At 38.1% G+C, this 68278-nt stretch overlaps 13 protein-coding genes and 1 non-coding gene across 23 annotated transcripts; 7 read left to right on the top strand and 7 right to left on the bottom strand.

Moving 5' to 3' along the window:
• Positions 1-2960: 2960 nt before the first annotated feature.
• LOC126783118 (inorganic phosphate transporter 1-4) lies at positions 2961-4749 on the top strand. Its single transcript, XM_050508520.1, has one exon. The coding sequence runs from the start codon at positions 3040-3042 to the stop codon at positions 4657-4659; it is 1620 nt and encodes a 539-aa protein (XP_050364477.1). The 5' UTR covers positions 2961-3039; the 3' UTR covers positions 4660-4749.
• Positions 4750-6623: 1874 nt separating this feature from the next.
• LOC126784114 (inorganic phosphate transporter 1-4-like) lies at positions 6624-8213 on the top strand. The gene has a single exon (XM_050509603.1). The coding sequence runs from the start codon at positions 6627-6629 to the stop codon at positions 8211-8213; it is 1587 nt and encodes a 528-aa protein (XP_050365560.1). The 5' UTR covers positions 6624-6626.
• A 224-nt stretch (positions 8214-8437) lies between these two features.
• On the bottom strand, positions 8438-10163 carry LOC126783132 (actin-depolymerizing factor). The gene is made up of 3 exons (XM_050508537.1): positions 9898-10163; positions 9361-9626; positions 8438-8948 (listed from the first exon to the last, which is right to left on the bottom strand). The coding sequence occupies exons 1-3, from the start codon at positions 9925-9927 to the stop codon at positions 8798-8800; spliced, it is 447 nt and encodes a 148-aa protein (XP_050364494.1). The 5' UTR covers positions 9928-10163; the 3' UTR covers positions 8438-8797.
• A 170-nt stretch (positions 10164-10333) lies between these two features.
• On the top strand, positions 10334-13433 carry LOC126783130 (chromatin modification-related protein eaf6). The gene is made up of 7 exons (XM_050508535.1): positions 10334-10467; positions 10573-10667; positions 10947-11047; positions 12460-12529; positions 12784-12811; positions 12882-12939; positions 13071-13433. Exons 1-7 carry the CDS (start codon positions 10455-10457, stop codon positions 13168-13170), a joined length of 465 nt encoding a protein of 154 aa, XP_050364492.1. The 5' UTR covers positions 10334-10454; the 3' UTR covers positions 13171-13433.
• A 177-nt stretch (positions 13434-13610) lies between these two features.
• Positions 13611-16752, top strand: LOC126783121 (protein root UVB sensitive 2, chloroplastic). The gene is made up of 10 exons (XM_050508524.1): positions 13611-13699; positions 13802-13927; positions 14378-14466; positions 14548-14632; positions 14851-14910; positions 14988-15081; positions 15238-15335; positions 15626-15805; positions 15968-16090; positions 16176-16752. The coding sequence occupies exons 1-10, from the start codon at positions 13688-13690 to the stop codon at positions 16599-16601; spliced, it is 1293 nt and encodes a 430-aa protein (XP_050364481.1). The 5' UTR covers positions 13611-13687; the 3' UTR covers positions 16602-16752.
• Positions 16753-22064: 5312 nt separating this feature from the next.
• LOC126783126 (transcription factor MYB4-like) lies at positions 22065-24019 on the top strand. Its single transcript, XM_050508530.1, has 3 exons — positions 22065-22241; positions 22347-22476; positions 23280-24019. The coding sequence occupies exons 1-3, from the start codon at positions 22109-22111 to the stop codon at positions 23818-23820; spliced, it is 804 nt and encodes a 267-aa protein (XP_050364487.1). The 5' UTR covers positions 22065-22108; the 3' UTR covers positions 23821-24019.
• Positions 24020-37149: 13130 nt separating this feature from the next.
• LOC126783117 (pre-mRNA-splicing factor SLU7-A-like) lies at positions 37150-40348 on the top strand. Its single transcript, XM_050508519.1, has 7 exons — positions 37150-37282; positions 37679-37842; positions 37970-38082; positions 38302-38724; positions 38872-39007; positions 39097-39396; positions 39556-40348. Exons 1-7 carry the CDS (start codon positions 37267-37269, stop codon positions 40021-40023), a joined length of 1620 nt encoding a protein of 539 aa, XP_050364476.1. The 5' UTR covers positions 37150-37266; the 3' UTR covers positions 40024-40348.
• LOC126783128 (uncharacterized) lies at positions 40331-41110 on the bottom strand. The gene has a single exon (XM_050508532.1). It carries the CDS (start codon positions 41008-41010, stop codon positions 40438-40440), a length of 573 nt encoding a protein of 190 aa, XP_050364489.1. The 5' UTR covers positions 41011-41110; the 3' UTR covers positions 40331-40437.
• A 512-nt stretch (positions 41111-41622) lies between these two features.
• LOC126783119 (mitochondrial import inner membrane translocase subunit TIM44-2-like) lies at positions 41623-46327 on the bottom strand. The gene is made up of 14 exons (XM_050508522.1): positions 45975-46327; positions 45788-45894; positions 45339-45422; positions 45126-45201; positions 44710-44754; positions 44188-44604; positions 44028-44096; positions 43672-43736; positions 43488-43556; positions 43322-43394; positions 43111-43215; positions 42431-42502; positions 42277-42339; positions 41623-41998 (listed from the first exon to the last, which is right to left on the bottom strand). The coding sequence occupies exons 1-14, from the start codon at positions 46044-46046 to the stop codon at positions 41867-41869; spliced, it is 1449 nt and encodes a 482-aa protein (XP_050364479.1). The 5' UTR covers positions 46047-46327; the 3' UTR covers positions 41623-41866.
• A 1621-nt stretch (positions 46328-47948) lies between these two features.
• On the bottom strand, positions 47949-50417 carry LOC126783122 (IQ domain-containing protein IQM2-like). 2 transcript variants are annotated; one of them, XM_050508527.1, is made up of 8 exons: positions 50054-50417; positions 49291-49827; positions 49085-49199; positions 48927-48992; positions 48655-48831; positions 48498-48566; positions 48282-48452; positions 47949-48128 (listed from the first exon to the last, which is right to left on the bottom strand). In XM_050508527.1, the coding sequence occupies exons 2-8, from the start codon at positions 49782-49784 to the stop codon at positions 48042-48044; spliced, it is 1179 nt and encodes a 392-aa protein (XP_050364484.1). In that variant the 5' UTR covers positions 49785-49827; positions 50054-50417; the 3' UTR covers positions 47949-48041. The 2 variants fall into 2 exon arrangements, with proteins under 2 accessions (XP_050364484.1, XP_050364483.1); XM_050508526.1 differs by having other exon boundaries at positions 47950-48128; positions 48282-48566; positions 50054-50416.
• Positions 50418-51231: 814 nt separating this feature from the next.
• On the bottom strand, positions 51232-51874 carry LOC126783131 (uncharacterized). The gene has a single exon (XM_050508536.1). It carries the CDS (start codon positions 51810-51812, stop codon positions 51363-51365), a length of 450 nt encoding a protein of 149 aa, XP_050364493.1. The 5' UTR covers positions 51813-51874; the 3' UTR covers positions 51232-51362.
• A 702-nt stretch (positions 51875-52576) lies between these two features.
• Positions 52577-52649, top strand: TRNAR-CCU (transfer RNA arginine (anticodon CCU)). The gene has a single exon. It is a non-coding gene; the product is annotated as a tRNA-Arg (tRNA).
• A 248-nt stretch (positions 52650-52897) lies between these two features.
• Positions 52898-54973, bottom strand: LOC126783120 (prunin 1 Pru du 6.0101-like). The gene is made up of 4 exons (XM_050508523.1): positions 54664-54973; positions 54310-54572; positions 53365-53859; positions 52898-53275 (listed from the first exon to the last, which is right to left on the bottom strand). Exons 1-4 carry the CDS (start codon positions 54971-54973, stop codon positions 52898-52900), a joined length of 1446 nt encoding a protein of 481 aa, XP_050364480.1.
• A 906-nt stretch (positions 54974-55879) lies between these two features.
• LOC126782037 (prunin 1 Pru du 6.0101-like) lies at positions 55880-60754 on the bottom strand. Of its 9 annotated transcripts, none has more exons than XM_050507189.1 (6): positions 60606-60729; positions 58359-59268; positions 57694-58282; positions 57221-57588; positions 56541-57092; positions 55880-56450 (listed from the first exon to the last, which is right to left on the bottom strand). In XM_050507189.1, exons 3-6 carry the CDS (start codon positions 58133-58135, stop codon positions 56046-56048), a joined length of 1767 nt encoding a protein of 588 aa, XP_050363146.1. In that variant the 5' UTR covers positions 58136-58282; positions 58359-59268; positions 60606-60729; the 3' UTR covers positions 55880-56045. The 9 variants fall into 9 exon arrangements, with proteins under 9 accessions (XP_050363146.1, XP_050363141.1, XP_050363147.1 ...); XM_050507184.1 differs by having other exon boundaries at positions 57694-58930; positions 59017-59268; XM_050507190.1 differs by having other exon boundaries at positions 59017-59268.
• Positions 60755-68278: the final 7524 nt, after the last annotated feature.

Genomic DNA, 68278 nt, shown 5'->3' with positions numbered 1-68278 from the left:
TTTGTTAGGCAAAATAAATTTGTTACGTAATAGAGGCGATTAATTTTGATTATATTCCTTATCTTCCAAATATTCTTAGTTTCCTGCTCAAATTTTGGTATAAAATAATAAATTTAGGAGACAAAATTAATCTTATCTCCATATAAATTTTGGGAAAAAATATTGTTTGTCCCTGTTATAACTTTTCCTATCTCTAACATCTATCCGCGGATAATTTCTCAACAACAAAATTTTTAGAGGCAAAATCGAAAAATTTGTCTCTAACACAATGTTTGGGTGACGAAAATTTGCTTTGTCCCCCAAAAAAAAAACCATCTCTAAATGGGTTATCTCTAGTAGTGTGTGCTCCCAACTTGACTTACTCGCATGAATAATGCATCTCAAAACTCCTTACTCAGATAGTGTGCAAGTCGTCATGGCTATAGGCCATTTAGCGCTTATCCTAAAATAGCCAGGAGAACTATAAATCAGAGTCCATGCCACCAGGGAACACTTCTCTTGTGGGTATGATTAGAGTGATATTATCTGTACGTTGTTGATAAAAATTTTGTCCAGATATTTGTGGTTGATTAACGATATAACATTGTTCTTTTCTCTAGTACGTAGCTTTCTTATATAGTTATATAATTTTGTTGGATTCGTCTCTTCTTATAATTTGTTGATATTCAATCCTTGGCTAATCTTGGCCATATGGCTAGCAAACAACATTTCTCAACCATTTTCTCTTATTTTTATGTTATGTCATGACAGATTGGCAGTATTGTTCTCTTCTATTTAACGTTAAACCACAAGTTTTCTTTCGATTGAAATCGACTCCCCGGCCTCTCTTCATTTCCTGATAAAGTGATAATTGTGACCTGATAACCCTCCTTACCCAACCGATTCGTTTCCCACTCTTTTCGCACTCCAAAACGGCGCCGTGTTACATGATTAGACACAAACAACAATTAGTCTTGGTTAATGACGAATTTAGTCCAATTGTTAAATAAAAACAATGAATCTACGAAGGACACTTGTACAAAACCCACACGCAAAGCCGTATAGTAAAGGGAGTTCGGGTTTGACTAAAAGAGGGAGACATCGGAAGGAATATACCGGCAGCATATTTAATTCCCTTTGTGAGCTTGCATTTCACTATAAATGTCCATCTTCCCCCTCATTTCACTCCTCACACACATCCAACTCTTTTGCTCTCTCTCACTCTCCCTCTTGCTTTTACAGCAAGGCCAACAAGGTTAGTATTTTGATTACGGTTTGTCTAATTATGCTTAATTATCTCTCTCATTGTTGCTAATTGCTTTTTGTATTATGTTGTAAATTTGTATATGCTCTTGGTTTATGTATACTCTCATGCATGCAGTGGAAAGTTCAAAGTGTAAAAGTGCACAGGGGTTTTCTGCTTGTGACTTTTCAGCGGGATTGTGGGAACAAAACAATTTAGAGCTTTTTCTTCTACATGGGGCCTGATCATATATTTGAATTTAGTTTTGTGATTACACCTTAAAGTACCCTTCTTTTCATTTCTTTCGTTGTTACCTTTTCTGGGTTTCAGAAAGTTTTGAGTTTTTTGAACTTGAGAAATACCTTCTGGGATTGGAGTAGATGAACAGAATATTATTTGGGATCTGAGTAATTTAGGTAATATTGGTTTTTATCCCTGATTTTTAGGTCCTTCTCGCATGGCAGATGGGTGTTAAAATATCTTGTATCAAATGAAATTATATCTCTAATGAATTGAAACGGTTTTAATAATAGCATTTTCATCTACATCTGTATACAGCAAAAGAGTTGTTATTGATTCAAGCCAATTAAGTAAACGTTTTATTTCACCCTGAATTTAAGCTCAAGAAATCTGGTGCTTGTTTTTTGGTGGGAAGGATATTCGGTTCAACAAACCAGGAAGCTTTTTTCAAGCCCAGAACATTACTTGCAAATCATAATATTTTTTGGAGCTACTACTTGCACCTACAGTCCTACATGATAATAATTAGCAATTATTCTTACCTTGATTTTCAACTCTGTTTTGAGTTGGGTTTGTGGCTTTCAAATCTTGTCGATCTGATGTAATCTCTGCTAAAAATTCATCTTTCTCTGTAAATTTAAGACAGTAGTGGCTGTAAACTTTGTGTATTTGTCTCTTTGAGCAGTTTTTCCAGTAAAGCTAATAGCTTTCTTGTTCATATTTTGATTTTGAATAAATTAAACCTGTCTTTGTAAGAAACTCGGAAGGATCCTCCATCGATGGTATCTGTTTTGTCTAGTTGTCTCACTTGTTAGTTGTTAGTAGTTGGCATGTGATTTTCCTTGTTCATTACTTCATCGTATTTGTCTTTTCTTCTTTTCTTGTAGTCACGGAGGTTTTCTGCCTTTAAATCTTTTGGAAAAATATTTCACCTTTGTTCTTCCTCTCTGTTTTTTTTTTTTTTTGGAAATGTTGGCCGGCAAATAGATACTTGTTCATTCTGTATGAGATTTAGTTGTTGTTTGTTCTTGAAGCTGCTATTCTATAATAAAAAAAAACAGGGAAAGAAAGGTCGATTCTTTGGTCGACCTACTGTTATCTTAATTTGCCAAAAGACCCTCCATGGTGAAATTTTAGTCTCCTGTTTATTATTTATAGATTGTTTATAGTTTGGTTACTCTGGTGGACCTGGAATTATAGAGAGGCTTAAAAAAATTTCTAACACGAACAATTATAGAGGAAGATTTTATTTAAAAATAATAAAAATGAGGTCAACTGCACTGTAGTCCAGGAGTTCACACCTTCTGTCACATATGAAATCAATTCTGTAAAGTCCATAATTTGGTCTCTATGCACAGTTCGTTGACTTCTTGCTTTGTTTAATTTGTTTTCTTGAAGATTGACTCATCATTACGGTAGTGATGGACTCATTTGGTCATTTAGATGTACTAGTATATTTGTTCAGTCTTGTCATGTAGTTCATGTTCATGTCGATCTTATTCTTTTCTTGTTTATAATTTGCAGACAGGAAGAGCTTTGTGTGCAGAGGAAGGGAGAAGTTGCCAGCTAGCTAAGCCATGGCTAGAGAGCAATTACAGGTTCTTAACGCACTTGATGTTGCGAAAACACAATGGTACCATTTTACTGCAATCATCATTGCTGGAATGGGATTCTTCACAGATGCATATGATCTCTTCTGTGTATCGCTTGTGACCAAGTTGCTGGGCCGCATATACTATCATGTTGAAGGTGCTGAGAAACCAGGAACCTTGCCTCCCAATGTTTCTGCTGCAGTGAATGGTGTAGCCTTCTGTGGTACATTAGCCGGCCAACTCTTTTTTGGCTGGCTCGGTGACAAAATGGGAAGGAAGAAAGTGTATGGCATGACTCTTATGCTCATGGTCATATGTTCTATTGCTTCAGGTCTCTCTTTTGGGCACGACCCCAAGACTGTGATGTCTACTCTTTGTTTCTTTCGGTTCTGGCTTGGTTTCGGTATCGGTGGTGACTACCCTCTTTCGGCCACCATCATGTCTGAGTATGCTAACAAGAAGACTCGTGGTGCCTTCATTGCGGCGGTGTTTGCCATGCAAGGTTTTGGAATTTTGGCTGGTGGGATATTTGCAATCATTTCTTCAGCTGCATTTAATGCCAAGTTTGATGCTCCAGCATATGAGGACGCTGGAGCTGCCTCAACTGTTCCACAAGCAGACTATCTCTGGAGACTTATTGTGATGGTAGGCGCAATCCCAGCAGCAATGACTTACTACTGGCGAATGAAGATGCCCGAGACTGCTCGTTACACCGCCCTTGTTGCCAAGAATGCAAAGCAAGCTGCATCAGACATGTCGAAGGTTCTTCAGGTTGAAATTGAAGCTGAAACCAAGGTTGAGGATGAGAAGACAACTAATGCCTTTGCTTTGTTCTCTAAGGAGTTTATGCGCCGCCATGGACTTCACTTGCTTGGAACAACAAGCACATGGTTTCTTCTGGACATCGCATTTTACAGCCAAAATCTGTTCCAAAAGGATATCTTCAGCGCGATTGGATGGATTCCTGCTGCTAAGACTATGAATGCTATTGAGGAGGTTTACAAAATTGCAAGGGCACAGACGCTTATTGCTATGTTCAGTACTGTCCCAGGCTACTGGTTTACAGTTGCACTGATCGACAGAATCGGAAGGTTTGCGATTCAATTGATGGGATTCTTCTTCATGACAGTGTTTATGTTTGCACTGGCCATTCCCTATGACCACTGGACTCACAAAGACAACCGCATTGGATTTGTGGTGATCTACTCATTGACCTTCTTCTTTGCAAACTTTGGCCCCAATGCTACCACATTTGTTGTGCCGGCTGAGATATTCCCTGCCAGGTTCAGGTCTACATGTCACGGAATCTCGGCAGCATCAGGGAAGCTTGGTGCTATAATAGGTGCGTTCGGGTTCTTGTATCTGGCTCAGAACCAAGACAAGAGCAAGGTTGATGCAGGGTACCCTGCTGGCATTGGAGTGAAAAACTCGCTCCTTGTGTTGGGTGTTGTTAACTTTTTAGGGATATTGTTCACATTCTTGGTGCCTGAATCGAATGGCAAGTCACTGGAGGAGATGTCCGGCGAGAATGAAGATGAACCTGAGTCTGCAGTGGAGTTGGAGCAGCAATCAGGTTATGGCCAAAACAGGACAGTGCCAGTTTAGGTTATGTGCAACTCTGTAAGCAAATGTTATAAAAATAATGCTCAAGCCTTAGTTAAATTTTCGGTGAGGGAAAGCTGTAATTTTCATGTGTAACTCGAACCAAATATCACAGAGAGGTTTCTGGTTGTTCATTGTTCTTTTTCTGTGAGTACCTCCATGTCTATATCGACTAAGATTGTAAAAAATTCGGTTCACTTTCTCTTCTAGTAAATTGGAGTATCACAATAAGCGGAGATTACTTCTAGAATTGTGTAATCCATGTCTGTCTCCATGAAGAAAGAGATATTGCTTAGCTCACTCCATAAGGGCAATTCAGATTATCTTACAGAACTCCTAGTTTTATTTCCATAGAATCTTCTAGTTCACTAAGAGTGGTTCTATTTGCATCTCTAATATGACCAAGTGCACCTCCGTTACTTATTACACCTAAAAAATGACTAATAGTACTTTCAATGTTTATTCGTATTTACATACGAGTTGAAAAGTCAAATTGAAAAAGAGAAAAAATAGAAGTACTATTAGTCATTTTAGAGGTACAGATAGAAGTCTCACATGTGTTTTTTTTATTGGCAAAAAGACTGAAAGGAAACTTACAAAGTCAATAAACATATATTTACCATTCACCTCCTTCCCAAATGGCCACATGCTTTACATACAAAGGTAATTCCAATGGTGACGCATTTTCTTATCACAATAACAAAGATGCACGTAACAAACGTTAGGTATCTGAAAATATCCTATTAGAGTTGTTTAGATCGTATCCACATATCACCATATAGTTGGTGCATAGAATTTATATACAAGTGCGGCAAATAAATACTCACTAGACTAGATCAAGTAGACTAGATCAAATGGATGTATACGCGCAATTTAATAAATTAAGGGCATTATAGGAATATGGTGTTTGATAGTTCCGAGGAATTGCCTTAATTAATATAAATATAGATAACTATCTGAAAACTCATATCCTACAATTGGGGAGGTATGAGATTTTGACAGTATGTCTTCGGATATTTGATGTATGTGTAAAATATACACATTATACCAGCTAAAGATTAGAACACTTCACGTCCCATTTTGTATTCGACGATTTCATTAAGAAAAGTTTGAAAACAACTGCACTAGCCCTTACATAAAAAAGAAAAATTAGAACACATTGGTGTTTTTTTTTTAAGGAAACATTGGTGTTTTATTGATGTGTAACACTTAGATGATACGTTACATAAGATTTAGGAAGAAGTTAATGAGAAACATTACCTAAGGTTGCATATGCAAAATGTATATCAAACTAACAGAATATCAACATTAATAGAAGCTAGTACATATCAGCATTTGCAAGCATATATTCTATATCATCCGATAAAATTGCCGTTTAGATAGCTTAAATACTTTGAATGAAAGTTAACACTCCTAATCCATAAATTAGCAGATGCAAAATTAGACACATAATTAATCAATATTCATACATGGAATTTCTTGTGGTGGTAAAATATGGAACTAAAGCTGTAGTAGTTTTTGATTTAATAAAAAATTGGTTACTATTAGCTGGCTACGTACTGGATTTGGGTGTGAGAATATGCTAATGAAGATCTCAATAGAATTGCTGAAACAGAAAGTTTAGTAGTCTACTGAGAAACGATGCTTGAGCGCAAATGGAGGTAGGAATATACTGCTAATCTGTTATGATATTCCGGTTCAAGGGCTCCCATATATATTGCGTATCTCACTCGTAACCTTAAACCCTCGTACACTGATATCTTCCCACATATCTCTCGATTAAGGTTGAGAGTTCATATCCAGGTTAGAATCGTATGCTTATGTTGTTGTTTCTTTTTTATTAAAACTAATGCCTTTTGTTCAGTTTCCTATTCTTTATTGATCGAATGTGATTTATTGATTAGTATTGGTATATTTGAATATGTAATCTTACCGGCTCTTGTGTTCTTTAGGAGCAGAGAAAGGTAGAGATGGCCAAGCAACAATTGGAGGTGCTTAATGCACTTGACAGTGCAAAAACACAATGGTATCATTTCACTGCAATCATCATTGCTGGAATGGGGTTCTTCACTGACGCTTATGATCTCTTCTGCATATCTCTCGTGACAAAATTGCTCGGCCGCATATACTACCGTGTTGAAGGTTCAGCCAAACCTGGATCGCTGCCTCCGAATGTGTCTGCTGCTGTCAATGGTGTTGCGTTTTGTGGAACCTTGTCAGGGCAAATCTTTTTTGGCTGGCTCGGTGATAAAATGGGGCGAAAGAAGGTGTATGGCATGACTCTGATGATCATGATCATATGTTCTATTGCTTCAGGTCTCTCTTTCGGGCACGATCCCAAGACTGTGATGTCTACTCTTTGCTTCTTCCGGTTCTGGCTTGGTTTCGGTATCGGTGGTGACTACCCTCTTTCAGCCACCATCATGTCTGAATATGCGAACAAGAAGACTCGTGGTGCATTCATTTCCGCGGTCTTTGCCATGCAGGGTATCGGCATTTTAGCAGGAGGCATATTTGCAATGATTATGGCAGCGTTATTTGAGTCCATGTTCAAGGCTCCAGCTTATGAGGTTGATCCAATTGCTTCAACTGTCCCCCAAGCAGACTACCTCTGGAGAATTGTTATGATAGTTGGTGCATTTCCAGCAGCGCTAACCTACTACTGGCGAATGAAGATGCCTGAAACTGCTCGCTACACAGCTCTTGTTGCCAACAATGTTTCCCAGGCAGCAGCTGATATGTCAAAAGTTATGCAGGTTGACATTGAATCAGAACCGGCCAGGGCTCAGCAGGCACCCACCAAAGCATATGGTTTGTTCTCTAGGGAATTCATGAGCCGCCATGGACTGCATTTGCTTGGAACCACAAGCACATGGTTCTTACTTGACATTGCATTTTACAGTCAAAATCTATTCCAGAAGGACATTTTCAGTGCCATTGGATGGATTCCGCATGCGTCAACTATGAATGCCATTGAAGAGGTTTATAAGATTGCAAAGGCTCAAACTCTTATTGCTCTATGCAGTACTGTGCCTGGTTACTGGTTCACTGTGTTCTTCATCGACAGAATGGGAAGATTTAAAATTCAACTGATGGGATTCTTCTTCATGACGGTGTTCATGTTTGCATTGGCATTTCCATATGATTACTGGACCGAAAAGGATCATGTGGTCGGGTTTGTGATATTGTATGCACTGACTTTCTTCTTTGCCAATTTCGGACCTAATGCTACAACATTTGTGGTACCGGCTGAGATTTTCCCAGCTCGACTGAGGTCTACTTGCCATGGCATATCCGCAGCAACAGGAAAGTTGGGGGCAATGGTAGGTGCCTTTGGGTTTTTGTTTTTGGCTCAACCTCAGGACAAGAGCAAAGCAGAAGCAGGGTTCCCTGCCGGTATAGGAGTCAAGAATTCACTCATTGTTTTGGGTGTGGTCAACTTCTTGGGTATGCTATTCACATTCTTTGTTCCTGAATCGAATGGGAAGTCTTTGGAGGAAATGTCAGGTGAGGCTGAAGAAAGCAATGAGGGAAGTGGAATGCGTATGAGCAGCTAAGAGAGTTTCTGGTTTTCTAAAATGTAGTAGGAGTTTGGGGATTGTAGTTATTCTTTTTCTTTTGATCTTTTGTTTTGTGATTTGGTTTTCAGAGTAGTCCTAGGATTCTTTGCTTAATGAGATAATGATTTGTGATCAATCTATTACAGCAAAGTACCAGTTTATTTTTTGTAATCTTCTTCTCCTCTAAGAGAACATCTCAAGAACTCAAAATCATTTGCATCTCCAATTTACTGCTTCTGAATCAAATGTGTTACAGATATCAAAAGAATTATACAAGAACGGGATAAAATATATGGTTTGCATTTCAGCTCCCCAAATATTAGCAATCAAACTTATATTGGAACACATTTCAGGGTTTACAACATTACCGAGTGTAGTGACAGATCCAATTGCATCTAGGAAGTAAGCTTACTGTTAGGAAACTGTATTGCGCAACAAACAGAAAACATCAGACATACTTCATGGCAAATGTACTTGTTTATTCAGTGAAATAGTAGTTTTGTGCCAGTAATGGATTCTGCACATGATGATTCAAGGAGAACAAGCAAGGGAGATACATATGTTTGGTTTACTGACACTGTTCAGTGAGCACGCTCTTTGATCACCTCAAGATCCATCTCTGTCGGGTCAGTAGCCTGAATCTCGTAGTGGATACCATCCAGCTCCCGCCTAAACTGATCTTTTGATGTGGCATAGAGCATCTTGGCACGGATCCGAGATGTTGAAGGGGACCTGATAATTGCCATAAAATAGTCACCACCAATACAGAACATAACAAGTACTTGAATTTTTAGATGTAAGGGTAATGCAGTTTAGCATGATAGACAAAAATTAAGAAAGTTGCTTGTTACTTTGTAGGTCCAATAACAACTTGTTTTGTAAGACAAGTTTCACTGAACAACAATCTAAGATATCAAGACCAAACCTTGCACCAAACCATTCTGCATCATTCCTTTTGTACAAGAACTTCTAAACATGAATACTGAATATGTTATCCATGTACAAATCCAAATTATGCATGACTAACTTGCCTTACTAAACGAAACGGGCTTCTAGCAAAAAATAAGCTATCTTGAATCATGACAAGAATCACAGGGCATTTATAACAAGGCAATATCAGTGGTGAGAGGCAAAATACACTAACCAAGCAATGAAGAAGATCTTGCTCTTTTGACAGTTATCAGAAGTAACAAAATCAAAATCATATACAGCAAATCGGCAATCATTCTCCGGCAAAGCGGCCACAAAATCATCATAACTCTCAGCCGGACCACCAATCTTCTCAACCACAACCTCCCTTTTCTTCTCATCCACTTTAAATATCACATAGCGGTGAACCTTCTTCCTCTGCAGCTCCATAAACGTGTTCTTGCTGTGCTCCGCAGCCGCCATGGCACACGAAGCATTCGGCTGCAAACAAAAACCCAATTCCATCATATAAACACAGTACCAATCAAACCTCCACAGCTACTTGGATCAAGCAAAATAAAAAAATAATAAAAATAAACCCAAAAACCAGCAGATCATAAAGCTTCAACCTTTAACCTCAGCTCAAAGAAACAAAAACCATAAAGCCAACCCAAAAAAGTGTCTAGAGAAACATGGGTTGTTGAGTTGCAACACAAACTCATAAAACCAAAGAGAGAGAGAGAGAGAGAGAGAGAGAGAGAGAGAGACATACCCGACTGAGACCTCTGAAAGACATTGCCATTGTGCCTCGAGAACTCAATTCAACTCTACTCAACTCAACAGAACTGGTGCAATTTGAGAACCCAAGTTCAAACTGGTCGAGATGAGTTTTGAGACGGAATCTAAGATGGGCACTAAGATATGGGCAAGAATGATATATATTCTTCTTGGCTTCTTTCTTTTTTCTGACCTCACATAAAGAGATTCGGATTTCGTAAAAAGGAGAGGAGAAGAATAGAGGAGAACACAGATTTTGGTTTTTGGTTTACAGCTCCGACGGTGCGTACTACTCACGCTTATTTTATATTCAAACCCCTGACATTGACTCTGGACCGACCTTCCGAGTGACGTCAGCGTCCGCGTTCTCCCTTCGCCACATTCCTCCCGCAACGACACGTCGTTTTTATCTTTAACACAAACACTAGATAGGAAATTTGAAAATTGAGTGCCCTAGATAGGGTTTTGGTATTGGCCGAATTTGGGGTTTTTTTCTGGGTTCTGAGTAATTGGGGGGTTTCGGGGAAGCTGACGAGAGATTCGTGTGTGAAAATGGATTCGGAAGGTACCTAATTTACTGGAGTATAAAAAGAAGAAGAAAAAATGGGATCTTGAATTTTTTTGTGGATTAAAGGTTTGAACTTTGTGGTTTTGTTATGAATTCTGGCAGCGCAAAACGCGTCGTTGAATCCATCGCAAGTGCTGGCTTCACTCCTCAGTAAGAGAACCAAGCTTCAAGACGAACTCAGAGGAATTGAGAAGCAGGTTGATTTGTTTTTTTGTCTTCAATTAGGCATTGCATTTTGGCTTCTGGGTTTCATTAGTTCTTTTACAGTTTACTTATCATTTATAGCTCAATGGAACAACTTTTTTTAATCTGTCATAACATGCTTTTATCTGGGTTTCCGATATATTAGAATTGAAATACAGTAGGAGCTGAGAACATGCTTGTATCTCCTCTTACTAGAACAATAAGAACATACTTTCATTTGAGCTGCATTACTAGTCTAATCTCTTCTCCTGGAATTGATTCATTCACTGCAGGTTTATGATCTTGAGACTACGTATCTGCAGGATCCGAGTCAATGTGGCAATGTGTTAAAAGGGTTTGAAGGGTTTTTGTCTTCATCAAAGAGCACTGCCTTGTAAGCATTAACTTTTTCTTTCAGTTCTTATATTAGGTTGCTTCATTAGCCTCTCTGTGCAATTGTGCTTGAGTTTGTGTCCTAGTAACTGTTTACTACTAAGGGTGGCCTAGTGTACTAGGCCAGTTAAATTATGTTTATCTGTTCTGATTTAACATTATAGACTTCTCGAATTTCCTGTCATCTCTTGCTTAAAGTGAATTCGTATAGTTTTTTCATGACAGAAGAAGGTCATTTCATTCACTGTACGCTTTTGCGCCTATAACCGTCATTATTAGGTATTAGCTCACTTACTGATTCCTATTAGACTAAACAACCCCAAGCCACGGCAAAGGATCTATGGTTACTGCCAGCGGATCCATGTAGTGGGATTCTGCGCTGTAGCACAAACCACAACACTCCTAATCTGATATATAGTATGTTTATGATATGTTTGTAACAAAAACGACTTTGGTTCATTTGGTATAGCAACTGAATTTGATCCACCAATCTAAGGTTTGAAAAATCTTTGCAAGAAACTTACTTCCTTTAATACTCTCATCCTATTTTCTTCTTCCACTCTTTTAATTCTTTGGTACATGAACGGGGTTTACCAAGAGTCAGACGCTGGACCCAAGGTGTAATAACTTGGCTGCATAGCCAACTGGCATACCATACAGTACTTCTTTCATTCCTCTGTGTTTACTTTACTTCCCCCCCCCCCCCAATTTTCTTCTCCTTCCTACACTCAATGGGGCCTCTTCAAATGTGAGTTACTGTAATCCATATGTGAAATTAGACTGAGAGACATAATCGACTGAGCCGTCTTAAAATGATTACCAATCCACCACAGATAAACAAATCTTAATCTCGCAAAATGAAACGATATTGATGCTAATTAAAAATCCAGAGCAAGAAGCTTGGTTTGAGTAGGTGGTTTTTTGACGGAATAGCAAAGTATGGTGGGTTGAGATATTGGTATGGGAATGAGAATGGTGATGGAGTAGCAAGATTGAATCCGTTTTGGGGAACTTACTATTATTGTTGTTATTTCTTAAGTAATGGATGAAATTCCTTTCAGTTTGTGAATTTTTTTTCTAGATGCGGTAATAGTAGCTTGGAATAAGTTAGCTTTGGATTGTACCTACGCAGGAGTACTTTATGTCAGAGATATATTTCGACTTGAAAATAGGTTGTTACCTATCTCCCTAAAGTTGTCTGAACTGAAGGCTCGAACACAATAAATATCCTACATATTCTGTTTTGTTCTGCTAATTTTTTAGCATACAAGAACTGGCATCTGAGTTACTGTGATCCATTTATAATTCAATGGATTTTACATATATTACATTTGTGCTGCTGAATATCTCAGTTCAAATAAATGGTATGGATATGTATTGATACTAAAGCATATTTCAATACGTTGGTTGCAGCTTGAAGCGATCTAGGAAATTTCAACCTGAAGACAGGCTCTTCTCACTATCTTCTGTGACATCCCCCGCAGTAAGTCTACTCAACATTAATGTCTTGATATGGTGGCTTTTCATGTATTCTTCATATTTGAATGTGTTTCCTAAATTATGTGTTCATTTATGAAAGCAAAACGTTTAGAACACTTTGCTAAAGATAGCTACAAGAAACTTGCACTTGTATTTTACAGACTAGCAGCCAGATCGATACTGTAAACAGTTTTTTCTCTCATTCGTAACATGTTCATGTTTATAATTAATACTATATTATCTTTTTCCTCGTGTCAGGCGGAAGAGCTTGCAGCTGGACGAGATGGTAAGCCCATACTAACAAATATAAGACAAAGTGTCAATATTTATTTCTTCTCTCTTCATGTTTACTGTAGATGGGAGATCAGACTTTGGCCCTGGCCGTTCTAAAGGGGGTATATACGCTAACGGACAGTAAGCACTTTAGTTTCTGTGTTCTAAATGTTATGCTGAAAGGTTACGCCCCTTGTACAAAAATAGCATATTTTGAAGTTTTACTAGAGGTGGCAGTGTTTGGAGTTCTAAATACACAAATGGCTTTGCAGAGGAAAACCCAAGAAAGGAAGACCTGCGCCAAGAGATGCAAAGAGAGTCAGGCAGAGTGAACAAGACTATGACTATGAAGATGATCCAGATATGATGTGACTGAGGAACTGCCTGGTTACCTGCCAGTTAGCCAGTCTTAAAACAGAGATATATAGCTTTTGTTTTGAAGTTTTGTTGTGGCAGAACTTCTCAGTGAAGCATACCCTTCACTTATGTAATTCAACCCTCTATCAGGCTGTAAATTAGTTCTCCTTGATTAGAATTAGTTGTTTCAGTTATGTTCAAGAATAGTTCTTTAAGCTCTGTAAGCATATTGGACCATTGTCCTTGCAAAGCTATGAAATGATTAAAATCAGTTTTTGGAATTGTCATTTGCCAACTCTAAGTCTATTCTACTACTTTCTATACTAAACTAAGAACAGAGAAAACTAAAAACCGAAACGACGTCGTGCTGAATAAGACCTATATAAAAACTCAAAATCTCAAAATAGTCAAATCGGTACGACATCGTTTTGTACAAACATTCCATATTTCTCAACTGCGCAGTTCACGGTCACCGATTCTGCCGCCGAATTACTTATCCTCTTCTTTGATTTGTTTTCCTTTCCAGTTCTCAATGAACTTGCTCGTATGTTTCTTTGTCTTTACATCAATGTTTCACATAAACACAAGCAGATTTGCTCTCCCTCATTTCCTACGTTGTTTGCTCACTTGTGATTTATCTTCATAGGAGAAGATAAAGATGCCCAAGAAGGAACCAGATAAAGCTCCGCCGCCAGAGGTGCCGGTGTACTGGATTGAAACCTCTGAAGCAGTCTCTTACCGCTGTGAATTTGAACCTCATGGTCACCTCTCTGTAAGTCTTACCCCACTAGTTACTGATTCTGTTGTCGATTCATTTCTGGGTCCTGAATCTAATTGGTGTAGCTTAAATTCTGGGTTTGATTTAAGTTTGACGTCTTATGAGTATTTGGGGATGTTGTAGTTTGAGGCTAGAGTGACTCACTGTTAGAGTGCTGCTTTTATTAAGTAATGGAGATGAAAGACGTGTTCTTTTTGGTGTTTATTCTGTTTGAAACTCAAAGAATGGCCTTAAGGTATAATGTGAAATGAATAATTGAAAATGAGGAAGCTTCTGGTTCATCCAGGTATTAGATTCCTGGTAAAATGCTACAGTATGTTGTAGAAAGGTTCGTTACCTGTGGGGGATTATAGGGAGCTGATTACTTGGACTAGCTTTATATGTTAAGTTGAGTTTTGTTGTTACTTTGTTTGAATTACTCAAAGTGCGTTTGGTTTTCTGTAGGTGAAAATTCTTGATGACTCGAGGCCAGTAGTCCGTAGGGTTGCAGATTCCTTTGTCAATAAGTTTTTCCCCTCAGGATATCCATATAGGTAATTCATGATTTATTCTTACTGAAAAGCATATAAAATGGTTGTATCGGTTATATATCCTTTTGAGTTTCCCCTGTGCAGTGTCAATGAGGGATATCTCAGGTACACACAATTTCGGGCACTGCAACATTTCACCAGTGCAGCGCTATCAGTGCTTTCAACGCAGGTTTATTTCTGACACCTGCAAAGCATAAATATAAGTATAAATATTTAATATTCTGAAACCTCTGTTAGTACACATATATACACTATTCAAAATCATAAAACTACTATTATGCTTATACTCTTCGTCTCTCTCCATCTCTATTCTCCTCTCTTGCTCAGTATATGCAATCTTTATGACTACTGTAAGCCGAATTTGTCTGCATTCTTACTCCTTTGCAGTCACTCCTGTTTGCTGCAGGCTTACGACCTACTCCTGCACAAGCAACTGTTGTTAGTTGGGTAAGTTGTGTTTGGAGAATATCATATCATTTGCAACCAAAGCATGACTCTTAGTACTATTTATTCTAAATTTGCAGGTCCTGAAGGATGGGATGCAGCACATGGGTAAGCTCATATGTAGTAATTTGGGTGCAAGAATGGATTCCGAGCCTAAACGCTGGAGAATTTTGGGTTTGTATTTTCCTCCATCTTTTGTTTACAGTTTAACTGTATGTGTGTAAATACTGGTATATTTTCTTGATAAGAGCTTCAGTGAATATTGTGTTGGGAAGCGATATTTAATGCTCTGGAAGATGCTTTTAAACGAATCAATTCTCTATTTCGCAGCTGATGTACTCTACGATTTGGGCACTGGCTTAGAAGTTCTTTCTCCTTTATGTCCACAACTTTTTCTTCAAGTTGCAGGCCTAGGAAATTTTGCAAAGGTATCAGTCCATCATATGCATGAAGAAAGCTTATAGGCATTAGATTCATGTATTCCTACTAAGGCATTACATGAATTTTTACTCTAAAATTTTATTTTCTCATTTTTTCTGCTTGTTGACATTATATTTCCTTCTTTTTTATGTTTATTTATGTGAAGTAGACAAACTTGTATGGATTTTTTTTTCCTAGGTTGTGTTTCCTTTGCCATAAAAAAATCAAGTCCCTTCTAAAATTCTAAAATATCATTGTATAGATTAATCAGTGTGAAAACTTACTTTGAACTTAACAGGGGATGGCAGTTGTTGCAGCAAGAGCAACAAGATTACCTATTTATTCCTCCTTTGCTAAAGAAGGCAATCTTAGTGACCTGTTTGCTAAAGGGGAGGCAATCTCAACTGTGTTCAATGTTCTTGGAATTGGATTAGGGATCCAGTTAGCATCTACTGTATGTTCATCGATTCAAGGAAAGGTATATAATATTATTCTGCAGTCAAATTTCTGTTGCAATCTTATCTGTAACTTGAATGGTTCAAGGTTGATATAAATAAAATAGAATTCATTTCATTGGGTACTCATGAGTTTCTACCGTGAGTGCTAAAAAAAAATTCTAATAATCTGTAACTTGTCGCAGATGGTTGTTGGACCTCTACTATCAGTTGTACATGTATACTGTGTCATTGAAGAGATGCGGGCAACTCCTGTGAACACACTGAATCCTCAGAGGACTGCAATGCTTGTGGCCGATTTCATCAAGGTTTGTTTATAATCTCTTTATCTGGGACTGTAAGTGTTTATATCTGTATAATCTTTTCTTGAACCTGCTTTTAACTCCATTCTAGACAGGAAAAGTATCAAGCCCAGCTGACCTGAGGTATAAAGAAGATCTTCTCTTTCCTGGGCGACTCATAGAAGATGCTGGAAATGTAAAAGTGGGGAAGTCTTTCCGCAAGGTTTTTAAGCCCTCAAAACTTGATGAATTAAAACAAATTTTCCCAGACGAGAAGTTCCTTCTAAATCCTGGAAAGAAATCAGTTGATATGGTATTGGAACACAGTGCTACTGGTGAAGATGCCTTAAGGGGGTGGCTTGTTGCTGGATATGCAGCTGACATGGAGAAGTCTTTTCATGCTCCAACTTCAACTGCACTTGAAGAGGCTTATGAGAAGATGAATGATGTATTTGGTCCATTTGTTTCTGAACTTCAGGCTAAGGGGTGGCACACTGATCGTTTTCTCGACGGAACAGGAAGTCGTTTTTCTTGGTAGTAATGTAATGCCGATGATTCTTTAAGACATTCACTCTTTCTTTCAGGTAGGGTTGGAAAACAGGAACATGAAGCAATTTTTTAAGAGAAGCAGAAATCTTCGTTAACTTTTTATAACATGTACTCGATCACCCTTTGTTTCGGTTCTAAAAGATGTACTACAGTGTTAGCAGGATCAGCATCCACTTTGCCAATAGTCACAAATTTCAAACATTGAGAACTCGAATCTTAGAAATTGTCATGGTCCCAGAGAAAAAGGTTATTGTTATAAATTAACTGTGAGTTGAAGGCTGCAAATGGATGCTCTTAAGCTTATATTAGTTATATATAATACTACCGCAGAAGATAGCAGATCTTTTACAGGGCCCTGCAGATGCTCGATCACTTTGATTGAACTAAACTACTAAAGCTAAAGCTCTTCATCGTAATGTTTCAATAGCCTTTTATATTAGACGCCGGCCGATTTGAAAAAATAAACCAAAAGATATGTCGCGCAAAATCAATGACAACTTTAAAGAAGAATGATAAGGCAGCCTTTGAAAAGAAAACCAAGCCACGTTTATATATGCATATATAAATGTAAGGTAGCCAGAAACGGAAAAGAGTTTTGGTCTACCAAAAGAATACTGTAATGTAGAAGAGTCTCTGCATTTTTTTTTCCACATTATTGTAGGTTGAATCAGTCCTCTATGGAAAGAAAGGAGATACATAGGAGACGAGATCTGACTCATCTCACTAACGCATTTTTTAAGTGGCACTGAAAAATACAGAACATCACTAACATAATTTTCAAATTAACAGTATTTTTTTTTTAAATAATTGTAATGTTACATTCAAGCAAAAAACAATTTGGACTGTTACATAATGTTCAATGTTTGAACTTCTTATTCGAAATGAAAAAAAAAAAAAAAAAATATATATATATATATATATATAAGAAACAAGAAAAAGGAAGCCACATGTATCTTATTCATATATTCGTACATTATAATTTTTGAATAAAAGAAATTATGCATCAGCCGCTTAACTATGTTGTCAAGGTCAATGTAGTCATCAGACTCATAAAACTACCAATGTAGTACCCGTACTCAGATGTTGCTATCAACGTGACGTGTGAGACCATTTTATGTCACGATGTCATCATGTTGATCACATGTCACACACATGCCTTTGAAAAAAAAAAGATAAATACTAAAATTATTTTAACAAAAAGTTTCAGCATCAATCCCCAAGACTTGAAAAATTACCATTGTAGTACATAAACTCAAAATTCTTTATCAATGTGTCATCGGAGACCATCATCCTCTTGATGCTCTCTTATCATTGACTCTTCCATTTTCCGTCAAGACTAGTCCACATTAATATTAAGTTTGAGCTCTTCTAGGGGAGACGGTCTAACGGCGCCCTCTCTTGCTTTTCAAGTAGTATGTGATCATCACCAACGATGAGGTCGAACAACAATGGAATTTGGTGGCTAAAGCGGTGTTGTTGGCGATAAGTGAGGCATACAGGAAGAAGAGAATGGAGAAGATCGAGGCAAGTGAAGAAGATGAAAATGTAGAGCGTCAGGGTCGGTTTCCAGACAGAAGTATTAATCACCACTGTCATTGCTTCCAGTTTTGATTTCTAATCAAAACCGGAACTTCTAAAATCTTCTCTCAAAGATTATGAGCAACAATTTGGCTTCGAATCTCAAAATTAGAAAGGAAGAAAGATTTTTGAGATGTGAAAATGCCTTGGTTCATTTACAACGGAATTTTGACCTTTATTAACATTAAGGTCATTTCAGTAATTACATTTTCTAGAAACACAAGAATGACACGTGACAAAAAAAGGGTTTGTAATATAAAATGGTATTTGGCGTCACATTGATAGGTTGTGAGTTTGGGTATTATTTTCACATTACTACAAAAGTTTGGAGACTAATGCTGAAACTTTTTATCAAAGTAATTTTAGTAATTACTTTTTTTAAAGACACGTGCGGCGACACGTGACCAAAATGACGGCGATGTAATGAAAAATGGTCTCAGACGTTACGCCTTGATAACGAAATTTAAGTTTGGGTACTACATTATTAGTTTTTATGAGTCTTGATGCTACATTGACCTTGTCGACCATAGTTTTATGACTCCTCGGAGTTTTCTTGAAATTGTTTGGTAAACTGGTTGAAGTTGTCCATTAATAAACACACGTGCATGGATCTCGTTTTCTTCTTTCAAAGAGAGCAGGTAAGCTGAAATTAGAATAACAGGAGTATGGAACGTGCTATTAGTTCTGGGAATGAGTCGGTTGATGATCATGACGTACTTTCCTCTTTCGTTCATAGTACTCCTTTGAATCATCTTATTAACCATCTCTCTCTCTCTCTCTCTCTCTCTCTCGATTGATTGGTAGACCTAGCCATGAAGCATATATTCATACATCACGCACGTACTGACGTACAATTGAACGACTAGTTTTGATTTGAGAGGACGTACGTGCATGTCTACTTTTTGATGAAGCTTAATTTTATTTTCTTTTTGATACTATATGATGATCTTAATTAGTTAGGATCATATGCGCTCTAAATTCAAAAGCTATGTACAAAGATAGTGATGACATGCATACACTAATCGCTAGAGTTAAGAGCACAAGATCTTGGCTATATTTGGATTTAGGTCTTAATACATTTAACCAGGAAGAAAAAGACAAAGGTACCTTAACACATGCAATCTTATTATAATGGTGCTCGTGAGGATTATATACGTCTGACATGGAAGAAGAAGATAAGAGATTTAAGAGTTTCACTTTGGCGGCCTACTTTATCTAAAGGAATAAGTCAGGCTGAAGTTAACTTCTCTGTGGAAGATTGATACGCTCGAATTGATTAATGTACGTGAAATAATCATATCATACCTACTACCTCGTCAAAGAGGGACACAAATAAAGATCATTTATAGAAAGTAGAAGAGATCGAGTCTTCTAGCTAGAACATCCCTCCACCTCCTCCTTGAATTCAAAATGATTAGGAGCATCAAATGAGGTACGTGATCTGGATGTGCATGGACTGATATATACGGATATACCTAATGAGTACCCGGTCATATTCAATTGCGGTATGCTATATATCTGGAATACAAACAGAGTTATCTTGCGCGCGCTTCAGATCGATTATAGTCATCGATCATGGTTCATAGCGTACGTCATCTAGTAATATATCATTTTTAGCTTGATTATCAGAACCTGTGAATGAACTAATTTGAGTACGTTCTGATCTATTATGCTTATGTTTAAAACTACACTGTATTTATAATAACTTAAAAGACTAAATTAATTTTTAAAAAACATTTGTGATGTTTATGTAAGATAAAAGTAACATAACACTAGTTGGTGTGTAGGAAATGTACGTTAATGACATCGCTAAGTCAAGCCAGGAGCCTAGGACTTGCTTTTCCATTCAAATAATTCAATACAAGAACAGCACACACTCTAAAGGTGTGATAAGATTTTTTTTTTCAAAATAATTAGAGATTTATTGCAAAATTGTGGGAGATAGTAGGTAGTTACACCATGTGAAAATTATCGACAAAAGAAATAATTTTCATTTTTCTGTTTTTATTTTTATTTTTACTTTTTTAATCATGAATTATTTTAATTGATTTAGATATATGGACATATACATATTTTCATTTTTTTTTGACAAACTCTATTTTAGTTATAATAGGATAGATGACTAATTAATTAGTTTCACACTTCCACTACTCGCACATATATAGTCATCATCAGAGACCACTTCTACTTAAATTAGTCCATGTTGACGGAAAACTCACACTAGCTTGTTACTTTTCGATCGCCTAATTTAATTTAGTTCAACTTGATGATCCGATCCCATCATTGAAATTTCTGGTAATTGTCAAATACGGGCATTGGTCCCATGTTCAAAGTCGGCATTAGGGTTTGTAATTATATATAGTTATTTTAGGTCATTTTCTTGATATCCTGAGAAATTAATGTAATTGAAGCTATTTGATTTAGCAATGTATCGAGCTAGTCATACACGTTTGATGATCAATTTAACTATATTGCCGCCACACGTTTTGTCATTAAGCTTGACGATTAACACCATAATTAAATAAGTTAACTTGGTCTACACTAACTCGATGACACAAACATTTGTCTTCCAAGTACTTCCAACATTGAACTTACAGATAGTGAGATACATAGGTAGATGAATCAATTTTTTCGCGATCAGCCGGATTGCAAATTTCGAATGTGAAAGCATGTAAATTTCGTCTCGTTGTGTACAATTATAATTTGATAGCTCGAGACATCAGCTAGAAGCCAAAAATATTTCTTTCGCAGGAGATTACATTTGTCAAAGCAGTATGGGGGTCATGTTGTTAATATTGATAAAATCTAAAATTTTAGCAAGGTAAAGACACATCATATGCCAGATAGTCTTCCATGGTCGACTATTGAAGCAGCCTAAAGCTTTATAGATATTCAGTAATCAACATAAAAGTGTAATTCGTACAATCAATATCATTTGTATTGTAGTGAAGGGCATGGAAAATGGGTTGACGTTTGATTAAAAAAATATCATATATATATATATATATGATTGATGTACTATTAGTTTTTCTATTTTTGAGCAATATTGTTTGTTGTGCTTACATGTAGATCAATTTTTGATGTTCTTTTTTTAGTTTTCATACATATACTCACTTTTTGAAAAATAAAAATAAAGATATGACTCCGTGAACATTGAACATGCCACTCTTTAAATGCTCAAAATAATTATAAAACAATATTATGACGATGAATCGTTCACAACTTTGACATAATCATCTATATGAGAAACATATATTCCAACTTATGTGTTAGCAAACTTGGGACAGCTATAGAAAGTTGAAACTCAACAAAATGGTGAAAAAATTTCCCCTTTAAATAGAAATGCGGTCATTTTCGACCAAACTAGCTAGGTCGGGTTTTACTAGATGTTTAGATCGAGATTCTAACTTATAATTTTACCTTTCTTAGGGTTAAGAAAGGCTGGTATACTTGGTATTACAGTGGCTTGATTCCAAAGCTATTCACCTCATTTTCACCACCCAAATGTACAATAAACTCTTGATCAAATAGTCAGAACTTGAATACTACTAGAGCATAGAGACTGGGTCTATCATCGTTAACTCCATGTCTCCTTTGACTAGCACTCAAATGATTCTCGCATCGATTTCAGGACAACACAAATAATCCCCACGTGTTCTAATATTTCCTCCACCCCACATATGATATTACGTGAAATTTCATAGAAAAATAAATCCTAATGGCAGTTAATTCCCGTACTTAAAATTTGGACTATTTCGGTTTTTGTACAGGAACACCTTGAAGTTTCAACTTTGCGGACGTCACACGGACTCGCCTCGTCTATATATTCCCCTCCCTGCTCACATTTTCCTTTAGCCTTCTTCTTCTTCCTGGCTCATTGTTCAAACTTAAAGAGCATTACACAAAACTCAGAACACAATGGTGAGAGCTCCGTGCTGCGAGAAGATGGGGTTGAAGAAAGGACCGTGGACGCCCGAGGAGGATCACGTACTCGTCTCTTATATTCAGCAGTACGGCCACGACAACTGGAGGGCGCTTCCCAAACTGTCTGGTGAGTTGTTTTCTGACGAGTGATGAGTTACCCGGCTCTGATTGTGGATCTGATGCAGTACTGGTTGAACTGACTCGAGTCATGTTGTTGCGGTTGTTTTTGTAGGGTTGTTGAGGTGTGGGAAGAGTTGCAGGCTGCGGTGGATGAACTACCTGAGGCCGGATATCAAGAGAGGGAACTTTAGCAGGGAGGAAGAAGAGGCCATCATCAATTTGCATCAAATGTTGGGGAATAGGTATGAACTTGACTCATCTCTCATGACTGATAAAATCTTTTCCACTGTGTTGGTTTTCTCCAGTTCATAAAAAGATGATTCATGGCATGCATGGGGGATTTGTTTTCGAGTCATTAGGGGTTTGATTCAGTTTCATGGTTCTCCATTCATAGTACTTAGATCGTTACTAGGGATTTATATATCACTGAAAGTCTCGAAGAAATAATCAATATATATAGTATGAACTTATACTGTTTTCGAAAGGATTATGAATTTCTACGTGTTTCTGGAAACTTGGAAAGTGTTTAAGCTTCTGCTCAACCCTGCAAGAAGAAAATTCTTGCAAGTGCTGACCCTGCAAGATAAAAATTCTTGCTTTGAAAATTTTTCCCTTCACTTGACATTTTCAAAACAAGTTATATATGCAGTAAAAATTTCTTGTATTGCCGACATCACATGTATATTCGACTATTTGGGTTAATTCCATTTACATTAGACTAAATGCAAGTTAAATTTGCGAAAATAATTCACTAGGATTTTGTGTACTGCCGACGTTTGAATGGGATGGGCTACTACATGTCTAATAGTGCGACATGTGGGACTGGCCAGATTCCTTGTTGCATAACTTTCTCATTGTGTTCTTGGTTTAAAAACAAACACAACACGTTTCTCAAGCGTTTATAATAGTAGCACACATCCAACATCACAACTTTGCTTAGTGCACATAATCATTCTTGTGACAGACCAAAACAGACTTGAGTTCACATGCATACACATTTTTTAACTTATCCTACTCTGATTTTCACTTCCACTTGAATCCACAGATGGTCAGCAATTGCAGCAAGATTGCCGGGTCGCACGGACAATGAAATAAAAAACGTTTGGCACACCAGCTTGAAGAAGAAGCTCAATCTCAAGCAAAACCCTACTCGAACAGAAGCACAAGGTCAAGAACACGAACCCAAACCGGAATCGAAGCCGGAAAATGCTTCGTGTTATGCAAAATCCGAGAGCTTTGAATATGGTCCGGTTTCTCCACCTCAGTGCACTACTTCAAATGCTGATGAGACCTCCTCCTCCACCACCAGCGAGAACAACAACAGTAGTGCTAACATGGACACGAACATCGACGAGAGCTTTTGGTCAGAAATACTATCATCTGATCGGAACACTTCTAATGAGACGGTGAGTAGTAGCCATTTTGATCAGGCAATCGGTTTTGCAGAAGATCCACAAGTGAACACAAGTGTTGAATTACCTATGGACTATGGTTTCAATGGCTCATACATGTACGATGACTGCATGGATTTTTGGTACAATGTTTTCACTAGAGCAGGGGAAATTCCAGAGTTGCTAGAGATTTAATATGATCGATCAGGAATACTGTTTTGTAGTTTTGTCAACATTTCCAAAAAAAAAAAACATTGAGTTGGGAACATGGAATTTGAGTTGTCATGCAAATCCAATATCTTTGACCTATACTGTATAAAAAAACAAATATCTTTGACCTACACAACAGTATGTAATATCCATATTTACATATATGACGATAAATTTTTCGTTATTGTGGTAAAACGAATCATTATTTAAGTAATTATAGTTCTATTATAGGTAATTATTGCAAGTGAAATATTTTACAAATTTGTAAATAAATTGTTGTAAATATAGTAATTTTGTTCAATAATGATATGTAAATGTGTAAAATGAATGTGATAATTTTATTGTCAATGTCGTAATTTAGTTCAATTATTTTATTGTTAATGTAGTAATTTTATTCAATTAGTATTAAATAACATTATGGTATACATCATCGTACCATAAACAGACGCATATATAAATTGAGGCTAGCTATATGCGTTTCGATCAAACGTTGCGCGAGTATATATACCGGCCGTTCAATTCTGTCGGGAGGAACGTTTGTACCTTTGTTTATTCAAGAATGAACAAACAGAAGATAAGACGCAATTCACACGAGTTACTTCATGGTATATAAACGAAAATATATTTTCATTCTGGGTAACAAAATTATCCTTTTTGGTTCATTGACTTCTTTCTCAGCACACCCTAGCTAGCTAATTACCACCGATATGAGACCTAGACCGTAACTTTAGAGATCCTGGCCGTGTCTTTGGTCGGTTAGTGACTCTCGATTTGCTCATTGATAAATGATAAATGTATAGTTTTGCCCAACCAGTGATAAGACGGTACGGTAAACTAAAACCTCAAACTATATATTGATGCTTTCATGGATTTTCATCATTTTTCGATGAATTCTAAGTTAATATCATCTACTTACTCTTTGAAATTTTGATCAATTACATATTTATGAGTTCTTTTTATTGGTGAGAAATTCTTTCGCGAGAGTTCTTTCCTGGATGGAGATCAATCATTTGTTGATGATATGAAATTAGGTCCTGAATAACAACATTATTTACCCTTAGAATTGATGGAATTGAGAGAAATATTTTTTTAAATTAAGAAATATAGTGGAATTTGAACCAAGTGGTCCGACTGACTTGATATATATAGAGACCAATTGGTCACTGAACTAGAAAATTAGAAACTTGTTGGTTTCATATACAAGGTTATCTTTACTAGTATAAAGCAAGTACTAGAGTACTGTCAAAATACGATCATCAGAAAATACAATTTTCATATCTCACATTGGCAAACAAACAACTAGGGATATTTGATAGAACGTTAATTAAAACGTCTATAATAAACCTTGTAAAATATCATCGTTAGTATAGAATAAGCAGGGATCGTTTTTTCCGGGGAATTAAAGGGAACTCTAAACTTTTAGTGTTAACAAATAATGGGGGGTTTGAGATTGATTATTAACTACTAAAATAAAATCTAAATTACTATTTACATGATCGACTTCTCTTTAATAAATTTAAACCAAATTTACCATTACACCACATAATTACAAGTTCGAACCTATCATGCATTCTAATTTGAACAATTATATACTTTTTAGACACTAATACAATTAGAACCTTAGGGGATCATCTAATCATGCAAGATTTCAATTAACATTTAGATTGACTTAGGACATAATCTAAATTTGCATGCAATTGAATTCAATTACACGTAGAGTAGAAATCAAATAAGATTAATTTAAACACCAAAATCTTTGTTGGAGACATGTTTCATGTATGACATCACCACCATGGTTTCACATGTAATTTTCCAGAATTTTTACCACTTTTAATTAACACAAACCGAACCTACTTAGGGCATGATTCGATTTGTGTCAATATGGTTGATGAATCTAGCACTCAAACACAATCTTAGGGACTGCATTCAAGCACTAAATTCATATGCACATATCTGAAAATTATCTAAAAGTTGAGAAAGATGATTATAACACAACAATAGAAATACAAACTCATTAATTATAGGAAACCATCAATTCGACAAAGAACCAAAAATCCAATAAAACAATCTGAAAATTTCGATTCTTAATATAAAATAATAATCTCACACAAACATCATACTACAATCTTCATAGACAAAGTATTGTAGAAATCAAAAACAAACAAACCCATGAAGAAGAGTTGCAAGAATCACACGTTGTATGAACTTTGGAGGTGTGTCTTCAATGGTGATTTTGGTGGAGTTGAAACTTGTATATGGGGGAGAATGACTTGTTGTTTTGGTGAATGATGTTTGAGGTAGTATTTTGGCAAAGGTTTGGCTCTTCAATGTAAAAGAGAAGTGATCTTTTTTCTTTGTGAATGATATGTTATTTATAAAAGAGTTTTGTCTCTTTAAATATTATAGCTTAGACTTTTTCTCCTCAATTTTTTCACTTATTTTTGTCATTAGTGGGTGCAATTTCTTTTGATAAATTCCTTCTTTTTTCTTCTTTTTTGGTGTCTCCTTCTTTCTCTTTTGCATTATCTATTATTATTCTCTTCCTTTTTCTTTATCCTCAAATTCTTTCACTTATTTTTGTTATTGGTGCGTGCAATCTCATTTGATAAATTATTTCATTTTCGCCTTTTTAGGTGTCTCCTTCTTTCTCTTTTGCATTATCTTTTTTTATTCTCTTCCTTTTTCATTCTCTCTTTTTCTTTCACTTATTTTTGTCATTGGTTGGTGCAATCTCCTTTGATAAATTCCTTCTTTTTCTCCTTTGTAGGTGTCTCATTCTTTCTTTATTTTTCTCCTTTGCTTGATTTTTCTTCTATTTGTTTCCTTCATCGTACAATCTGAAAATAATAAAAGACAAGATAAAAAATATCAAGTAAGTTACTAGAATAGGAGAGTAAGATTAGGAAAGTTATGGAATAAAAGTTTAAGTTCAAGTAAGATTTCCCAAATGGTACGTTTTCTAGTCTAAAAAGGATTCCTAATGCAAGAAGGACTCTCAAAATATCGTCAATGCGACCAAAACGTAGAAAAATGAAGACTCCTAATCCCACTAGGTTTCCTAGTCCGACAAGGATTCCTACTCAAACTAGGACTCTAGACTAATTCTGCGTTTTTAACTCATGTAAGTACAAAAATGCATCCAATACCGCCCAAGACTCTTACTACGACTCAATAGTACAACAATAAGCGCTAAACAAAGTACAAATGGAGGTAAAAATATGTTAAGAACGTCGTACAAAGTGTTCTTATCAATATTACGATTAACATTTAAATAAACTAAATAAAATATATTAATTATTTCCAGATTTAACCGTACTACCAACGTTTTCACGTAGAGAACTGTCCACTTTTTGCACACCCATAGGGTGTGGCGGTTTCTAGTGAAAGATTATAGTTGCACTTAGGAAGTTATTAGCAACTAGCTAGTATGAACTCGAGCACTTTCAAAGAATCCAGCTTTACTGCTATCATCAATTATCAACAATGAAAAATACCATGCATTTTATATATCTTTACCTTCTTCTTTTTTTTATCTAGTTGAAATTAGTAACTTTCATTTTCATCTGTGTTCAGTCTCGGCAGCTCTCTACTCTCCAGTTTGATCAATTAGAGGAAGGATGTGCTAGGAGTATCAGCTCGTGTTTGTTACTTGGTTTATTTGTAATAGAAAACAAAAAAGCAGTTGAGGTGCTTCATCATTAATCAGCAATCAGTTACGCGTACGCAAGGGTCTAAATATCGTTTATCGGGGTCGTATTGGTTAAGGAAAAAAATGATATATCGGGGATATATCAAGAATATATCGGATTTATCGGATTTGCTAATTTTTAGTTAAAATTATTATATTTATACACATATACTCAAAATATTTATACACAAAGCATATACACAAGTAATATAATCAAAATATACAACATATTGCCTACTGTCTACACAAGTCATATAATCAAAGCATATACACAAGCCATATAATCAAAGTATACACCTTCATGCCTAGCGCATACTCAAGTCATATAATCCAAGCACATACAACCTACTACCTACACAACCTATTGCCTAGTGCCTACACAAGAGCTGATGAATCTGTGATTCTTTGCAAAGCCGCTACAAGTATAAAAATGAAACAATCAGGCAGTAATATCATCAACATCTATTGTTAAAACATATCATATCATAATCCCTGTTAATTACAATTTATAAGTTTCATAGTTACATTTCTAACATTATTTGAGTTTTAGACAAGATTTTAACATTACATCTCTTCTTAATCTTACTTTGAAAGCTTGTTTTCCTTCTAAATGCCGTCTCATGTAATAACAATAAAGCAAACTAGTCATTATCAAGTTCCACCTAAAGATTGTAAGGTTAACCAGAACACTATAAACGTAAACATAAACATATGCTATCCATTATCTTAAATAATAACTGGGAGGCAGCATGAATCACAACCAACACATATTGTAACTTTTTCCTATCAGAATTAGTACTGCAAAACTTCTATACTCACCACAGGCATATCAAGTTCCCGTAATCGTTGTGTCTCATATATCTTCTTGATTTGAGGGCATGTGAATCTTTCGTAAGACCGGGAACCTGTAAGCTTGGATAGCTGTAGTGCTCCACCAACAGCCTCTTTTAACTCTTTACACTGTGCAGTGGTGTTGCTATCCATCTATATCGGCGATTCGTTAACAGAAAAGGCATCATGTACTGAGCTGATGCACCAAGGTCTTTCTAGAGTCCAATGATAACAAGATTGAGGAACTCTCACTCTTCCATTACACACTACCATGTTGTTGCCCATTACTAGAAACAACAATGATCCTCCAAAAATCCAAATGTTAATTCTTAAGCTTATCGAGTACAAGATCTAGAGCTTCCACCCACATCAAGGTGGGAGAAACAATTCTACCATTAACCGAGACATCTCTGTAAACTCCATCTTTGGTTTTGTAATGAGGCAAACTAGTGTCAAATTGGACAAGCTCTGAGGTAACAAAACTGAGATTGGAATCTAACACAATTTCCTTCAATGACCTACTCTCCACTAAATAGGGAGCAATATGACTGGCAACGACATAAGCAGGAGCTAACTTTTCAAGTTTATCCTCCAGGCCAGGGGCAGTGGCCTTCAATATAAAAGCAAATCACAAACAATTAATCAACTGGAAACTAAAGGTCTACTGATTATAGCATTCTTAGCAAAAATACTTAAGTAAGGCAGCAACTTAGAATGGATCACAAAAGGAGTGATCAAATGATTATTGTGATAATCACATACCTCTAATAGTACTTTAGACCAAGTCCTTTCCTTTATATCCATCAAGCTCATCCATGCACCATCAGTTTCATCAATGCAGGCATATCCCCCAATTAGAAGAGACTCCAAAAAAGAACTAACAAGAGAGATCCTCTCAGTGATGTTATAAACTTATTTATACATCCACATGTTTTCAAGTTTCAATTGTGCCCGAGTTCCTCACTTCCTCAGTTCCTCATATCCAAGTTCAACTAACCATAATTATAGGTTCTTGATGACATAACCAGAAATCCAAAATCATAGAACCTACTGCCTATGGCTATACAACCTACACATCTGAGTTCCTCATATCCTACTAATCCAAGAATCTAAGATATAAAACAACGACAACAACATAAATTAACAAGAACTAATCAAGCCCAAGTAAACAAATTGATTGTGATTGAAACTCAAAAGGAGATAAAGCCATTATACTTCTTCTTCTTCTTATTCGAAGGTCAACGACGAAGGCTGAAGCCGTCGGCCTTTTTATATTCCAATTTGTGAGTGAAACGATGCCGTTTCGCAAAAAAAAATATCCACCAATATAACGGGTCAATATCGGGTTAACCCGATATATCGTCGTTGACCAGCTTTTATGCGTTGACCGATAAATATTGACCGATATACTCTTATCGTATCGTATTCTAAATATCGCCGATATTTCGAACACTACCCGTACGTACGTAGTTCTTCTATTATAATGGATCAATGGATCAGAAACATAAAATTAACGTGAAAAATCTTTGGTTTGGCTTCATTTGTTTTGGCTCCACAGTCCACTCAATTAAGAGCATGATTTGATTAGACTAGCTAGACTTCATATTAAATTAATCTGGAAAATCTGGAGTACGTAATGATCATTTTATCAACTTACCAGTTTATAATGTAAACCTGGATCGGATAACTATCCTTTTAAAGGCTGCATGAAGAGAACACAACATAAACGTGCTAGCTGAAAGTTGATCGCACTTCGATCTTGATCAGAATATATCGAGCTGGTGAAACTCCAATAGATAGCTAGAGCCTCCATAAAAAAAGAGTCGAAAGTATCTCCAAGTCTGCCAGTTGTTAACAACTCAGTTTCGATCGTCACCACAACATATATGCATACGCCTCAACGTACTTTCCTTTCGCACTAAAACATTCTGAACCAAATTATATATTTACTTAGGAAAAGTACAAGCAAAATCAATTCTCTCTTATATATCCTCGTGACACTTTGAATTTGATTTGAGCTCCTCCAAATAACTCAGAACTCGGTTCGTAATGGATTTTGCAAGACTTAATAGTGCTCATATATTAGAAAAAAAAAAGTATAGCTAGCTATGAGCATGATCAAATCTGGTTCAAATGGCAGCGATTCAGACACATGTTATAATTGCATTATCCAACTTGGCCGGTTACATATTAAGACGATGAGATGGATCTGTACTACATGAAATGAAAGAGGACAAGCTAGTTGATAAAGATTTTGCTATTGTATTCAATCAGTTCACGGTAATCTTGAGAAATAGGCTGAATTTAATTGAGGAAAAAAATTGTATACATACTTGCATGTAACCTACCCATTTCGTATTCAATCAAGTTCAATGTGCATACTAATTTTGTGCCTTTGTACGTAAATACATATATTTAAAAAGAATTTACAAGGCTTTCTTCTACATCGTCAACTGAAAAATTTGTTGTGAATGTTCCTTCTTAAATATCTTTAAATTCAAATAATCTATCAAGGATGGATCGAATATAAAAAGACTTAACACATAAAATACTTGAAATGGTTTGATTATATTGCTTGATGAATCATTCACAGATTACACTTCATTATATAGGCTAATTCTAGCACTATTATACCCACTAATTTCCACTAATTACTCCGTGATTTACGGAGGGAATCACGGGCCGTGATTCCCGGCCGAATTCACGACGACACTCCTCCTCAAGTTGGTGCATACATATCAACCATGACAAACTTGTTAAGTGAATCATAAAAGGCCTTTTAGACACTCCTTTTGTGAGCATATCGACAAGTTGCTCTTCTGTAGAAACAAAAGGAAAACTGATGATCTTCGCGTCTAGCTTCTCCTTTATAAAGTGACGATCAACCTCCACATGTTTTGTACGATCATGTTGCACAGGATTATGGGAGATATTAATGGCTGCCTTGTTGTCACAGTACAGCTGCATAGCACATTCAGGCTTAATACCCAAATCTTGTAGCAAACTTCTAAGCCATAACAATTTGCACACTCCATGAGCCATACCTCTGTATTCTGCTTCAGCACTAGATCGTGCTACCACATTTTGTTTCTTACTCTTCCATGTAACAAGATTACCCCCAACAAAGGTAAAGTACCCTGATGTGGATCTCCGAGCTGTAATATTTCCAGCCCAGTCTGCATCTGTGAAGCCACAAATTTCGAGGATATTATTGTGATTAGAGAACATTACTCCTCTCCCCGGAGCTGATTTTAAATACCTCAAAATCCTTACAACAACATCCATGTGGTCCTCACTGGGATTATGCATGAATTGACTCACTACACTCACTGCATACGCAACATCTGGTCTGGTATGTGATAGATAAATTAGGCGTCCAACTAGCCTCTGATAACGAGTTTTTTCAGTAGGGACTTGATCTGGGTACTCTGCTAACCGATGGTTCTGCTCAATAGGAGTATCAATGGGAGTGCAGTCCAACATACCTGTCTCTGTTAGAAGATCAAGAATGTACTTCCTCTGACAGAGATAGATACCTTCATTTCCTCGGGCTACTTCAATGCCTAAAAAATACTTGAGTGTACCTAGATCCTTCATCTCAAACTCTTTGGCAAGCTGTTTCTGTAATCTATCCACCTCAACAGTATCATTGCCAGTAACTACCATATCATCAACATATATAATCAAGGTTGTTACCTTCTCTTGTTGATGTTTGAGAAATAACGTGTGGTCTGAATTACTCTGTCTGTAGCCAATTTTTCTCATGAATTATGAGAATCTTTCAAACCAAGCACGAGGTGATTGTTTAAGACCATACAAAGACTTTCTCAATCTGCATACAGAGATAGTTGGAGAAGCAGCCACATATCCAGGCGGAAGATCCATGTATACTTCCTCTGTTAGTTCTCCATGAAGGAATGCATTTTTAACATCAAACTGCCTAAGTGGCCAGTTCAAGTTAGCAACAATAGAGAGCAATACCCGGATAGTGTTTATCTTCGCAACAGGTGCAAATGTCTCATCATAGTCTATGCCATATGTCTGGGTGAATCCCTACGCTACTAGGCGTGCTTTATACCGGCTTACTGACCCATCTGGATTATGCTTCACTGTAAACACCCAATGACATCCTACAGTCTTCTTGCCATATGGTGGAGGTACAAGCTCCCAAGTATTTTTTTTGTAATGCTTCTATCTCTTCCTCCATTGCTTTCCTCCATTTTGGATCTCCCAATGCATCCTGCACTTTGTTAGGTACTGATACAGTAGATATGTGATTCACAAATGACTCATATGACTTAGATAATCTTTTGGTAGATATAAAATTTACCACCGGATACTTAGTTTTAGTCTGAAGGGTAGGTTCATATTTTTTTGTTGTTGACCCCGAGTAGACCTATTTGGCAAAACATATTGTCTACTATTAGCCCTAATAGAATGACTAACCTCAGATAAGTGATCTTCTTTACCAGGAGAGCATTGGTCAGGGGTATAAACAGCTGTATGGGAGTCATGAGGGGCAGTTGTGTTGTCAGCTTATGGTGCATGAATCTCTCGAGTGATGACTTCCGGGGGTGCCTGAATCTCTCGAGTGATGACCTCCGGGGGTGCCTGTGTGGCTGACACATTGGTAATCTTAACAGAACCTGTTACCATATCGACTGGCTCACTTGTCTCCCCCTCTCCATGATACAACTCTTCAAAATATGAATTCTCCCCTTGAAGAGCAGTATCAGAAGAGGGAAAATAACTCATGTCCTCAAAAAAGGTAGCATCTAGAGTGACATAGTACTTCCGGGTAGGGGGATGATAGCACCGGTACCCTTTCTGATGTACTCCGTACCCAACAAACACACATTTAACTGCTTGGACATCCAACTTAGAACGCTGATGTTGGGGAAGATGAACAAAAGCAACACAACCGAAAACACGGGCATGAAGATTTTGAAAAGAGGGTAATGAGACATGAGATGCAAACACCTCATATGGAACTTTCCCCTGAAGGACACGAGATGGAAGACGATTAATAAGGTGGGCGGTAGTAATGACAGCATCACCCCAAAGGTATTTAGGCATGTGGGCACTAAAAAGAATACACCGAGCCATATCAAGTAAATGACGATTTTTTCTTTCAGAGACCCTATTTTGCTCAGGTGTGTAAGGACATGTTGTTTGATGAAAAATTCAGTGTGTGTTAAGGAACTCCTGAAAGACATTATTCACATATTCCCTCCCATTATCAGAACGAAGAACTCGAATAGTGGCATTATATTGTGTTTGGACATAGGCATGAAAGGCACGAAAAGCTGGAAAAACCTCATCTTTAGTTTTAAGAAGAACAATCCATGAAAGACGTGTGCAATCATCAATAAAAGACACAAAATAACGCATTCTTGACACAGTTGACTCCTTAGAGGGTCCCCAAACATCAGAATAAATTAATTCAAAAGGAAGAAAACTTTTAAGAGAAGTACTAGGGGAATAAGTAGATTGATGACTCTTGCCCAAAACACAGGTCTCACAACATAACAAAGACTCGTCCACACTAATAAACAAAGAAGGCATGGATGTTTTCATAACACTAAAAGATGGATGCCCTAAGCGACGATGCCATAACCAAACTTCACTTAGCTTGTTAGAAGTGGAGAGTAAAGCGGTCCGAGACTGTCCCCCTGTTTTTTTCCCGGCGTATATCAGATCCAGATGAAACAACCGGCCCCTCAGATACCCCCGACCAATTACCCGTCCGGTGAGAAGATCCTGAAATATCACATACATAGGAAAAAAGGTCACAGAGCACTAGGCGTCAGCGTTCAATTGGGGAACATATATCAAATGATGTGATAAAGCAGGTACATAGAGTACATTATGAAGCTCTATGGTGGGAGTAATACGAACGAACCCTGTCCCTAACACCGGGAATGCCTCACCATTAGCATTAGTAACATAGGGTACGGGTGGAGTGGACAATACGGTAAAATAAGATTTTTCATAAGTCATATGATCAGATACACCAGAATCAATAATCCATGTATCAAAACTAACAGAGTGAGAAATATTGAAAGCCATACCAATTTGACCACGGCCAACGATGGAGGCTGTAGGTGCTCATCCAGCAGTATGATGATCATGCCCAACCACACCATAGATATCTGGTTCTTGAACTAATTAAAGAGCTGTCTTTGGCTGTGGACGATGATTAGGCCGTTTAGGCCTAAGGTGTGGATACAATTTCCAACAGGTCGCACGAGCATGGTTAGTATCATGACAATAAGAGCAAGGAGGGCGGGGCTGATTCCCGAAGCCTGGTGGTGGTCCTTGTCGATGAAAGGGAGCGGAAGTGACTTGCGGAAGGGGTGGTGCTGGAGAACGAGCATGGACAGTGAGACTGGAAACTACAGCCGGTGCCTGAAGAATACTCTCCTGTTGAGACTCATCCTTTCGGATATAGGTGAAAGCGGTGAGTAGGCTAGGTGGTTCGGTCATTTGGAGCAGTTCGCCTTTTCGCACTAGTATGTTTGGCATCAAGACCTTTTAGGAAATGGTGAACTCATTCAAGCTCCTTCTCCTTTTGGTATCAAACAATATCCTCTTGATTTTTAATCATGCAAGGACGTTTCACATCAATCTCAGCCCAAATATTCTTCAGTTTGGTGAAATAGTGCGCCACCGGTTGCCCATCCTGGTGAATGGCTAAAGCTGTGCACATTAACTCATGAACCTGTATGAAATCAGAGTCATTAGTATATAAGTCGGCTAGTGTCTCCCATATTGCCTGTGTAGTGGCACAGGCTTCTACCAGATCAACTATCTCATCATTCATAGCTTTCCACAAGACGGACATGACAAGACCATCGTCGTCGTCCCATTTAGTGTAGGCAACAATATCCGTAGGACTAGGAGCCTTAGTGACGCCGGTGACATGTCCCATCTTATGCATGCCTCGAAGATGAGCAGTCATGAGTCGTTTCCATTTACGAAAATTGGTTCCATTTAGTTTGGCGCCCCCAAATGAGCCACTGGCAGAACCCTTAACATATACTTCGAATGTCGGAATATCAGAGATCTAAGAACCATCAGCTTCGTGTCCAGAACCCATTTAAAAGAAACAGTGTAAAGAAAAAAAGACAGAGGAGGCAGAAACAAAAGCACAAAGAAATGGAGAAGAATCTGCCGCCGGTACACTGGAACTATCGGTGAAGATGCACTAATGGGTCGGGTCAAGTGAATCGGGTCGGGTCGCACTGAGCTGGGCTGGACCTGAGCTGGGCTGGGCAGGGTAGCACTGAGATGGGCTGGGCCGAGTCAGTGTGAAGGGCCGGGCCGAAACCGGGTCGGGCGGTGCAGACCGTTTTGAGAGATGGAAAAATCCTCGGGAAGGATCGGCGAGCTGTGATGTCGGGCGTGGAGCGGCGACGTCCAGCGAGGAGAGACAGCAGCAGCGGTCGGGTACTCCGGGGAGGTAGCAGCAGCGGTCGGGTACTCCGGGTCGAGGTCGGGGAGGCAACAGCGGCGCCGGAGCAGCAGTCGGCGACGTCGGGAAGGCAGCTAGGATGAGCGGCGACGTCAGAGAGGGCCGGAGAGCAGCGGTGAGGCAGCGGTACGGGAGGAGGCAGCTATGAGCACCCCGGTGGTAACCGGCCGGAAAAAAAAACCGGGAAAAAAACCCAGGAAAAACAGAGCACGAAGGAGCTCTGATACCAACTTAAAATGGTTTGATTATATTGCTTGATGAATCATTCACAGATTACACTTCATTATATAAGCTAATTCTAACACTATTCTACCCACTAATTTCTACTAATTACTCCGTGATTTACGGAGGAAATCACGGGCCGTGATTCCCGGCCGAATTCACGCCGACAAAAATAATCAACATGCAGATCTATGAGGTATAGCCAGAAAATAAGGGAAGATCACTCCTATATATAATAAGATCGATTAAGTCTGTACACGAAGTTGAGGGAAGTCCAACGTCTATGAGGTTTAGCCGCTGGCCGGAATTGGACATTTTTCCTTTTTGAGCCTTGCACATTCATCATGCCGTCCACAGCATAATACTGTTTCTATTTTCTCATAGAGCCCAAATAAGCATAGCAACTTATCATTACTCAACTGCAAAGCTTGATGATCATCCAATTTAAAAGATTAAAAGGGGGAGAATAGTAACCTGCAAATTGAGGCTGTAATGGTTTCTCTTGCAACGGAGCTTGACTGCTCACATGAGTAGTTCCATGAAATACATAGAGTTTTTATGTCCAGTGACGGTGTACCTTTTTTTTTATACAAAAAGTTTTGGTGAGAGTTTGGTTTTTACGCTACACCACCATCGCCGGGACAAATTTACAATCTCAATCTTAAAGGACTTACGACGGACATGTACATGTCACACGACCCTCAAATATGGATTTCTATAGGAGAATCTACAAATCGCGAACTAACGAGGCTTGCTAGCAATAATGATCAAACATGTGTGGTGATACATCTCAAGCTAGAGAAATACCAAGCATTTTCTTATGATCAAACCTCAACATATTGCATAGTCCCTTGAGAAATTCTTTCATCCCTTAAAATTTATCAGTATATCTATGGTCTTGTGGTACCGGAGTTACGTTAGGTCTTGAACATCGGCAATTTTCCTAATCGTCTAAGCGTGGCGCTGTGCATCCCCGTCAAAATCTCGTTGCTAAAAAATCAAAATGAAAAAGAAAATAAAAAGAAGATACCCCCTATTAGGAATCTAACGACGTCGTTTTGGAAGGACCTTAACCACCTCGCTGCTTCTATCTGCAGCGGAGAAAAGAGAGACCTATATATAAAGCTTCCGGATAAACAATTCCTCCTCTCATTTTGCTCCGTTCAGGCTTAAGCTAGCGATTTTTGATCTTCATTCTCTTCACCGCGACTCCAAAATGGCGACTGCTTCTGGTTCGTTTCCTCCCCCTTCTCTTCTTCCTCCGCACATCTCTCTTATCATTACTTTTGTTTCTATGATTTCTTTACCCGTTAGAAAATCCCGTCCTTTGTTTGATTCCGTATCCAATTGATTGAATTGAAGCTTTGAATCGTATCGATTACTTGCTTAGATTAAAATTTTGGGGGCTTTTTGTCGAAATTGGATCGGTTCATGATATTTAGGGTTTTCAGGACCTGAACTAATAACCAGAAAGTTGAGATTCGATGGGGTTTTACAATTACTATATTCAATTTAGTTGGGAGTTGGTTTTTGAAGCTGAAATTATGAGTCTAGTATCGAAATCGAAGGGCTTGAAGAGTATGAGTTGCATAGTTTTGATGTGTTTATTGCCTGTTGTTGTGTTGTAGTGGCATTTAAATCTAGGGAAGATCATCGTAAGCAAATTGAATTGGAAGAAGCCCGAAAGGCTGGACTTGCGCCAGCTGAGCTCGACGAGGATGGAAAAGAGATCAATCCTCATATTCCTCAGTATATGTCCTCTGCGCCTTGGTATCTTAATGCTGAAAGACCTGTAAGTTGCTCATTTTTTTGGTTCTTTGGCTAAGCTGTTAGGTTTGGGAAACAAGCCTCGGTGTGAGGCATGAGCTCCGGTACTGATACGTTGTTTGTTCTGGTGTTTTGTTTGTGGTTTGATGCAGAGCTTGAAACATCAAAGGAAATGGAAATCAGATCCGGAGTACACAACGTCGTGGTACGACAGAGGTGCAAAGATAGGCCAGGCTGATAAATATAGGAAGGGTGCATGTCAGAAGTAAGTTTCTCTTTCCCTCTTTATAAGTCTATTGGTTCCATCAGGCCGTTCTAGATAATGCAAATGTATTTAATGGATGGAACATATTGGTTACATGTGTTGTTTTGATCATATTTGGGGGTGTGATGCATCCCTTATCCATGCAAGAGTGATATTTTTCTTTCTTCATCATTTTATATTATGAACTGGAGAGTAAATTTTATATGTGTTCGTCTGCAGCTGTGGAGCTATGTCACATGATGTCAAGTCTTGTATGGAAAGACCCAGGAAAGTAGGAGCAAAGTATACAAACAAACATATTGCTCCTGATGAGAAGGTGGAGACTTTTGAGCTTGACTATGATGGAAAGCGGGACCGCTGGAATGGGTATGATGCATCATCCTACTCCCTAGTCATCGAGAGATATGAATCAAGAGATGAAGCACGACGGAAATTCTTAAAAGAGCAACAACTGAAAAAATTGGAGGGGAAAAATAAAGACCAAAACGGTGGGGACGCTGTTAGCGAAGAGGATGAAGAGGAGGCTGAGGAGGATGATCTTAGGGTGGATGAAGCCAAGGTCGATGAGAGCAAACAAATGGACTTTGCAAAGGTGGAGAAGCGTGTTCGTACCACAGGTGGTGGCAGCACAGGAACTGTCAGGTATGTGATTATACAAGCATCATCTTTGTTAGAGGGTGTTATTGTGTGAGAATATAGGTATTATGTGAGAATGTTAATGCTTATTTCTGTGTAGTCATGCTATAATTATACTGTATTGCCCTTATTCATATATACATATATCTACAGAAATCTGCGTATTCGTGAGGATACCGCAAAATATCTTCTGAACCTTGACGTCAACTCGGCACATTATGACCCCAAAACCCGATCCATGCGTGAGGATCCTAATCCAGATGCTGATCCAAATGAGAAATTTTATGCTGTAAGTGTCAGAAAGTTATTTCATATCTATGGTTTGTATATTTAGTACATCATGTTTCACTTACCTGGATTCTGGATCTTGTATTATAGGGTGATAACAAATATAGAAATAGTGGTCAAGCTATGGAGTTTAAGCAGTTGAACATCCATGCCTTTGAAGCATTTGACAAGGGACAAGACATTCACATGCAAGCAGCCCCGTCCCAGGCAGAATTACTTTATAAGAACTATAAGGTAATTAAGGAGAATCTGAAGTCGCACACAAAGGAGACCATTCTAGAGAAGTATGGTAACGCAGCTAGTGGGGAAGCAATTCCCAGGGAGCTTTTACTGGGGCAAAGTGAAAGAGAAGTTGAATATGATCGTGCTGGGAGAATTATCAAAGGACAGGTAAATAATCTATATCAAACTTTAATTCATTGATGGTACATGCGGGTTTTTGTTTTGAAACTTGATATTTTGTCTCATTATGTAAATCACGGAGCATTAATCAAGCTTTCAAAGAGTTGTTATACTAGGTATCTGATCAATCTGTCCTGACTGATACAGGAAACTACACTTCCCAGAAGCAAGTATGAAGAAGATGTTTATGTCAACAACCACACCTGTGTATGGGGTTCGTGGTGGAAGGATCATCAGTGGGGATACAAGTGTTGTCAGCAGACAACACGAAACAGCTATTGCACAGGTGCTGCTGGAATAGAGGCCGCTGAGGCTGCAACAGAGCTGATGAAGGCTAACATTGCTCGTAAAGAGGCTGCTGGAGAAATGGCGCCTCCTGCGGAGGAGAAAAGACCTGCCACTTGGGGAACTGATATCCCGGAAGACTTGGTTTTAGATGAGAAACTACTTGCTGAAGCTCTTAAAAAAGAGGATGCAAGAAGGAAAGAAGAGAGAGATGAGAGGAAACGCAAATACAATGTTCGATGGAATGATGAGGTTACTGCTGAAGATATGGAGGCCTACAGGATGAAAAAAGTACACCATGATGATCCAATGAAGGAGTTTCTTAACTGAATTCAGATACAATATCTATACTTGTGGTGAAGCTTAAGGTCTACATGAAACTGATCATTTCTTGGATCAGTTGTGGCAAAGTATTCTGATCAGGAGCCATCTTTGATATGTGAAGCTCCGAATGTTCATATTTCTGGTCTTGCCAAGGACATCGTTTGTTTTTCATATTTTGTTGGAAGTGCAAGTGTAAGGTCTTTTTCCTTCTGGTGTTAAGTTTAGTCGAATGTGTCGAGCCACTTGAAACTGTGTACTTGTTACAGTTCCCAACTTATAAGACTTCAAGATAATTTCCTATATGAAAATATCATAAGATCAATTCACATATCATTCTTATTTCAAAATGAATCGGCTAAATTTACATCTTGTACAGGATACTGTACTATTTAAGCTGGGGTCTTCATTACAAGCATTATACTACAAATGGCGATTGGCCAACGTCTCCTGATCCTTCATTTCTGCCCTGAAGCGAGCTATAAACTCCTCAGCTCTCTTATCAATTCCATCCATTTGGGGCGAGGCAATTCCCAGCGACTCCCACATATCATCGGCAGCACTAGTTACTCCTTCAGACACATTATTCTCACAAGCTGAAGGTTGAGTTTGCCTGCTTGCTTCAGGAACAAGGCGATCAGCAATAGGCTTGATCACACACACTGCTACTGGAGATTTCTGCTGTTGACAACGCTCAGCAACTAGCTCGGAGACTGCAGGCTCCTTAAAGAGCTTGTCAACATACACATGCGCGTGCCGTTTCTGAAGCAGGCTGCGGCAATTCTGGTGAAAACGCAGAGAAAAGATTGGTTTCCGCTGCAAGCGTAGCTGAAAGAACTTGGAGGGTGGAACTCGTACAGAGATTGTTGTGGAGGGCTTGACTCGGTTTGTGGATTTGTTGATGGCCCTGCGTTTGTGGAGCTTGCTGTGTAATTTGGAAGTGAAGCTCTTCCAAGCCCTTCTGGCTGGTGGAAGCCTCAGCCTCAAGCAAGACATAAATGGGATGCTGATAGGTTGTGCTAAGCTGCTTCTTTTATAGTAGCGTAAGCTGCTGATTGTATTCAATCAACTTTGGATTTTGGATTGGTTCGACATGAATTGGTAGCTTACTTCTTAAGCCACGCGCTTCACTTTACAGAAAATGAGAGAACAAAAAAAGATTATGATTCTAGAATCCAAGTTGCGACTTTCACAGCTTGTACATGAACATTAAGCATATCATTGATCAATTTGCTGAGACGTGTATTTTTGTTTCCATATGGGTAAAGAAAATTGGAAACTAGAAATTCAAGGATAAGATCAGTACAAGCATCTCTTAAACTTGATTTTTACACCTCAACCAATTACCTGATGACGGGAATGGATGCTTTCATTGCTTTGTAAATATTCTCCAAAATTGTTTTGATGCAGAACACACTCCATCAAATATTACTCTCCTGCAACTTGTAAATATTCTCCAGTTGCATGTTGGGAAAAAGCACGGTAAGAAAAGGAGATAGATTGTTCCATTTTATTCAGCATATACGACAAGCCATTTTTCCAATCCTAGAAATATAAGGAAAACATAAAAAAAAAAACTTCAACTGAGAGAAGGCAGTATGCAATAACAAAAGAATTTTGTATAATTTTATTTCTTCAGAATGAAATCTGCCACTCCCAAAAACGAAAATTTGGAGGGATTTCGATTCACTTATGCTCAGAGTAAAGTACTACATTGAATTGATCATACTGAAATCAATATACTACAAAATTTTCTGGCAGTAAATCACAAAACTCAGAGAAATTGAGATGGCACAGGAAAATTATAATTGATACAACATCCATCGGTTATGATCAGAGCTTATGTGAAGAACTATATAAGGGCTTTATATCCAAATTGTTGCATCTCTCTTAGTCTCCATATTGGGAAAAGGGCACCTTCAGGAAGTTCTTCAGGATCGCAAGGTTGCATAGCCCAGGCATAGTGCACGGTTTGAATCGTATCCTAATGTAACAATTTGATTTCACATACATGAGTTTTTGCATGTAAAATCTCCAATTAGTATAAGAGAGAAGACTGGTTCAATGATGCACCCACAAAATCACTTAAAGTCAAATTCATTAAACCAAACTAAATATTTACTGTTCTCAACGATTGAACTAAGTCATCACACGTCTTCACCAACAATGGGATGGACTGACAATTCAAATTCATTCTGAGGCTTGTCATTGCTCAAAGTAGGAGAAAATAGCACATTTGAGTATACGAATATTCAATTTTACCTGGCTGCCTTCTGTTATTGCTCCATTTTTGTCACGCACACAATATACTTGCTGTGTTTGGAACTGCAACAAGTTTGTGAAAAATAGGCATTACTACTAAACATCAGCATTTAAAGAGAAAATTCTGATTGGAGAATAATTAGGAGATACCTACCCCTACAATGATTGTGGGATCGTCTCCGATCAGTTTGGTTTCCATGACTGCCACCTCAGATATATGTAGAATCTGCACTTCCAAAAGCAACCATATATTAGTACCTGATAAAAATACAAATACAGCATGACCTAAACAGACTTCCCTCACTCGTTTTTCTTTTATGTAAGAAAATCCAAAACATTTGCTGATCAAGCTTGTTCAACTAAGTAGAACATCCACTATTATCTAGTAACCTTAATCAGGTCTCCAGTTTGCATGATGTAAAACGATACAGTTACCATTGTGAATGTGTATTGGCATTTAAATAAAATGATATGGGGAACATATCATAGCGTGTCAAATTGAAAAGAAGATTAGGTATGTCCACAGCCAAGTCACACATTGCTTAACTATTATTTACAGTGTACCTTTCTTTTCAATGGGTATTAACAGTTTACCTTGAGCAGAGAGTTATATTGATTAACAACTTTTTGTTTGAATATCAACTGCCTTCAGAATCAAATTTAACTTCACATCCTATTCTTTAACTGAGAAGCGAAGCTAATGAGCTCGGCTGCTTCTCCAACACGGAAAAACACAGATAAGCATGTTTCTTTTTATGATTTTGCCAATACTGAAGGCAAAACAATTGGGCATGGAAATACTAACATCTTCACAGAGAAAACAAACTTTCCTACCTTGTTATCAAAAAAGATACCAGTGCGTTGATAAGCCTCACGCTCGGCTTTACACCGCTCAATCACTTCACTAGCACAGTACTTCTTCAATGTTTCAATATCTCCCTGTTAATAAAATGCTTCAGTTATTCAGATAGAAGAAGCATATCATTCTGATGCCTTACAGTTTAAAAAAGAAGAAGTGAAGTGTCAAAAATCAAGCATTTCCAACCTTCATGTAAGCATTTAACACAGGTTTGACCGCATTCTGAACTTCTACCACAAAATCTGGTAAAGAGAAAGATCTGATCCACCCAAAACATCAATGGAAAAATTAAGTTAGTAAAGTAATCGAAGTATAAGATGAATATAACAAGGAAACAGCTATATGATCATACGGGTCTCGGGTATGGATCTCCTTGATTGATGCTGCAGCACTTGTTTCTTGACAAATACTTTCATTGATACTGTAAAAGACAGGACGGGTAAACTAATAACTCGTATATTTTGCATATACCTCTTTAGGTTTAAGCTAATTTATAATTAATGAGCAGAATAAGTAAACAAGTTTTAGAAGCATACTCCTGAATTTTGTGAACGATTGGGCTATCAGAATTTTCCCAGCGATCCTTCATGTCATCAATGATCTGTCAATTCCAACAAAAACAAATGAAGCTGGAATTCAAGAGACGTGTACAAAATACTATTAGGGACAACTGAATGCCAAAACAAATCTGAAGCAGTTCCTAATTCTGTCTGACACATAGCAAGTAATTCTGCCTTCCTACCTATTTTCATCATTTGCATTGCATCCATAAGAGCATTATATTACGAAAAATAGAAATAATGATCCAAAATAATTTTGTATTTTTTCACCAATATAAAGTATACATTATAATTTACAGATGAGAAAGAACATTTGAATTGCAACTACACACCTCTTCGCTTTTTACTATAACAGGTTCACTTATCCCATTGATACGCTTGTATAGAGGATTCCCTTGCATCTATGTCAGAAGATAAAATAAAAGTATTACACATGAGATAAGGAAAATAGATGGATCTTCTTCATAATACTGTGTAAACATAAAAACTAACCTTCATTTTGATAGCCTCCCACTTTTTGCTCAAAGGAGATTGTTTGGTGGGTACAATAGCAACGTCACTTGTTGCACTTCTCTCAACTCGTGGGATGGAAGAAGGATCACACCCTAGATGCTTTTTCTTACTTGGACTGCCATTTAACTCATCCCTTATAATTTCATACCCTTTTTTCGCCATGTCAACAAACTTGGCTTCCCTGAATCTATGAAAGACCGAGGAAACATTCGATGTAGAAACCTTTGACCTAAATTTTCCAAATAATGTTTCTGCAGTATCACTAGACCTTGAGTGCTGGTGTTTATCCTTGGTGGACGAAGCCTCGCTTCTATCTTTTCCATCAGCAACATGATCAGCTGAAGCACCAGAAGGCCCTGAAGCCTGCTCTTTCCCAATTCCAAAAGATTCTTTGACCTAAATTGGAAAACAAAGATAAACAAAAAAAGGTCAACAAAAAAAAAGTAACTAAGTATCTAATAGTACACGTCAAAAGGAAAGAATTGAAATAACCAAGCGAACCTCTTCTGTGGCAGCCAAAATCTTCTCTTTTACATTTGAAGAGACCTGTACACATAATTGCCATATTAAAACATAATTATCAGAGCAGATGCAGGATCTTATAATTAAGAATAATGACTAGTTGCCAAAGTGGGAATAACAATTGGTGAATATAAAGAGAACGCAGCCACACAACTGCAAAGAACTCTAAATTTTAACATGAGAAACATGTTCATCTAGAAAATTTGAGCCACTGCGAGTTTTTATTCATATTTATTTTCATTATAATATTTATACATATATAAGAAATGCATCACAGTTCTTACAAGTGCACACACATCCAAGAAAGAGCCGCTAAGAAAATCCTGTCTCTACAATCGTACAAACTTTCTATGTACACGAAGCACCGGATAGTTTAGAGTTTTATGAAGTGATACCTTCTTTGCTGCTGCTTCAGCCTCTGTCCAAACACCATCGACCTGCTTATACAGCTGCTCCGTTGTCTGCTTTGTTCTGCATACGGAATTTCATCATATTAGAGCCACCTTGGGTACTGCCCACCAACCTAGACATACAAGGGTATGTCTCAGCCTATAAGCTAAAAAATTTAACATTTCGTATGGCATCACGTCATTATATAACATAATTACCTAACTTTCAGATCATCTTTCACCCCCTTGAGCTCTTCCACTTGCTCCTTCAGCTCCTTGACCGTCCTTTTAAACTGTGGATTCCTGCAGCCAGAGAAAACATACCGAGTTTAATGTTGTAAACCCCTAATCAGTGGTGCAAACATCACTCAGTGCTATAAAACTAATTCATGATCAGACAGACAATCGTGGGCCGGTCTGAAGTTCAAAAAACAAAGAGGCAACTTCAAACCTTTTAATTCACAATCGATAATTGAAGCTATTACCAATAACTAGCAAACTAACTAACATTATTCTAAACAAATGAACCAAAGCCAAAAATAGCAAAGTTTACCCAAAAAAGTTCTCATCTTTAGGCAACCCAACATTATTTACCAATCCAATTTGTCATAATATACTTGGGAACATACAAATGTATAATATAGAGAGCGAGAGAGAATGAGAAGTACTTATTGGTTTCCTCCTTGACCTGCTTGGAGAACTCATTGAAGACACTGAATCGACGATTACCGGAATACCCATTTGCCGAAAGCAATCGAATATTCGACCCTGAAACCTATCCCAAAAAAAATAATCAAATCAAAGTTCCAATCTTTTGATTGGCAAACTTGTTGAGACATTGAGAGAGGACCAAACCAGCTGTTGAGACTGAACAAAGAGGGTTTGTCTGTGGAGGAACAAATCTCGAACAAGCTTTCTACCAGCCATGATCGTTGATTCAACTCCTCCTCAGCGGCGTTCCATATAAATTACAGAGGAGCTCGGTATATAATTTGAAAAGGAAAAAGAGCCGAGGGGTTTTGTTGTGGAGGACGAGGGTGGGAATCAATATCTACCGGTTTCCATACTTGGGAAGAAAGAAAAAGGGAACGTGTGCTTCACAGTTTACAAACCCCTCCAGGAAAGGCCTTTAACACCAGACTCTAGGGTTTAAGGTTTTCCAGTGTTTATGCGACTGCAGGGAAACTAGGGAGTTAGAAAGAGCCCAAAAGGCCTCGTGCTAGTATTTTCCTTGTAATTATCGGTTTATGTGGATACATATAACTTGGATACAGTTGTTGGATTAGTGAATTAAAACCATAATATATATTTTATCAGTTCTCCTTCTTCTTTTTTTTTATAAAGGACGTCACTCTATTTTACCATGATTATAAAGTTAGGAGAAGAATTTACCGCTAAATTAAGAATTGATAAATCTATCATCCTGTCATCAGACTCTTATAAACGTGTTTAGAGGCTATAAGGAAACCAACTTAAAGATATAACACATTTACGGGTCACTGATTAAGAAAACTGTGAAACTCCCTAACAGATAGAATCTAACTAAAGAAAATTTCTAAGTCAAATAATAAGCATCAGAACAACCCACCAGCACACAAAATCCTAATTAAAAGCTAATGCCAAAAACTAAGATCAAAATGCCCTAAGCCACATAGTAAACCTAGCTCAAAAAAACAGAGAAATAAATATAACATGGACTAGGGACTTGGGTCCAAACCCAACCATCCGGCCCAACCAAATTCTAAAACTGGTCATGCCACCACCTCTCCGACTTAAAGATATAACACATTTACGGGTCACTGATTAAGAAAACTGTGAAACTCCCTAACAGATAGAATCTAACTAAAGAAAATTTCTAAGTCAAATAATAAGCATCAGAACAACCCACCAGCACACAAAATCCTAATTAAAAGCTAATGCCAAAAACTAAGATCAAAATGCCCTAAGCCACATAGTAAACCTAGCTCAAAAAAACAGAGAAATAAATATAACATGGACTAGGGACTTGGGTCCAAACCCAACCATCCGGCCCAACCAAATTCTAAAACTGGTCATGCCACCACCTCTCCGACGCCCCCCCCCCCCCCCCCTGCAAGTTAAGGGTTCAAATTAACAATTCAATCAAGTTGAGAATTTGTAGAAAAGGTCAATTTTGAGGTGAAGCATAAATCTTCGACTTTGTGTGTTTGAGTATTTGCCTCTTAGAACAGTAAATATTATAGTCTGGTGCTTTTATTAAAGAAACTATAGTTATATATAGTCTTATATATGGATGCTTATACTAGTTGGAATGTGGTTGTGCTCGTTATTATTGTAGAATTGTGAATGTTTGGTACAACGGACTGTAAATGGTATTGTACTAAATAATAAGTGGTGTGAGCTATATTTAGGGGGGTGTATTCAACTCTGATTTTAAATGATTCAGATTGATTTATCATATTCCGTGGATTTTGAGAATCCACAGATTATTTCAACTCTACACAGATTCAGCCAGATTTCAATGTATTGTATTTAACAGATTTGTCTTGATTTGCTTGGATTTCACCAGATTTCAATGTATTGTATTTAATAGATTTGTCTTAATTTGCTTGGATTTCACAAGCGAATATATGATTTATATATTATTATTAAATAATAAAATAGAGAACATGGAGGATTAAGAATTTGATTTTTTTAATGAACATAATAAAATAATAATGTATGCTTTTTACAAAGTAATAAAAATAATACAACAGTGAAATCCAATCAAATATGTTCATCATGAATGTCATCATATTAACACAATGTCAATAATACATCGGATATATAACTTCAGAATACATTAATTCCAATCAAATTTATTCATCATGAATGTCATCTCATCAGTCTAAACTACAACTACACAACTTTACATGGACAGTGCATATGTGTCATCTCATCAGTTCAAACTACAACTACACCTTTACAGGGGCAGTGCATATATATGGAGTTTCCTCTCTTTGACCATCTACTGTTGGACAGAGTGATGCACTGCACATGAAAACATGATTACTGAGATGACATTCTCAACTAAATGTTACAAGAAATATGTTAAATATGGTAATCAATATTATCAAGAACAAGGGGCACTATGGAAACAATAATCAAAATTTGCAAGGTTTTTGGTGCCGTAGACATACGTACCTTGATGATACCATTCTCAATTACTAATCTCCCAGCAGCAGATGTGGCTCCACCAGCCAAAAAACTGGAATGCTGAAAGGTGCCCTTCTGTTTCCTGCCAACATACAAGATTTTTGAAGTGCTGAGAACAAAAATCCATTTGGCATCCTCGTCTTCTCCAGATGTATGGAGAACAAAAATCCATTTGGCATCCTCGTCTTCTCCAGATGTATGGAGGAGCTCCCCTGATTGCTTGTAGAATAATTTTCCATCCTCCACAACAACTTCATAAGCCATTCTTTCCATCTGTATTGAGCAGAATTGTTATTAGCAAACGAAATAAATGTAAAATGATTAAGAGATAAAAGTTATCAGTAAGGCAATAAAGGCTCACCGGTCCAAGATACTTGATACACTGCTGTTGAAGTTTCGATCGAGGGCATTTTTCAAGATTCACTTCCTTCCCTTCTCCTATATCTAGCCAGTAGAAGAATGGTTCTCTACTCTGACAATGAAGCCACTTAACGTAATAAAAGTGTAGATTGTGTCCATATCGGTGCCTTGGGTCAATCTATTTTCAATCACATATGAAAAACTGATATCAATGGAGGCCTAAAAAAGAATTGAAGAAAAGAAAAACAGGATACTTAAATGCGATTGACTTACCGCTTCAAGCCAGTGCTGCAAAGCAAGTTTTTGTGCTTTACTATTCTTTGATAAACCCTTTCCAACCTGCAATTCAAAGAAAAAAAATGTTTTAGAATTTAAACACATTATATGTAAACTAAAAAAATGGAGCAGATGGCTATCTGTTAAAAGATCACCTTGGCAGCTCTGGTCCTTGCTCTCGACCAACGTGAAATGGCAGTTTCATGTTTCTCAATTTCAAAGAATAATATAGAAATGCGCTTGAGCTCAACGAAATCTAATAGTTTCCACCTATATTTTTACAAACAATCAGAGTAAGACTGGAGCACAATAAATATATCAGTAAAATGGCCAGATTAACACAAAAGAAATAAATTTATACCAGCTCTGCTCAACTAGAACTGCGCAATCTGCTAGCTTTCTTCTGGTCCGAAAGCTTTTGTACACTTTCTGCAACTTAATTGCCGCCATGTGTTTGGGGTTGGTGAAATCTGTTTGCACCGGTTGGATCATCCCCACCAAACTATCCGATCTTGGGGATGGAATGTCCATTTCTTTGGTAATGGGGGTGATTGATCCAATGTCCACCTCTTTGCAGAGGGGGCTAACTGATGTAACGCCAGTACTCTTTTGTTTAAGCAAGCCCATTTTCTCTATCTCATCCCCCTTAAAGCTAACAAAAGTTTCTAATGTCATCTTTCCAGAACCTAAGGCTCTCATTATCGAAGGTTCTGCATCACCGCTGTTGAAACTAATTGATCTAACTGGAGTTTTTACTTCATCACCTCCAAAACTGATCGATTTTACAGTTACTGACTCTAACCCACTTTTTAAATCACAGTCCTCAGAAAATGGGCAAGAAAAGGAAATTCCCATATGATACAAAGAGGGGGTTTAGCAACCCTGAAAATTCGGATTCCTGGGGAGAACACGAGAGAAAAAGTTAACACTTCACATCTAATACTGCCTTAGCTAATGGGAGAACATCACTGCAGATACAAATTGAAAGTTAAATAGCCAAATAGCGATTCAGAATCTATAAGACAACAAAAACCATTGGATCTACAAAACACGACTTGTATAACACATCCGGCTGCAATTGCTTTGAATCCAACTATGAAAATCCCACCTAATTTGATACATACCTTTTGAACAACTGAGAGATTCCAGTACGATTCACACCTTCAGTTCGTCTTCTCATCGCATATCAGCTCGTCGGGGAAGCAAGCCAGTTCGTGTTCTTCCCCCTTTATCTTCAGAGAGAGAGAGAGAGAGAGAGAGTGAGAGAAAGTGAAATCAGGCCACTTATGTTGTGATTTCTGATAGGGTTTGGTATTTATACCAAGCCCTTTAGAATCCTTTGAAATCAACCATCTGATAAATCATTCAAAATCGGTGGAGTTTCAAATACCACCCGATTTGGTATGATTTTTCTAAATCATGATTGAATACCTCAAGATTCTAAAGGAATTTTTAAAATCGTGATTGAATACCTGTTGATTTGAGAGGATTCTTGAAATACAACACAAACTCTTCATTCAATACACCCCCCTTAGTGTGAGGTAGTACAAGATTAAAAGGTACCAACGAGGCTTGTTTTTACTAGGGCCGGACAAAAAACTGAATTTACTTGAAAACCAATCCGATCCATCCAGATGTTCTTAATTGGATAACGTATCCAAAATATTTGGGTTGAAAAAAAAACCCAATTCGATTTGTTTAAAATCGGATTGGATACGGATTCACCTTTTAAACCATTCGAAGAAACCGTTCCGATCCGAATAATTTAACTTAATTACATATATATTATTTGTAATAAACATGACACTTCATTATTGGTTGATGAATTAAAGTTTAAACTTATGGTTATGATAATAGATTTCATAAGATGGTGACAAACTTATTCTTTAAATTTATGTTTGAAATTTGTATGCTTAGAGTGCTTAGATAATTGAATTGTTTATTACATCTTTACATTTGAGTTTATAGATAAAAGACTTTTAATATATAGATTTTAACCGAAACTGATCTGAAAATTCTGATTGGTTAAACATCCGGGTTAAGGTTTTTAAATCGGTGCGTTTTCAAGACCGTGGTTCTCAAAATCTTGAGTAACCTGAATGTCACACCCACACATAAAATTGAATGAAGACATTTTTCTGCAAGTTGTTTCACATGTTAGCACTTAGCATCTCTTCTATAACACCATTACTAAATCAATGAGGCCTAACTTGGTTATTAAGTTCTATGAAGCCATAAAGCTCACAGTCACCACCAAAACAGAACACAAATGTCGATAGATCAATCACTGTATTACTGATTAACAACAAAGACCATTGTTTTGATTCCACTGTAGAACAAGAACCCATCAGTTGGAACATTACACAGTCGATCACGAAGATCGAACAAAGCCTATTAGTACTAGAAACCAACAGCGCTAGCGACCAAGCCTAGCTAGTGGAGATCACAAGCCTCATTGGCCTGATAGAACAGCCGGGCCTGACGCGCCGCCGCCTTCTCGGACACCAAGCCCTGTATGAGCCTCGTCTTCACCTCCCATGCCGAGTACGGGAAGCCCTTCCTTGCGTACGAGTTGATCAGCGCCGCGCTGGCCTGCTTCAGCAGCCTGGGGAACACGTTATACTCGTCGTCGCTCCTGGCCGTCGCTTCCATGAGCGTCAGATCGGATCTGTACCGCTCGTAGGCTCTGGACCCGAACACCTTGGACACCGTCGATGTCTGCGGCACCATCCTCGGCCACGACTCCACCCTGCTGCCCCAGTAGTCCGGCGTGCACCGCCCCGTGGTCCGAGTGAAGAGAAACCCCGGCCTGGCTGATACTGTTGTAGCTAGAACAAGAAGAAGAAGAACAGTGAGGTGAGTCAGTTGAGCAGGACGAGTCATGGTGGTTGCTATCTGGAACTGAGATTTGGTTAACTGCGACTGTTTGGGATCTGAGAGTGTTTTCAAACTTGAATCTTTGGACACTTACTGGGGTCTCTCGTTTTTTCATGCACGTGTGAGGGCTCTGGTTCTATTATCGATAAGAGTTGTTTGGACTAGATTGCCTCTAGTGTTTTGCCCGTTTGGAGCAAAAGTGGAGGGTGGTGTTGTCCTTTTGAGGGAACTTGGAGATGGGGGTGTTTTTTGTTTTTGGTGAGATGGAGATGGAGGTTGGCTTCACGGAGATGAACTTTGGAAAAGACAAGGACATGTGGAGGAAGGTGAGGATTTAGGACTTTAGGTAGCTTCTTCAAAGGGGAAGGACTAATGGATTGTGTTCCATCTTGGGACTCAGGAAATTTGATTGTTGTAATTCTTGTGGTGGTTGTGGCCAAATTTTGTTTGTGATCATGTATGATGTAACATGTATAGGTCAAGATTGCATGTTTAATACTGAGGTGGTGTAATTTAATTATAGTACAATAAATTGCATTTTGAGAAGAACCTACCAATGAGTAGGTTGATCATCTGAAAGATGAAAGGGGAAATTATTATGTTCTTGATGTTCAACACCCAATAGTAAATTGTGGAGTAATGCCAACAACACGATAGGCAATCGAGTTGCCAAACTGGCCCAACTACTTCACTCACATTTGTACTTTCCTATTAATGTTTAGCTTTTGTGATATGTTTAATTTTGTTTGTCATGAAACCTCAGCCAAACAGCGCCCGTAGCTCAGTGGATAGAGCGTCTGTTTCCTAAGCAGAAAGTCGTAGGTTCGACCCCTACCTGGCGCGACTGCGTTTTCTTTTTCATTTTTATTATCAATATTGTTTTCGTTTTCCATTATATATACTGTATGTTGACCAACATAATTGAAGATCAACCTTATTTGCAAGGGTCGACGCTGCAATACAAAATCTTTTTGGTCCATCATGACTTGCTTTTGCTTAGAATTTGCCCTTCCATTTATTGAGAATAGTAAGACTTACAAAAACAACAAGAACTTACGAAAACAACACGATGTAGAGGAAAAAAAAACTCTCTAAGAGGATCTTGATGAGCTCAATACGACGGTCTCCTGTCTACTGTACTTGAGCATCCTGGCCTCTTCTTGAGAAATTTGGTACGCATTTGCAAGCACATCATCTGGCAGTGCCCTCAACACCGACGTCCGGCCAGCCATAGTGTTGATGACTGCCTTGTCCTGAGTCTTGAATGCAATGTATTCGAATCCCTCACTGTCAACGGCCTTCTGCAACACTGCGTGGTTTTGCGGCACTATAAACAACTGACCCTTGCGAACCTCATCGTCCAGTATGGCCTCACCAATGTCATTCACCACTTGTACCCTAGCACTTCCTCTAATCACGTAGAAGATTTCATGTGCAATGTGGTTCCAGTGTGGGCTATAGATGGCATTCTGCAACACATTTACATCCAGATACCATCATCATCATCATGAACAAAATTGAATATACGCATATATCGCCATATATCTAGGGGACTCACATTGTACAAGAACCCCGTCTCGGCGCTGAGGGACATATGCTTAAGGATAGGCATGTCATTGCTGTTGAGGGTATTGATCCGACCAGCTTGTGGTGTGTAAATGTCCGCACGTTTTGGGTCACCAAGGTACTCTTTTAGAGCAATGTTGCACAATGTCTCCCCAAGACCATTGTCATGTCTTTCCTGTTGTCCCTGCTGCTCATCTAGTTGTTCCTGTTGGCTTCGCTGTCCATGTGATGACCTAATTGGAGGATGGAGAAAACCAAATCTTCCCTCCACTCTCACAATTTGGCTTCGTGTTTGTTCATTCTGGCCTTGAACTCTCATGATAGTTTCGATGTCCACATTGAGAGCGTCTGCAAGGATGCTAGTGTTAAAGCCTGCGAAGATATTATTGTTGATTGAACCCTGACCCGAATGGCGTCTCGGCTGACTTATGCCTTCCCCTTCTTGTTGGTTGAACTCATCTTCAGGGTTACCAGCAAGATAGAATCTCTAGACACAAAAATCATGCACGAGACAAACTGAATAAGGCAACAGTATAAACATGATATATATTGCATATTTATACGCATAAAAACACTTAATTAAGGGTTGAATCCATGCAGTAAGCTTCCCGGCCATCTAATAGTGAAATGAGCACCATGGTCTACATTTAAAAAATAATTAAAGTAGATCGATCATGTTAATTTAGCAGACCAACAAAATTATGATTTCCCTCATGAATTGTTTTACTATCGTTGAAGTATATATCTGTTCTTAGCTTGTTCTTATTCTTCTTTCTTTACACAATATTGAACTGTGTAACATCCGCCTAGGCGCTTTGTTTTGCGACCGTCTTTCCCCGCCTAGCCTCTCTAACATTAATGCTTCAATGATAGTAAAACAGTTCATGAAAAACTTTTATTGTGACTTTCGATCACTATAGCTAGATAGAAGCGTTACCCTTGGGTTTCGGTCAAGCTGGTTAAGGTCGTTGCCGATGTCTAGAAGACTAACGGCCACGAGGGGCGAGTTGCCATTGTTGTGCATCCAGTGGACAATCCCAGGAGGAATAGCAATGATGTCACCCTCTCCGATGAATCGGACCTTCTGGTGGCGTTCTAGTTCGTCGAAGCCATGTCTCTCTTGTGGTGTTTGTTGAGAACCTTGAGACAATTCGAAAGTCTCAGGACAACCAGGCAAAGCAGTCATCATCACACCCCAACCTGCAGGTAACATTTTCATGTCCATTGCCATCAATATCTTAGTACGTATTCATTATGTGAATCCTACCTATTTTATTTTTTTGACCTATACCTTTGACGATGTACATGAGTTGAGGAGAGTGTGTGTAAGAAGGCAAGTGAAGGCCATTGGGTTCAATGGTGACTCGTTGAGACGCGACGCCGGCACACTGAAAATCATTCTGGTAGTGATCCCATGACTCAATCCTACCAGCTTCACACTCGATCTGAATATCGGGTTCGCGGGCATGGAGTTGATCCATTTGGCAGTGATTTTGTTTGATGGATTCGAACTGCGGCTGATCTGCTGAGCACCCATGTTGGAAGAGAACATTAAGAAGAACCAAGCAAAGAGGAATAGCAAAGTCTACTGGCTTAGCCATAGATATATGCAAGAGCAAGAAGGAGAAGGAGACTAGAGCTTTATGCATAAGCTACAGATACTTATGGAGGAAGAGGTGAGCAGGGAGAGACGACACGTTTAAAAGGTCGTGTAACAAATCCTTGGGCGTTATTCTCTTTGCATGGGATTGTTACTTGATGTTGTTACACCTCATTCTGTCTTTTAGAATTTAGAGTAGGTGGCTCTTAACAAGGTTCAGGAGGATTATATATACAACTCAACACATATGCATGCATATGCATTTTTGGTTTCAAATTCTTTTAATTTTTTTTGGTTGAAGATTAATACAAGCAGCTGGAAATGAATTTTAATGGCTCAGAACCTGTTCCAAACTTCAATTCTAATGTGTGTATAAAGGGAAGAAAGGAAAGAAGTATCAATCCAAATATACATATTTAGGTTAATTCACCATACTGCATATCTGGTTCAGCAGATGCCAATCTACCTTGTGTCGTCGTTTTCCTTGTCAAATCAACTCTATCACGCGTCCCTTCATCTATGCATGCATGAAACCTTGACTGCTTATATTACAAGCCTATCATTATTCTTGTCTGAACTGGCCACTGATCAGCCAAGAGTTGTTTAAGCATATATCGATGAAAACCCAATTTTGATTCACAAGTTTGCAAGTAATTGTACGTAGTGGAGAACATAAAAACCTTTTGCAGCATTTAACAATGACTAGATAAGAAATTGATAAGCAGAGAAGAAAATTTTACAACTGATTTCATATATATATATATATATATATATATATATATATATATATATATATATATATATACTCTTAGTTTTTTTGTTTGTTTTGTTTTTGGAGGAGACATATAGACTCATAATTATGGTTCAGAACATGTAAGAAACATAGTTTATTAGCAAGAAACGATTCCAAGTACGAAAGAGCTAGTTATTTCCTAATTACAACCGTAGATCCTCTCCTCGTACAACAACAGGCATACACGCCCATTGTTATTCTATGTACCCTTAAGCTTGTACCATCCAAAAAACACTACGTGCCGCGTTACATTTGTACATTTCATTTCTCAGGCATTCATTTATGCAATAGCCCACCCGCGCCCCTGGGACTGGGAAGACCTGGATGAGCCCAAAGCAACAGTCTCCTGCCTGTTGTATTTGAGGGTCCTTGCCTGTTGTCGGTCAATCTGGTACGCATTAGCGAGGACAACGTCAGGGAGTGCCCGCAGGACTGAGGTCCGGCCAGCTAGAGTGTTAATCTTGGCATTGTCCTGGGTCTTGAAGGCAATGTACTCGTAGCCGTTGTTGCTAGCCTTCTGTAACACTGCATGGTTCTGTGGCACAATGAAGAGCTGTCCCTGGCGGACCTCGTTGTCCAAGATGGCCTGGCCGTTGTCGTTCACAACCTGAACCCTAGCGCTACCTCGAATGACATAGTACACTTCGTGGGCGTTCAAGTTCCAGTGTGGGCTGTAGATGGCATTCTGCATGTATAACATAATTAATAAGATAATTACTCGAGCTCAAACAGTCAACTCAGTTACTTGAATTTGACAAATACTGAGTTTACTTACGTTGTAGAAGAAGCCTCTCTCAGCGCTGAGGTCAAGGTGCCTGAGAATAGGCAACTTGAAGCTGTTGAGGGTGCTGATGCGACCGGCTTGGGGACTGAAAACGTCGGCACGTGAAGGCCTGCCAATATTCTCTTTGATCCTGAAGTTGCAGAATGTCTCCTCAAAACCATTCTGTCCTTGTTGTCCAGTTTGTCTCTGTATTCCTTGTTGATGTCTTTCCTCCTGTTCTGATTGTGGTGGCTGGATGAAATCGAGACGTCCTTTAACTCTCACGATTTGGGGTCTGTTGTCGTTCTGTCCCTGAAGCTGCTGGGCAGTCTGTTGGTCGATGTTCAGTGCGTCAGCGAGGAGCTGGGTGTTGAAGCCGGCGAAGATGTTGTTGTTTCCTTGTTGTTGTTGCTGGTGCCTACTCCTTCCACCTTGCTGCTGCTGATCCTGGTCCCATTGACTTTTGCCTCGCCCTTGTTGTCCACGTCCTTGCTGGCCCCTTCGAAACTGGCTCTCACCTTGTGTGTTAAACTCATTTTGTGGATTACCAGCCAGATAGAACCTCTACATACGTAAAAGCTTGTTATCAGCATATGTAGCCATGTAGGTAAGCTACCACTAAGTTATACATGCTACTATATTTTGGCATGTTGATGGACAGTGTGCTCATGTATATGCATGCATCAATTTACCCTAGGGTTACGATCAAGCTGGTTTTGGTTGTTGCCGATGTCCAGAAGATTGACTGCAACAAGAGGTTGATCACCGTCGTTGTAGGACCAGTAGGTGACTCCGGCAGGAATAGCAACAACATCACCTTCTCTGATGCGTCGAACCTTCTGGTGTCTGTCTAGCTGTTCGAACCTCTCTTGTCCCAGTTGGCCTTGTTGTCCGTGACGGCCATGCTGCCCGCGGCCTTGTTGTCCGTGTTGAGTCTGTTGTTGTTCCTGCTGCTGTTCTTCTCCACGGCCTTGCTGGCCCCGTTGTTCTTCAACCGATTGTTCAGTTTCTTCAAATGTCTCAGGACAGCCAGGGAATACAGTAGACAGAACGCCATTTCCTGCAGTAGAGTTATATGAATACGTTAGACACTTATCAAACTACATAACACTTTCCAACATTTATGACATTAGAAATGGTTCCAGTTACACACTAGTGACATTACCTTGGACAATGTAAGTGAGTTGAGGAGCATGGGAGTAAGAAGGCAAGTGAAGGCCATTTTTTTCAATGGTAATTCGTTGAACAGCAACACCAGCACAACGGAAGTCATCCCGGTTGTAGTCCCAGGACTCAATCCTTCCTGCTTCAGTCTCAATGCGGTTATCAGGTTCGTGGGCTTGGAGTTGATCTAGTTGGCACTCATTCTGCTGCCTCGACTGAGATTGCTGGCGTGCTGCTAAGCAGCTGTGGAAGAGGACAAGGAAGCAAAGAGAAAAGGCGAGAGCTATAGGATTAGCCATAGTGATGATCAGATAGGTATAAAGCTTGTTGTGGTGAAGCGGCGAGTAGAAGGTGTGGTATTTATAGGTCAGAAAAGAAGGATAAGTACAACAGCATCTATGTAATAGGCTGAAGCCGTTCTTATCTTTGCATGGCAATAGCATTTCACATTCTTCCACCTCATTGCTGCCGGGGCAAGGTGGCTTATGGCTTCAGAGAAGATACAAAATTCCTTGAACAGGCTAGCAACAGCTGGGATTTTGCCATGATTGTTTGCAAGTGAAGCAAAATGCTACAGCCTTGAACCTGGTCTAATATAGAGAAAATATTAATGACTCAGATATGTTCTTTCCAAAATCAGTAGAATACTATTATTTCAGCACCAACCTGAAGAAGATGTTCTATGATGTAGGCAGCGTTCAGAAGTCTTATATTAGTACATCATCCGTATCTTGTCATTTTATGAGTTAAAATTTAATATTTAAACTAATGTGCATATCCCATCATTAGAACTTATAAGTTAACAAGTCGTGTTGGAGATACATCAATTGACCCATCAAAATCTGATTATTCCATAAGGATAAGCATTTTCTTCTCAGGTTGCTAATCACTTCACCTATCTAGTCTTTCTACCAAAAAAGAACTTGATACAGAAACTATTTCCGTAAATGTAGGGCTTACTGTGAACAATGTGTAAATTCCAAGCTTAAAGAGCTCATGATTGTGAATAATGTGATCATGCTATGCAATATAAAAACACTAACATAAGGTTCGGTTCAGTTTGGTTTTTCTTGCAAAAAAGGTTGAAGACTTCAAAAAGGTTCAGTTATATATATAACATTACTATCTATATGGGTTGCTCAATCAATTCCTGAAGGTATTGTTCCATGGCAATATCATTTCACTTTCTTACACCTCATTCTTCCAGAAAAGTGAACCAAATTTCTACAGCCTTGATCCTGGTCCAATATAGGGCAGAATTAATGAGAGAAATCAGAGAGGTTCTTTCTAAATTTGAAGAAAACGATATTACATCAGCACCAACCTGATGAACATCTTCTATAATCCAAAAATCAATGTTAGATATGTACGGAATAATGTGCAAGAGCCAATTCTGTCTCTATGCATGCTATCAATATATCACATCCTTAGTTTCCTTACACCTCATTGAATTCTTCAGGACAGGTGGCTCATGGCTCCAGAGAAGATATTAAGGTGCCTTGAACAATTTGTCAACCAGGTGAGGATTCCGTGATTGTCTGCAAGCGCAGCAAAGTTTTACTGCCCTAAACCTGGGCTGATATAAGGCAGAACTAATTATAAAAACAAGCTCTATAGTTGTTCAATGCATTTTGGTAAAGTAAGATCTATAGTTATTCAGTTATTCCATGCATAGCTTGGTAAAGTAAAATCATACCATCACCAGCCAGATAAGTTCATCTATGATCCATGCATGGTAAAAAATATATCTTTTTTTTCTTTCCTATAGTAATCAGATAAACTCACTACACCTTGACCATTTATAGTAACCAGATAAGTAAGACCTTACAGAGGAAGGTCTATAAGTTGTTCCATGCATAACTTGGTAAAGTAAAATCATACCAACACCAACCTGATATACTCATATAACATATTTTTTATAATAATCAGCATATTATATCCTTTTATAAGTCAAAATATAATAAATCAGATATATGCACATAAATTTTAGTAAAAATTAATGCAGTTGAGTGTTTATATAAGCTTTTTTGCAAACAAAATCTGAAGTCCATCACTAAAGAATCATTACTCCTAAAAGTTATCTGTTCATCTACAGGAAGTTCCTTAGAATCCAACATTTAAACTTTGTGGAGGGAGTATATTTACAAGTTTGTGGTTGAAGATTACAAGGCATTAAAAGATGATAATAGTAGATATACTGGATATCTGGATGATCCACTCAAATGCAATTCAAAAAAAATTATATTGGATGAGTCATTCGAGTTCTTTTGTTTTTGTTTTTTTTTTCCCAGCTCAAAAACTTACAGAAACCTTAATTCTAACACCTCTAAACATGAAATGATTGAAATATAATTCACAACCAGTCGAACTGTGTACAATCGAAAGGTCAATATCAGAAAAACATAATCTGGTACATGAACATCTGTAATCTTCATACAACACAACAATTGCAAGTTACAACCTATTTTCACAAAATGGATTCTAACAAAGCCTTAGACTTTACATACATATATATATATAATCCAATATGGCCCTTCTTGGCAACATGCAAGGATACTTGTACACAATTCAAATGCTAAAGGGCTCAACTCTTTAGGGAATCTATTTCCATGGGTCAAATTGGGCATGGAATGCCCTATTGGAAGATCTTAAATGGAAAATCTTGGAATGAAAATCTTGTTCTATGCTTCAAACACTCAATGGTCCCTCTTAAAATGCTCGCATTCCTTAAAAAATGTGGGGGTTGATTAGCTTCTTACTTTGAAGTTAACATGATTCTATGAAACTCAAGCACTAATCAATCGATCAAAGGTCAGAACACAATAACATTAGCTGAGAAGCCAAACTTTCAAAATCAAATAAAATTGAACTCGCGAATTCAAAGTTCAAGTCGGCTAGCTGTTGTTGACTCACCGTCTTACCTCGTGAAGCGAGTCTCCCTCCGACGAAGTTGCATTGCTTTCTCGTCGGAGTATGACGCCGGATAAATCGATTCGGCGGCCACACGTTCCATCTTTCTCTTCGTATTTTCAGTTTCCTGCTTCGCTCGCCTCTCTGTTTTCTCTTTTCAGCTGATTTTGTGGTACCTGGGCTTTGCTTATATACTTTTGGGTCTTGCAAAAGAATATGTGTTTTTCATTTATTTTCCTTTATTATACATTTTCATTTCCTCAATATTTATTTTCAAATAGTCAACATAGAATACTTAAACAAAAAAGAATAATTAGTATTCGCAACATACAATTCAGTTGCTTATGTTATAAAAAAAATAGCATCTCGATCAGTTGCTTATCGAATTTAAATTTTCGTCTGTAATGAATAATGAAGGTCGGATGCTAGTTTTCTTGATTGAGTAAGATTGAATGCAACGGAAAGTTTCAACTTGTATGAATTTGAGAGGAGCCAAAATCCAAAGTAATAAAAGGAAAGAGATTTCATTATAAAAGAGTGTAAAGATTACAAGTACAATAGCTACTTATCAACTTAGTTCACTAGATTGTAAACGAGATGATAGTCACATATTTATGTGACTTTTATCATGTTAATTATTCATATTACTTAGTTATTTTGTATGTTTTTATATTTTTAATTAACTTTATTTTTTTTAGGTATTTTGAAATCAAATAAAGAAAATGAGATTAATTGTTGCATCATGGGCTTTTTAATATGGAGAGCAAATGGATTAAGGAAATCAACCCTAAACCTAGTTAGGTCATCAAGTTCTTATTTTTCTCTTCCTTCAATTCATATCTCATGTATTCTTTGATTCTCTTATTCAAGATTATGTGTAACTAAACTCTTTAATAGTTAGGGGCTGATCAAAGCCCTAGATACGTCTTTGATTTCAAACCTCAATTGATTTATATAATTTTAGATGCAAATTTCTTTACTGATTGTTTATTGATAATTATATTGCATGTTTTTTTGGGTCGACATTTTGATGCATGTTTTAGGGTTTATTATCTTGAATGTGTATATGACCGACATATCATTGCATATTCTGAGAAAGATAATAGATTTCTTGTAATAACCCCATTTTCCCCCTCTCCCCGCACGTCCGCCTTTAGAAGCGAAAATTTTCTTTCGACCCAACCCGGATCCGGCCGACCCGACCCGACTTTTCCGGCCGACTCCGGCGGTTTCAGGCGACCGGGCCAACCTAGATCGCTTCGTCTCCTCCTTGTGCGCCTCCATGTGGTAGTGGATCGTCGAGTAGCACTCCGCACGCATCGAAGCTCGGAAGTCGACCCGGAAACCCGACGGTGACCCGGTTGTGTTCTTCAATTTTTCGGCAAGCTCCGGTGAGTTTAGGCTTCACCACCGGTCTCAAACTCCTTGTCTCAACGTCGTCAACAACCCCTGCAAAGCTTTTGAGCTAAATCGAAGGGTAAGAAATCGAATCAAGAAATTTCAATTATATGGTTCTTGATTTGAGATTTTTCGGAAATTCCGAAATTGGAGATTTTAAGCTTTGATTTAGACTTTATTGTGAACTAGAAAGTTGTTAGGAATGTCATTTAGATTGTAGGTGGTGAAATTTGGTGGTCATTGGTGGTGGTCCGAAAATGGTGGCTGCGCGTGAACAGTAACTGTGAATAGTGTTTATAAAAAGTACTATGAACATGCTGTGAACAGTGTTTATGAACAGTGTTATGTAACCAGTGAAACATGAACAATGTTCTTTGAACAGTGTTTTATGAACAACATTTAGCTGTAATGAAATCGTCACCTGATATTTTACGTATCGTTTTCTTAAAAATTATCATGATCGAAATAGTGTTATAATTATTGAATTTAGGTGTCGTGAAAGTTACACGCAGGAAATAAGGTGAGTAAACCTCACAATGATCATCATGATCGAAGTAGTGTTATAATTATTGAATTTAGTTTGAGTTGTCACCATAGTCGATGCATGGTGAGTTTATAAAAATTATTTTAAAAATATGTTTTGGCTTAAATTACGTGAACTTGATCGTTTACGGCTCATGGGTAAGTGAAACGCTATTTTAATAAATGATTTTAAAAAGGTTTTAGTGATTATGAACTATGGTGAATGTGAGTAAATCTCACTATGACGAGTCTACCCTTGGTAGTGACTCATATTTACGTTTTCTTAAAAATATCGAACTATGACATGTATATAATATAGTGGGTTGTGTATGTGTATAAAATGTTAAATACGATACATATATATAGGTTGTTATATTATATATTGTTACGTTCTTATTTCCAAATGAATTATACTGTGGCAACTATATTTATTTTATTTGAGCAAGAGTCGCTTTGTTGTAGTACAATAACATGAGTGGATTTTATTGTACGTTGTTTTAACATTGAGTCTTATTAAAACGTTTTCTGTCTTCGGACGTGTTGGCAGTATCAGAACAAGTCTTAGCCGGGTGACAGTTACGATTCAGTTGGAGCTCTAGTCTGTCTGCCGGTGTTCTGCATGAGGGGTAACAGATGGATTGCCTAGGTCTCATGAGTACCCTTTTTTTTTAGTGACATTGGGTACAGATGGGTTGCCCAGTGTCTGTCGGTGTACTACATGAGGGGTAACAGATGAGTACGTGGGTCTCATGAGTACCCATGTTTTACACGATTTTAGGTAACCATATGGGTTGCCCAGTACCTGTCAGTGTACTGCATGAGAGGTAACAGATGGGTCGCCTGATTCTCATGAGTACCCATGTTTTTAAATATTTTGGGTAATAGATGAGTTACCCAGTGTCACATGAGTACGCTTATCTTTAAATGTTATTTGAGATATTTCCTTTGTATGCGATGTATGTTTACTGTTGGTATACTCATACGGGCTGAAAAGATTACCGGGTTTGTGTTTCGAATCTCGGTGCACCAATTCAATGGTGTAGGGGATAGTTTTGCATGTGGGGATTATCAGATTTAGAGGGCTTACTCTGTAATAACCCTAATTTTTCAAAACAATATTTGGTTTGATTTGAATTCTATAAAGTTGTGAAATTCAATTAAAACAAATGTGATTGTTTGCGATGTTACGAAACGAAAAACGGAAACGTTCTCGGAACGTTTAATTAGAAAAACGTTACGTTTCCGCGACGTATATATCGACTTTTATTCCATCGCTCGGTTGCAAAAACTTCCTTCACGAAAGTTGTAGAGTTCGTCGATACGAGTTCGTGGATATGTGACGCGTTCTAATCGGACGATGTATGTAAAAGTTATTAATGATAGAAGTTAGTTTCCGATTTTGGAAACTAGTATAAAAGGAAATGTTTTCAGCTAGGGTTCCCATAATTGGAAACCCCTTTCTTCCTTCTTTCTCTCCGCCTCCCTTCTCCTCTCCCCCGAAAAAAAAACTCTCTCAGCCTCTCGGCTTGCAGACGGATCGCCGCCCTCCGTGCGTCGTGCTCCTCACCGCCGGCAGCTGCGGCCTCACCACCACGACGCGACCTCCCCTCGAGCAAAGCGCGGTCACCAGCGACGCCGTGAAGCTCGGCGTGACTCACGGGATCCAAACGCAGTCGGTCTGATCCAACCAACGAACTCCGGCGACTTCAAATCGTGTTTTAGGAAAGGGTTTGGTTAATTCGATTGTTGGATTGCTTGTTGGTGTATTTGTGAATGTTTTGTAGAGGTTTTGAGGTAGATCGGAGGAGGGGGAGCGGAGGAGGAAAAGGAGGAGATTTCCGCCACCTTGGTTGGCGCGTGGGGGTGCGTGGGATGCCCTATGGGTGGTCTGAAACCGTGGGAAGGAAGAGGGAAGGAAAACTGAGGTTTTGGGGACGGCGGTGTCGTGACACGCGCCGTGGTTAGCGTCGGCGCGTGTGCCCCACGCGCGGCCTGCCGGCGGGTGGCGCGTGTACCCCACGCGCCGCCACGTGCGGCGGCGTGAACAGTGATTCCGAGAAGGGTAATTTTGTAATTTATTTTTACGTACGGTAAATGTAAATGTAAATTTTATTTACGTACGATAAATGTAAATTTTATTTACAAACGGTAATTGTAAATTTAAATTACTTTTACTAAAGGTAAAAAGTAATTTTGGAAGGGTAATACGGTATTTTTTATTTACTGAGACAGTACGTATATTTGAATAGTATTTATACGTACAGAAAATACGTAAACAGTATGTACTCGTACAACGATACGTATTGGATATGTATTTGTACATTAATACGTGAATAGTAACCGTGAAGAGTAATCGTGAATAGTAATAGTAAACAGTAACACTGAATAGTAACGGTGATCAGTAAATTCGTAAAACTGAAAATTGCTGAACAGTAACCGATTATTACTGTTTCGGCATTTTAAGGTTTACGAAACGTTTCTAAATTCTTTTCTTATCTTTTCAAGGTGATCGATAAAGCAAGGAAAGGAATTATCTTCGGAAATTGTGGAATTACGCTCGAGTCGATAAGGTGAGTAAAATCTCACATATTTACGAATCTACCCTTGCGGTGATTCTAAGATATTTGCAAGAGTTTTTAATATTGAAATACGACATGTATACAATATAATGGATTCTATATATATTGTATAAATGGTAATAAGTACATATATATAATTTGCTATATTATATACTGTTATGAATTCATCTGGATTAGGTTAATTCGATGACAAGCATGTGAGTTTAATATGGAGATTGTTAAACGTTTTGTCTTCGGACGTGTTTATAAATTATGACATGTATAAGATATAATGGATTATATATATATATATCGTATAAATGGTAAATGAATATATATATATATATATAGTTTGCTATATAATATACTGTTATGATTTTATTGTGATGATGTCATTTTGATGACAAGATATATCGAGCATGTGATTTTGATTTGTACAATATGATGTGAGATTATTGTACGTGATTTTTAACATTGAGATTGTTAAAATGTGATTGTCTTCGGACCTGATGTTTGGTATAATATGATGTGAGATTATTGTACGTGTTTGGCAAGTCGAAACGTAGCCTTTGGCCGGGCGAAAGTTACGATACAGTTAGAGCTCTAGTCTGTCTGCCTTAGTACTGCATGTGAGATAACGGGTGGTTATCTGCTCATGGGTACTCAGATTGTTTTGGATGTTGAGTAGCGGGTGGCTATCCAATATCGGCGGTGTATTACGAGAAGGGTAACAGATGTGTACCAGCGTTCTTGGTACCCGTAATATAAATGCATTTGGGTAACCAGAATGGTTACTTAATTCTCATGAGTGTTTTATTTCATATTTCTTTGGGACGACCAGATGGGCCGTCCATTGACTCATGAGTGCATTTATATTTGATGATTTGTGATTTTTCGTATATATTGATATGCGATTATATTTTCATTTTACTCATACGAGTTATAAGCTTACCGGGTTTGTGTTTACAATCCCGGTGCACCAATCCATTGGTGTAGGGGATAATTCCACAGGTGTTGATTAGTGGAGATTGAGTGACAACTCCGGAGGCTCGAAGTCGTTCGTATCCTACTTGTGGTGAGGTTTTTAGCGTGGATTTGTGTGTGAGAATTGGTGTGGTTTTATTTGTGAGATTTGTGAGTGATTGTGAAGATTATTACATTTCCATTTTATGTATGGATTATAAATTTGGTTTGTAATAATTGGTTTGTCTGAGTTGTATTGAGAACTCAGTAATGATCCGCTGTGACATTTTAAATGATTTCGATTTCATTGAGATTATTTTGTGTTTAACGACTTTAAAATTTTGAGTTTTAAGCTCGAAATTTTGGGGTCGTTACATACTCTGAAGATTTCTTTCTTCTGTTTGTGGTGAGGATTGAGTGAATTTTACATTTCCATTGGTTATAATACTGAGATATAAACTGGTTATGTATTATTCAAGTCGACTGAGTCATGTTGTGGACTCAGTTTCGATACACTGTTATGATAAGATGATTTCAATATATTTGAGATTGTTTTAGAGTTTTCATGGCTTCGAATTCGAATTTTTATCATTCGAATTTCAGGGCTGTGACATTTCTTGCAGATACTTGTGTGAAGTGATTCCTTAGTAATCTAAGGCTACCGACATTGACCTTGAATTCTTTGTTGTTACTCAAATGTTCTTAGATATTCATGATTTCAGTTATTTTGGTCTAGATACCAACATTTCATAGATAAATTAATTGATAATATTGTAATAACCCGATTTTTCGGAATGAGTTTTGGATCAATTTTTGAATTTATAAAGTATGTGAAATTCATTAAACGTGTTTGTGCCGCCTTGCGAAGTCGGAAATTGAAAACGGAAACGTTAACGGAACGTTTATTTAGAAAAACATTACGTTTCCGAGACGTAAACATCGACTTTTACTCCGTCGATCGTTTGTGAAAACTTTCTTCACGAAAGTCGTAGAGCTCGTCGATACGAGTGCGTGGACGTGTGACGCGTTCGAATCGGACATCGGACGTAAAAGTTATTAACGTCAGAAGTTCGTTTCCGATTTTGGAAATAGTATAAAAGGAAGGAGAGGAGATTACAAATCTGAAAATCAGTTTTTTTTTTTTTCCAAAAAATCCGCTCGGTTACTGTTCACCCCAGCTCGGTTACTGTTCACCCGACCCAAAAAACTGTTTATCCGACGTCGCCTCGTGTCGTGCCACCTATCAAACTGACGGGCTCGACGATCTCCATCTTTTGGGCTACGCCTTGCACTCCGACGACAACTACACACGGTGCAGCAACCGCCGGAAGTTGCTGCTGTGTCGGCGCGGCCTCCTCCGGCCACGATAGCTCGAGATTCTTGGGAGGTTTTGCTTGTCTCACTCCCAGCAACATTTCCATAAAAGGAATCGAGCCAAATCGAAGTGTAAGTACCCGAATCAAGAATTTCAATTTCTAGGGTTTGTAAATAGTGCCGAATTTATATTCTTCGTTGTTTCGACTGTTTAGGCTCGAATTTAGACCTTGGTGTCAACTAGAAAGTTGTTGGAAATGTTGTTTAGGTTGTGGTGGTGAAATTTGGTGATGATTGGTGGCGGTCGGTGAACAGTGACGACGCATGAATAGTACTATGAATAGTGATCTGTACCTTGGTGTCAACTAGAAAGTTGTTGGAAATGTTGTTTAGGTTGTGGTGGTGAAATTTGGTGATGATTGGTGGCGGTAGGTGAACAGTGACGACGCATGAATAGTACTATTAATAGTGATCTGTAAGAGTAACTGTGAACAGTGACGCCGCATGAATAGTACTGTGAATAGTGATCTATAACAGTAAATGTGAACAGTCATGGTAAAACAGTAACTGTGAACAGTGTTTTAGCAAAAACGATAACTGTGAACAGTGGTTTAGTAAAAACAGTGATTTGTAAATATGAATAGTGTTCTCTGAACAATGTTTTATGAACAACATTTAGCTGTGCTGAACTCGTCACCTGATATTTTAAGTATCATTTTCTAAGCATTTATCGTGCTATTAGGTGACTGACGAAACGAGTGAGGAAATTATTTTCAGGGTCGTGGAAGTTGCACTCAGGAAAGAAGGTGAGTAAAATCTCACATATTTACGAATCTACCCTTGTGGAGATTCAAGATTTTCCAAGAGTTTTTAATATTGAATTACGACATGTATACGATATAGTGGATTACATATATATTG

This window comes from Argentina anserina, chromosome 2, assembly GCF_933775445.1.
Source record: "Argentina anserina chromosome 2, drPotAnse1.1, whole genome shotgun sequence".
Classification (NCBI taxonomy): domain Eukaryota; kingdom Viridiplantae; phylum Streptophyta; class Magnoliopsida; order Rosales; family Rosaceae; genus Argentina; species Argentina anserina.
This window is presented reverse-complemented; position numbering and strand designations above follow the sequence as displayed.

Coding starts and splice junctions, on each gene's coding strand:
- LOC126783130 (XM_050508535.1), top strand. Junction 11,048..12,459: donor TCATCAAAGAGCACTGCCTT/GTAAGCATTAAC, acceptor CGTTGGTTGCAG/CTTGAAGCGATCTAGGAAAT. Junction 12,812..12,881: donor GCTTGCAGCTGGACGAGATG/GTAAGCCCATAC, acceptor TGTTTACTGTAG/ATGGGAGATCAGACTTTGGC.
- LOC126783119 (XM_050508522.1), bottom strand. CDS start 46,046: ATGGCTGGTAGAAAGCTTGTTCGAGATTTGTTCCTCCACAGACAAACC. Junction 43,395..43,487: donor GAGATCCATACCCGAGACCC/GTATGATCATAT, acceptor TGGGTGGATCAG/ATCTTTCTCTTTACCAGATT. Junction 42,340..42,430: donor ATCCCACAATCATTGTAGGG/GTAGGTATCTCC, acceptor AACTTGTTGCAG/TTCCAAACACAGCAAGTATA.
- LOC126783131 (XM_050508536.1), bottom strand. CDS start 51,812: ATGACTCGTCCTGCTCAACTGACTCACCTCACTGTTCTTCTTCTTCTT.
- LOC126783118 (XM_050508520.1), top strand. CDS start 3,040: ATGGCTAGAGAGCAATTACAGGTTCTTAACGCACTTGATGTTGCGAAA.
- LOC126783120 (XM_050508523.1), bottom strand. CDS start 54,973: ATGGCTAAGCCAGTAGACTTTGCTATTCCTCTTTGCTTGGTTCTTCTT. Junction 54,573..54,663: donor ACTCATGTACATCGTCAAAG/GTATAGGTCAAA, acceptor TGTTACCTGCAG/GTTGGGGTGTGATGATGACT. Junction 53,860..54,309: donor AGCTTGACCGAAACCCAAGG/GTAACGCTTCTA, acceptor TTTTGTGTCTAG/AGATTCTATCTTGCTGGTAA.
- LOC126783132 (XM_050508537.1), bottom strand. CDS start 9,927: ATGGCAATGTCTTTCAGAGGTCTCAGTCGG. Junction 9,627..9,897: donor CTTTCAGAGGTCTCAGTCGG/GTATGTCTCTCT, acceptor TTTTGTTTGCAG/CCGAATGCTTCGTGTGCCAT. Junction 8,949..9,360: donor AAGATCTTCTTCATTGCTTG/GTTAGTGTATTT, acceptor GGCAATTATCAG/GTCCCCTTCAACATCTCGGA.
- LOC126784114 (XM_050509603.1), top strand. CDS start 6,627: ATGGCCAAGCAACAATTGGAGGTGCTTAATGCACTTGACAGTGCAAAA.
- LOC126783126 (XM_050508530.1), top strand. CDS start 22,109: ATGGTGAGAGCTCCGTGCTGCGAGAAGATGGGGTTGAAGAAAGGACCG. Junction 22,242..22,346: donor GGCGCTTCCCAAACTGTCTG/GTGAGTTGTTTT, acceptor TTGTTTTTGTAG/GGTTGTTGAGGTGTGGGAAG. Junction 22,477..23,279: donor CATCAAATGTTGGGGAATAG/GTATGAACTTGA, acceptor TTGAATCCACAG/ATGGTCAGCAATTGCAGCAA.
- LOC126783117 (XM_050508519.1), top strand. Junction 38,083..38,301: donor AGGAAGGGTGCATGTCAGAA/GTAAGTTTCTCT, acceptor GTTCGTCTGCAG/CTGTGGAGCTATGTCACATG. Junction 39,397..39,555: donor GGAGAATTATCAAAGGACAG/GTAAATAATCTA, acceptor TGACTGATACAG/GAAACTACACTTCCCAGAAG.
- LOC126783122 (XM_050508526.1), bottom strand. CDS start 49,784: ATGGGAATTTCCTTTTCTTGCCCATTTTCTGAGGACTGTGATTTAAAA. Junction 49,200..49,290: donor GTTCTAGTTGAGCAGAGCTG/GTATAAATTTAT, acceptor GTAAAAATATAG/GTGGAAACTATTAGATTTCG. Junction 48,832..48,926: donor TGCAGCACTGGCTTGAAGCG/GTAAGTCAATCG, acceptor GATTGAAAATAG/ATTGACCCAAGGCACCGATA.
- LOC126783128 (XM_050508532.1), bottom strand. CDS start 41,010: ATGTCTTGCTTGAGGCTGAGGCTTCCACCAGCCAGAAGGGCTTGGAAG.
- LOC126782037 (XM_050507186.1), bottom strand. CDS start 58,135: ATGCTATTGCCATGCAAAGATAAGAACGGCTTCAGCCTATTACATAGA. Junction 57,589..57,693: donor ACTCACTTACATTGTCCAAG/GTAATGTCACTA, acceptor ACTCTACTGCAG/GAAATGGCGTTCTGTCTACT. Junction 56,451..56,540: donor AGAGAGGCTTCTTCTACAAC/GTAAGTAAACTC, acceptor TTATACATGCAG/AATGCCATCTACAGCCCACA.
- LOC126783121 (XM_050508524.1), top strand. Junction 13,928..14,377: donor AACCTCATGGTCACCTCTCT/GTAAGTCTTACC, acceptor GGTTTTCTGTAG/GTGAAAATTCTTGATGACTC. Junction 15,806..15,967: donor GTTCATCGATTCAAGGAAAG/GTATATAATATT, acceptor AACTTGTCGCAG/ATGGTTGTTGGACCTCTACT.